Raw genomic sequence first — 69,862 nt, 5'->3', positions numbered from 1 at the left:
TTACAGTTGTCCAGAGTGCTCTTATTGCCATCCTGGTCATCTGTAGGATGCAATGAAAAGTGTAACTTTAACTGTGTATAAAATGGTTAGAGATAAAATGGAGAGGAGGAGGAGCTTCCGGCGATGGCGGTCGCCTCCTGAGCTCCTAAGAACGCCATGGAGCTCCCGACTGGGTAAGGGACTGCTGCCGGCCCTCATGTCATCGGAGGGCCGAGAGTTGGACAGCTCGACCACCCTGGCTTGTTTTGGGCTCGTTTTGGCCCGCCAGGGTGGTCGGGGGAGATTGGAGGAAGAGGAGGAACGGATGGCTGTAAACGGCCGTGGAAACAGCTGGGAAGCTATGGCGGCGGCGGCGCAGCGCGGCGTGAGGATTGCGCTGGCGGTGAGAAAAGGCACCGGGGGAGAAGAACGAGGCGCCGGGGAGGAGAATAAGGCCGGGAGGCAATTGGGAGGAAATTGGGAGAGGCAGTTGGAGACGGCTGCGGCAGCAGGACGAGTGGAAAGAGTGGCGCCGCGGCCAGGGACTCCTTTCTGGTATCCTGCTGTATCCTGGCTGCTCCCATGCCCCCCCCCCCGGGCCTTGCCGGCGCCAGCAGAGGACGTTAAGTTTACGATCTTGGAGGATTGTGGAGAATTTTATCCCAATCCTAATGCAGCATCTCATGATCCGTGGAGAACTTTGGAGCGCCGTGTGGGGGGCCAAGGTGGAGTGTGCCCACTTGGGCGTTTGGATGGAAACCAGGAGTGAGGGCGAAGGTATAAACAACGGTTGGGGGTGGCCTGGAACACCGGAGGCCATTGGAGGCCCTGTTTCAAGGCCATGGATAGGCCTGAACAGTTACCTAGGCCAAGAACAACCGGGCCTAGAACGCCCCCCCATCTGGAACCACCTTGGACTGTCCCCCACCTTTCTGTCATCTCTGCCATCTCTCACCACCTGAGGATATTCGATCACTTCCCGCCCCCCCCCCCCTCATGCAAGTACTAATCTGGACATTGGATATTGAAGCCTCCTACTTCCTATTGAGACTCTACCCCGTTCACCAACTTTTTATCATCAGCACCCTTACCCCACTGGGTTTGTAACAATTTATTCGAGGTCAGACCTGCTCCGCCTGCGGGAGGCCCCTCTCTCGCAGGCATGGCCCTTGGCTCTTTCAAGGGCCCGCCTTGATGACGGGTTCGTGGACCCCGAGAGGTGCAGGAACCGGAAGCTAAGGGGATTTTTAATAAAATGTTTTTTATCTTTTTTAGGGGGTCCCAGGGTGGGGGGGAAGGCTAATCAGACCGGGAGGAGGGCCAGAGCCAGGCAGACAGGTGAGTCTAGGAAGGACGGGGATGCGGTGGAGGGGGGGAATATAAAGGTCACTAAAGCAGAGGGTTGCCCTATTACAACGGTCGCGGGGAGGAGGGGATGCGAGGACAGGATAAGATCTCAAGGTCGGTTGGGAGACCGTGGCTGCTGGTTACGCCCGGTCGCTTGTACCAACCCCTGCAGTCTAGGTGGACAGGTCATACAGAGCCAGGGCCTGCGGCTGATGCTTTGTAACGCAAGGTCTGTCACCAACAAGGCCCCCCTCATTAATGAGTTGATCTCAGAGGGGGAGCTAGACCTTGCAGGGATAACGGAGACCTGGCTGGGCCACGAGGGTGGTTTACCCCTCGTGGAAATGTGCCCACCGGGTTTCCGTGCATTCCATCAGCCTCGGGCCCTGGGTAAGGGTGGAGGGGTGGCGGTGGTTATGCGGGAATGTTTAGAGCCGAGGGAGTTCACTGTCCCTCAGATACCCGGGTGTGAGTCCCTTGGTGTGAACTGGGGCCCAGGGAGGCAGTGGGGCTTGCTGATTGTATACTTGGCTCCTCGCTATGCATCAGCAGCCCTGCCCGAGCTCCTCGAGCTAATCTCTGCGACGGCAGTTGAGACTCCCAGACTCTTGGTCATGGGGGACTTCAACTTACCGTCAATGGGAGCGGCTTCCGAGGCGGCCCGGGAGTTCATGGCTTCCATGACGGCCATGGACCTGACCCAATTAGTGCAGGGCCCCACTCACGAAGGGGGCCACACACTGGACCTCATTTTTGTATCTGAACAGTGGACGAGTGATCTGGGAATAGGGGATTTAGTCATCACGCCCCTGTCATGGTCAGACCACTCATCCCTCCGGCTGGACTTCCCAGGCGCTATCCCCCACCGCGAGGAGGCGGAACCAGACCCTATAAACTGGTACCGCCCCAGGCACCTGATGGAATCTGATAGATTCCAGACGGAGCTTGGGCCAATTCCTGTAGCCTTGTCCCGCTCCCGCTCCGAGGACCTAGTGACTGCCTGGAATAGGGCGACGACTGGGGCCTTGGACCGGGTTGCGCCTTTGCGACCTCTCCTGCGGCATCGACCCACCCGGGCTCCTTGGTTTACTGAGGAGCTTAGGGTGATGAAACGCCACAGGAGACGTCTAGAGAGCAGGTGGAGGTCCTCACGCTCCGAATCTGACCGAACACAGGTAAGAGCCTATTTGCGGACTTACCTTGTGGCAATAAGAGCGGCCAAACGTAGACATTGTGCTGCTCTTATTGCGTCCGCGGATAACCGCCCTGCCGCCCTGTTTAGGGTGACTCGCTCCCTTCTATCGCAGAGGGTGCGGGAGACACCCTTACAGGGTAGAGCAGAGGAGTTTGGGGAATATCTTCAGGACAAAATCGATCAGATCCGGAGCGGGTGGACCTCCGTCAGTGGACCAGACGAGCCGCCAACAGCGAGTCTTGAGAGACCACTCTGGGAGGAGTTTGACTCTGTTGCCCCCGAGGATTTGGACAGGTTGCGTGGACGGCTGCGACCCACCACTTGTTTAACGGACCCGTGCCCCTCCTGGCTGGTACTGGCAGCCTGGGAGGTGACACGAGGCTGGCTCCTGGGCCTGGTGAGCGCATCACTGGGTGAGGGATACTTACCAACCGCCTTGAAAGAGGCGGTGGTGAGACCCTTGCTCAAGAGGCCTTCACTCGACCCAATGGAGCTAGCTAACTATCGTCCAGTCTCCAACCTCCCCTTCGTGGCGAAGGTTGTTGAGAATGTGGTGGCGCAGCAGCTCCCGCGACACCTAGACGAATCCGATTATCTAGACCCACGCCAGTCCGGCTTCCGACCCGGGCACAGCACCGAGACAGCCTTGGTCGCGTTGGTCGATGATCTCTGGAGGGCCAGAGATAGGGGTTGCTCCTCTATCCTGGTCCTATTAGACCTCTCGGCGGCTTTTGATACCATCGACCATGGTATCCTATTGCGCCGGTTGGAGGGGATGGGAGTCGGAGGCACCGTTTTGCGGTGGTTCGGCTCCTACCTCTCCGACCGGAAGCAATGTGTGTTGACAGGGGGACAGAGGTCGTCCCTGAGGCCACTCACTTGTGGGGTGCCACAGGGGTCGGTCCTCTCGCCTCTCCTGTTCAACGCATATGTGAAGCCGCTGGGTGAGATCATCCGTGGTTTTGGGGTTGAATACCATCTCTACGCTGATGATACTCAGCTGTATATTTCAACCCCAAACCACCCCAACGAGGCTGTCGAAGTGATGTCCCGGTGTTTGGAAACCGTCGGGGTCTGGATGGGGGACAACAGACTCAAGCTCAACCCCTCCAAGACCGAGTGGCTGTGGTTGCCGGCACCTCGGTTCAGCCAGCTGACTCCATCGCTGGCCATAGGGGGCGAACAGTTGTCCCCTGTGGAGCGGGCGCGCAATTTGGGTGTCCTCCTTGATGCCCGGCTGTCAATGGAGGACCATGTGGCAGCCGTGGCAAGGGGGGCATTCCACCAGGTTCGCCTGGTGCGCCAATTGCGCCCCCTACTGGACCGGAGTGCCCTGCGCACGGTCACTCATGCGCTGGTGACGTCTCGCCTGGACTACTGCAATGCCCTCTACATGGGGCTTCCCTTGGGACGCATCCGGAGACTGCAGCTAGTTCAGAACGCAGCCGCGCGGGTTATTATGGGAAGTACCCGTTACTCCCACGTAACACCTCTCCTGCGCGAGCTGCACTGGCTACCTGTAGCCTTTCGGGTGCGTTTCAAGGTATTGATCACCATCTTTAAAGCGCTCCATGGCAGAGGACCTAGTTATCTGCAGGATCGCATCCTACCACACACGTCCCTGCGACCTATCCGCTCACACAGGGAGGGGCTCCTCCTGGTGCCGTCTGCTAGGCAATGCCAGCGGGCGACACCTAGGAGTAGATCCTTCTCTGTGATGGGCCCAACCCTCTGGAATGACCTCCCCCCAGACATTCGAACTACCACCGACCTCCGTTCCTTCCGGCAAAAGTTAAAGACTCACCTATTTCAATCAGCTGGCCTGGCACTTTCTTAGTTTTACCTCCCGGGATTTATTTATTTTAATTGGGTTTGGGGTTTTATAGGCTTTTAACGTATTATATTTATTATTCTATTACAGTCTCACAACCTCCTTCACCAGTATTAATTTAATTGTTTATGTATGTATTTTACAACGTATTTTAGTGACTGTACACCGCCCCGAGTCCTCTCCGGGAGAGGGGGCGGTCTATAAGTGTGAATAATAAATAAAAATAAATAAATAAAAGATGAGGTGAAAAAAGAAGAAGAAATATATACCACTTTTGTTCATGGAAGTCCTCAGCTGCAAATAAGGCCAGAAAATACTGTCTACAACCCCTCTGGTGGCATCCTTGTTCAAGTAGTCCTCACTTAACCTGATATTTGCGTCACTAAGCAGCTCAATCATTAAGCATCATGTCACATGACAATGCCAACTTACACCTGTTCCTCTGTAGTTGTTAAGCTAATTACTGTGGGCTGTTAAAGGCAATTTCATATGACCATTTCCTGCCAGTGTATAAAACTGATTTTGCTTGTCAGAAGCTAGCTGGGAAGGTCACAACTGGGGATCACGAGTGTGGGATGCTGCAGCCATCATAAATGTGCAACTATCGGCAGAACCCAAATTGGTGCAATTCCTTTTCCTGCACCTTCAAAACCACAGTCACTACTGAAGTGTGGTCACAGAACAAGTGCTAGGATTACCACAAATTTTGTGGACCAGGTGCACATCTGCTTCTAGTGTGCCACAGTAACTTTGAAGGCTCAGGGAAGAAATGGTAAGTGAGGACTACCTGTGCAACGAAGATACCAATAGCTATTTTTTATTAAGTGCTGGATTAAGCACAATTGAACCTGATTAATACACGGATGGGACAGGAAATACCATACTTATTGGCAAGACATGGAAGTAAAAAAAAACTTGTAAATGTTATTCATCTGTCATTTTCAACACACATGTGGATTACAAACTATATCAAGAGGGCAACATCAAGATATAATGGGAGACTTTAGCTACCCTGATATCAACTGGGACACAAAGTGTACAAGAAGCAGAAGATTGAATAGATTCGTAACCAACTTAGCTGACAACTTTGTCATCCCAAAGGTAGAGGAGTGAACTAGTAGAAAAACTATACTCGACCTAATTCTTACTAACAGAGAAGCCATAGAAGGAGTTGACTTTGTGGAACCTTGGGAGAGTGACCACGTCTTACTGGAATTCAATATAATGCAAGATTATATTGCAAGATCTCATTCCAATAATGAGAACAGTGAACGAGTGGAAGGGTTTCCCTTCAGAGGCTGTGGGAGCTCCATCCCTGGTGGCTTTTAATCAGAGACGTTCGTCTGAAATGATATTGGGTCTCCTGCTTGATCAGGGCGTCGGTACAGAAGACCTGCAAGGACCCTCCCAGCTCTGTCCCAAACCCTCCTGTGACGGGAGCACCCACCACCTCTGGAGGGAAGCCATTCCCCAAGAATCCACCTTCACTTGCAAGGAGGCATTTTCGATCTTCCCACCAGGAGGAAAATTGCAAAAAGTGGGCTTAAATCTGGGGAGGGAAGGAACCTGCAGCAGCAGCAGCTGAGATGCTTCAGCCCAGTTGCTTCTTTGCTTCCAGGCCGTGGAGGAAACCAAACAGCCCGACTTACTCCAGGACTCACCTTCCGGCTGCTGCTTCGGAGCAAAAAGCCGCTCTGCACACCACTCTCCTCGCAGGGGTGATCCGGAAGAGGAAGTTCAGCTGCCGCAAAGATGCTTTTTTTCAAAAGGCAACTGGACTGTCTTTCTTCTACTCTTCCCGTCGCTTGCCAACCTTTCTAGCAACTCTGTACTCGATGGTTTTAACTCCTTTAAGCTCAACCACAGGCGTTCTCCGCTTTCTAGGCAGAGGCGTCGCCTGTTTGAGCACCATCCCCAGATAGGAGGCAGAAAAGAAAAACCTCCTCCAGTTTCTACCTGTTGGAAGAGAAACTGTTTCCGGTCCGTTCCCAGCCGGGAGTCACCACCGAGGCTAAAAGAAAGTTTTCCAGCCGCCTGGGAGTTGTGAGTTTTATTGGAGAAAAAGGAACGGGAAGGATGAGACGCAGCTGTGTCGTTCCCGGGTCTGCAGCACCCCGTATAGAGTTTGGTTTTCCCTTTGACACCGTTTTTCTTGCCTCAGGCTATTGTGTAAATTCAGTCTTTTACCAAAGTTTTTTTATTCCGGATGATTGCTCTGATCTTGACTCTCTTGTCTTCGGATTTCGTCCTTGGGCTCATCCTATCATCAAACCCGAGGAGGGTGTTTTCCTGTGTGGGGCGCTTATTCAAAGGTGTCTGCTCTAGGTAAATGGTCATGATGTTTGTGTTACCTTGGAGTTGGATGTTGTGCTTTTGTTATTCTGACCGGTCATTGCTGGATTCGGGGATTTCCCAACTCTGTTACCCTTTTCCTAATCCTATTATTTTATATTTATTTTGTGACCAAGTGTAACCTCTTCCTGGCTACGTGTGTGGTTTTCTCTTGCTATGGCTCCTGGTTAGGTCTTTATTCATTTTTTCCTATGCATGCCGTCTGGGTTATTTCTGTTACCTTACTACATACCTAAGGCTTGCAACAAGTTTCCACTGATTAAATGCTATCAAGTCGTTTTTTTTACTTCTAGCCACCGACTTTGCAGCTGAGCCTAGTGAAGGAAATGATATTAAGTTACTCTTTTATAAAATGTTAAAAAGGTTAAAGCTTTTGTATTCTTTTACAATGTTAAATGTAAAAGCCATTATATTCTTGTCTAAAATGTGTAATACATTATTGTGTTTTTACTAACCACAAAATGCGTTCAGTAAACAGGACAAGATAAAACTTTGTTTTTCCAAGGCTACATACAGAAAGGCACCAGAAAAAAAACCAAATAAGAGACAGGGGCCTCTCAAGAAAGTGTCAAGTTGACCTTTTGCAATATGGGATGAGGAAAGAAACGATGTAAATGAATGAGCAGGAACGCTGGGAGTTTCTGAGGAATAGAATGTATAAAAGGTGTCCTTGGAATGTTATTCTTTGCTCTCCTTATACTGGATCCACATGGGAGGAGACTTGGAGGCCGCCTTTGCAAACCCTTTTTATTTTTCTGTAAATAAACCTTTTTGAATTGTGAACCAGACTTGTCTCTGTGTTGTGAGGATTTAATAATTGGGTTTTTATCTCACACTAGTGAAATAGTGAAATGTGATGCTACTTAACCTTGTGAAGATTACCTCTATGTGCCGAGTCCTAAAAGTTCATGAATGTTTCACAGAATTACACAATCGGCTTTCTTAGGAGTGACTCTCAGTGGAAATCAAAACCTCTCTAATACCCCAACACTTTATGACTGATTTCCTGTGGCTCCCAGGATTTTAGGAGATGGCAGCACCTACGTTCCCTCTAAGGTGCGCGGCTGCGCTAGCGTGCAGGTGGCAAGAAAACACCGCGCAGCAGTTTTCAACTGCCACGCAGTGATTTCTATTGCCACAGGCTTTGGAAGCTGGGGAGGTCCTTTGCAGGCAGCTAGAACGGGCCGCCTGCAAAGGACTTCCCCAGACTTGCTTTGAGGAGCACGGGGCGACTGAGGCTAGTTGTGAAGCCCCAAAGCCCCCACCGCCACCGGAAGAACTGCTGCCACCTCCTCCTCCTCCTCCTCTAACAGGCAGCACTGCCGGATTTGCCGCCCGGCGCTGTGGCTGAGATGAAGCCGGCAAAGCTCCAGCCGGCATCTCCGCGCGTGGCAGCGGCGCCTCCCCTCTGCTCGGAGCACCTGAGCTCAGCGCTGGGTTACCCCTGCTTGCCCCCTCCTCCTCCTCCGCCGTGCTTTTGAAGAGCCATGAGGCTGCGGGAGACAGTAGGAAGGCGGGGAGGGAGCAGGGGGGAAAAAAGCCTCATGGTTCTTCAAAAGCACGGAGGAGGAGGAGCGGGCACGGGTTACCCAGCGCTGAGCTCAGGAGCAAATCTGGTGGTGCTGTTGGAGGAGGAGGAGGAGGTAGCAGCAGTTATTCTGGTGGCAACTCGTCGGCAACTTCAGCAGCAGCCCTGCCCACAATGAAGAAAGCAGAGATGGAGCAGATCCACGCAGATGACGTCGCTGCAACATGACTGGAGGAGGAATTCTGGGAGTTGAAGTCCACAAGTGTTAAAGCTGTCAGGTTTGAAGAGCTCTGCATTTTTTTTCTAGGGGTGGAAGGGTCTTGTAACTTGACAGCTTTAAGACTTCCATGCTTCAAATGCCAGAGTTCCTGAGCCAACAGGACTGGAGGAGAAATTCTGGGAGTTGAAGACCACAAGTGTTAAAGCTGTCAGGTTTGAAGACCCCTGGGGGTTTTTTTCCCTAAAGGGTTAGGGGTGCAAGGGTCTTGTAACTTGACAGCTTTAAGAGTTGCGTGCTTCAAATGCCAGAGTTTCTGAGCCAACATTTTGGTTGCTAAGCAGGAGCGTTGTTAAGTGATACTGATATTATATAACACTTTGAATTAAGCGGGTACCTTGAAGAAACATAACTTTGAGTTTCAAATAATACTGATTTCGTTGTTGTCTTAGGTGACATCTGTGAAAAAAATTCGGGTGCTCAGGCATGAAAATGTGCCGCTCAAACACTATACTTTTCTGCTCACATCGAAAAAAATTAGAGGGAACATTGGGCAGCACTCCAGGGGAGCTAGTTTCACTCCTGCTGGCCAGGGCTGCATCCAAGAGCATCAACCACCAAGCTTCATTCTTGGAGGAGGAAATTTTATATCTCCTAATTGCCATGTGTAAATTCTGTAAATTTACTTGCACTGAAGTCTCAGATTAAGTCATGTAGGAAGTTATCACCCAGCCCTCTCCCAGAAAAATGAAATATCCTAGGAAATATTGAAAAGGCAGAATATTTCTCTGGATGTGAAAAAGAAGAAACATGTTTTATTAAAGAGAGAATAGCTCCCTGTAGCTTCCTGCCCATCCCCACTTTTGTCAATGGTCCATTAAGGTGGCTAAACCAGTCCCTTTACATAATAAAGAGTTCTTCCCTTCAGCTCCAGGAGGATGGGATTAAGGCATGATAATATTGGCCCTTTACCCAACTCCCCACATGGCATCTGAGAACTCAACCAAACCTGGATTCAAAACTCAGCCTAGAGAGTTGCCCCTGCATGGCCCCATGGGAATCTGACAACCAATCAGAAGACAAGCTCAAGATCAAAGGCCAGAGAGGCCATAAAACCAAGGGACTCAACTTCCCTTCCGCCCTTCTCTTTTGCTCCACCAACATTGGAGCATGTGATCACCTTTTCTGTTCAGGGCTCAAGCCATGTGGTCCTGTCCTCCATTAAACCATCTTTCCAAGCTGCCTCCATGTCTCCAGTGTCTTTTTCCCCACTTGGAGCCGAACCCAGAAGGACATTTCTTTCATCAGTCACACAGAGAAACATATGCCACAGGGCCTAGAAAATGGAGCCTAAGAAAGAGGGCCTGATTGCAGTAGGGCCAATTTTCAACTTTATTAAAATTTCAAATTATAACAAACAGAAAGTACTTACAGAAAACTCACATTGCAATCAGCGTCAATCAGACAAGCAGTCAAAAGGGACAGTTTGAGGCTGGTTGGCCCTGACTCACTGTCCAACATGCCACTATATACAACTGTAGGAAGTTATCACCTAGCCCTCTCCCAGAAAAATGAAATATCCTAGGAAATATTGAAAAGGCAGAATATTATATTTTCCTGGATGTGAAAAAAAAGGGAGAAACACATTTTAAACACAAAGTAAATTCCTACAGCTTCCAGCCCATCCCCACTTTATCAATGGGCCATTAAGAAGACCAAGCTAGTCCACTTTACATAATAAAGAGTTTTCCTCTTCAACTCCAGAGTGATGGGATAAGGCAGGATAATATAAGCCTTCATTCAACTGACCACATGGCATCTGAACTCAATCAAACCTGAATTCAAAACAGCCTAGAGGGTTGCCCTTGCACGGCCCCATGGGAGTCTGGCAACCAATCAGAATACATTTCTTACACAGGAACAGGAAACAGATAGGTGGGGCCGAACTGATTATAAAAATCCCTGCAAGCCCTTCTTCAGTCCTTCTCTTCCCTTCTCTTCTCCACCAACATTGAAGCATGTGATCACCTTTTCTGTTCAGGGCTCAAGCCATGTGGTCCTGTCCACCATTAAACCATCTTTCCAAGCAGCCTCCATGTCTCCAGTGTCTTTTTCCCCACTTGGAGCCGAACCCAGAAGGACATTTCTTCCAACACAACAAAGCACAAGACTCAAAATTCTGCCTTGTTTGTCACAGCACCTGTGGCAGTTTTCCTCTAACCACAATGTCACAACATCGTTATTTTTGCATAGATTACAACCTGATAGTTCCTCTTTTCCATGGATCTCAGCTTGACTCACCCTGCAAACTCATCTACCAGCAGTATTGGGACACAGTATTTCAACATACTTGCAGGTTACAACTTTTTAATAGAGACAGTAGTATTGAATACCATGATTTTAAACGGATCATACAGATTAACATTGAATACAATAAACCTTGCCAAAGAAATATCAGGTCCTTAGGCATCTATCAAGAAGCAAAGGTCTACATTATGATTAGTTTCCCCTCACACTAGTTGAATGAAAAGAAGATCTAGGGATGATGATCGGCTCCCCTCCAGCTTCACTGCCTCTCCTCTCACCCCAGCCTGCCAGCAGGAGGTGAGTGGGTGGGCTTTATTGCGTTCCAGGCATTTCCCACCCAGACAGCAGGCTGCATTTGCAATGGTGGAGGTGTTTGGGGAAGGCAGCAGCTGGATCAGTAAATTGTTTCCTGCAATATTCCCCTCCTGTCACCCCACCTATAAGCTCTCCGGGAGGGGCCAATCAGTAGCCACCTGTTCCTATTTCTTTCTGTGACCCTTTTTCCAAAGCTGCTCCCTCCTCCTCGCAGCCTTATGCATATGTACATCAGGGACAGCCTCCCTCTGTTCTTCCTCGCTGCTCCCTGACTCTGACGCCACCTGGTGGCCAACAGGCCTCTCTAGTACCTGCTCTGACTCCGAACACCCCCCAGAGCCTTCCTCAGCCTCCAGGGCAGTCCCATAGTGTTCATCGCTGTCACATTCCACCAACAGCTCAGCTGGCTGCTGTTGGGCCACAACCGAAGGTATATAATTTCTTACTAAATTTGAAAATGAACAAATAAAACACACCATGTTAAAATGGGATTATTATTTTTTTTGCTATAGCAGAACTACTAAAGAAATGGCAAAACCTGTGGGAAAGGAATTATAAATTAACAATGGCAACCTCTTATAAAGAAAATTTATATAAAATGTTTTATAGATGGCATTTACCACCTTCTGGGTTAGCTAAAATGTTTAAAAATATATCTAACAAATGTTGGAAATGTAACCAAAACAGGGCACATTATATAATATATGGTGGACTTGTGTCAAAGCAAAAATGTTTTGGGCAAAGATACACAGGTGGTTAGAAAAGATGATAGGGAAACATGTAGATTTTAAATCTGAACTGTTTTTATTAGGTACAATATCAGAAAAAATGATAAGAAAAGTATGTATTTAATATTACATACCTTAACAGCGGCGAGGATTATCTTCGCACAATACTAGAAAAATGAAGATATACCGCGAGATGAAGAGATAGCCAGAAAGATACTAGATTGACATTGAAAATTAAAGAGAAAGAAAATGTAGAATATTGTCAAACATGAAATTTATTTTACCAATGGTTGGAAAAAAGAGGTGAAGATTAAGAGATTAAGAATGTGTAGGAATTGAACCCCCCCTTCATTTCCCCAAATAAAATATTAGTCATAAGAAAAGGCTCCCAGAAAAGCCAGAAAAATCAAGCCGCTAATAAAGAAACCTGCCTGAGGCTCATTCCACATTCCAGCCAGCTGCCTAAGGGAAACATTGTAACAAGAAACTAACCCAGGGGTCTGCAGAGCTGCAGCTCTGAAGCCACATGTGGCTCTTTCATCCCTCTGCTGTGGCTCCCTGTCGATGCCACAATTTTGAGAGGAGCGTCCGGTTGGGGAGGGGGGAGCACAGCACGCCAGGAGGAGACTCTATGGCAAGGAGTGGATTTTCTGGTCAGTTCCACAATTGATAGGGTTTTCGGTTAGGACAGGTAGAGGAAAAAGGACGCTACGCTAGGAAGAAACTCTATGATGAGGGAACCGGACTTCCGGTTGGCTCCAGAATTGAACGGGTTAGGACCTTTGTGGCTCTTTGAGTGTTTAAGGTTGCCAACCCCTGAACTAACTGCAAACAGCTACCGGTGTTTAGTTATAATGAGCCTATTGAAAGTGGACGCCGGGCATTCGGCTCCATTGACAAACAAGCAAACAGATAGGTAGAAAACCCATTCAAGACAGGATATCTCCTTGTGGCAAGATCTGACAGCTAACAAAACAGTGTAGTAGAATCAGAATAAGCGGCCCCCACACTCAAGACCCGACACAGGACGAAAGTCATTTAGCCACAATAGAAATCTGCCAAACCCTTTTAGAAACATCTTGCACAAACCCCCAAAATTCAAAAACATAGGACCATATAAGAATCCTTCCTCTTATCCAGTTTCTTGTTCAGCTGACCCAGAACCGAACTGCTGAATGTCATTTCGGTTCTGCAATTAAAAGCCTCCTTCCAAACAGGTTCTTCTTCTTGGCTTTTCAATTTAAAGCGGCAGAGTCTCGTTTTTCCCCTACTCTCTTCTTTGCCAAGTAATCATCTGGCTCGAAAGCGAGCCCCCCCCCATTAGATTTCCTTCTAACAAATGTAAACTTATACTGTTAAGCAAATTAAATACCCAGACAACATGATGTTTATTAACCACTAAGAAATGTATTTACTAGAAAATCAATAAAAAATTAAAAAGAAAAAAGAAAAAGCACCTTTGGGACAACCATGATCTGGATGACTGAGAATCTTGTCAAAATATTCATGACTGGGAGAAACATGGGAACAAAGTCAGCCAATGAATAGGCATAGCAACTAAGTCAGCCAACAGGAGCTTAAACAGATCTGAGTCTGTGCAGAGAATAGAAACAGAAAGTTAAGCTGCTCTGAGAAGTAAACTAGCAGTGTGTCTGGGCTTGTCTGCTGAAATGAAACTAACTGTTTGTGTTTGCCTGTAACTCTCCTGCCTTGTGTTTACTTAGAAGACCACCTGTTGGTATTGACATTTATTCATCTATTCTGTGTATATAAAGAACTTAATGAATCCAGCTGAATCAGTTATCAGTGTGTGCTTTCTAGATTTGAATTTATGTAACAAACTCTGACAAATTTTCCATAAATATATTGTTAATGTAGCACTTCATTCTATTTTCAATATTTTATTTTTGTAGTATCTCCCAAGAGATTTCCCACCTTCTCTATATTCTGGTAGGACCCTGGTGTTTCAGTAAAGCTACCCAAGGCAGGAATGCCACAGCATTGTGGGGGGTGGGGGGGTGGTTTAGCTTCATGATAAAAACATCTGATTAGATTAGAGGGAAGTCTCCTGGTCATTACATGCAAACCCTAACCCTAACCTTCTATGGACAGGATATGAAATTGGATGTCTCAGTTCTGTTTGGATTTCCTGGTGGTGTGTTATCCACGCTCCGATCCCTCTTCAATTCGAAACAAGAAACAGCACGTCAAACAGATGCTGCCTTTTACTGCAATGAAGGGGAAGAGAGCTATTGTTCAAGCAGACAGACCTGCAGAAAAGTTCTGTTAGGTTGGGGGTGGGTTAATTTCTGTAATTCAAAGAGAAGACAGTCACAGCAAGGGAAATCGAGAGGTTTTTTTTTTTAAAAAAAAACCTGTTACTTTGCAAAAAGAGGTTTCCGTTGGGAAAGTGAAAAGGTATAAGGTTTCCTGCCTAGGCAGGGGGTTGGACTAGAAGACCTCCAAGATCCCTTCCACCTCAATACAATACAATAGCAGAGTTGGAAGGGACCTTGGAGGTCTTCTAGTCCAACCCCCTGCCTAGGCAGGAAACCCTATACCGTTTCAGACAGATGGCTATCCAACATCTTCTTAAAGACTTCCAGTGTTGGGGCATTCACAACTTCTGGAGGCAAGCTGTTCCACTGATTAATTGTTCTAACTGTCAGGAAATTTCTCCTCAGATCTAAGTTGCTTCTCTCCTTGATTAGTTTCCACCCATTGCTTCTTGTTCTACCCTCAGTTGCCTTGGAGAATAGTTTGACTCCCTCCTCTTTGTGGCAACCCCTGAGATGTTGGAACACTGCTATCGTGTCTCCCCTAGTCCTTCTTTCTCTTAAGTTAACTCTGCTATTGTATTATTATTGTAAGTGACGATAGTCCCAACTGTGGTGTGGAAAGATCGGGACAAGGTCCAAACTTTACTCCCTCTAATAATTCCTCCGGCGTCCGCTCCCCTTGGCTTCCCAGGATTAAAATAGGAACCGCCACGGGGCGCCCTCTTGCCAAGAGCTTTCCGACCAGCTGGAAGGCGCTCATAGGATCTCAGAGGACCTTGAGGAGGAGGGAAGAGGGAGGGATCTCTATGGGGAGAAGCACTCTCCGTTTCAACTTTAAATCCCTGGGGGTGGGTCCTGCTTGAGGGGAGGGGGGTGCAGTTTACGGGCTGTGCTGGGAAGGCAGCGGCGCTGGAGGAGCTGCCCTGCGCGCCTCTCTTGGGGAACGGAGTCCGGGCGAGGGGCAGAGCCGCCTTTCCCTGCGGGCGAGGAGGTAAGAAGCTTCCACTTTTCTTTCCCTTCGGGTAGTTCTGGGCGAGAGGGGAAAGTTCTCGACTTTTAAATGCTGCTTTTTGGGTCTCTCCTAAGATTGTTCCTGCACTCCACACTTTCTCCTGGAATAGTTTGCCTCCCGGAGTTGCGGGTGCCCCATTCACTGAAAGCTTTCAAAAATAGACCCGATAGCCATTTGAATGGGATAGTATAAAGCAGTGGTTCCCAACGTGGGGGCCACGCCCCACAGGGGGGCAATTTGATTTTTTTTAATGGGGGCAATTTGAACCTTGTTTAAACCAATGGCCTTTTTGCCTTCCTCCGCGTGAGTAGAGTTCACTTTTTGAGTAAAGAATTATATGTGTGTGTGTGTATAGGGGGGAAATCAGGATTTTAAAGATGCTTAGGTGGGGCATGGCCAAAAAAAGTTTGGGAACCACCCCACTGGTATAAAATCTCCTGCCTTGAGCAAGGGGTGGGACTCGAAGATCTCGGAGGCTCCTTAGGCTTCTATCTTCTATGACCATTTCCCGTGGAATTTTCTCTGGTGCTGTGTCAGATCCAGAAGCCTTGGATTTAGATGGCTGCTGAATTCCACAGAGGAAATCTGTGATAGCCCCATTTTTGCTTCCCCGATGCCAGACTGCTATAAACCCTGGGAGGGGGGGGGGAACCCAGAAACAAAACCATTCCCAAAGGAAGCCTCCTCTAGCATAGGAATGGAATACAGACAATGGCCAAGCATCAGAACTCTTACAAAAACCATTTGTTTGAATCCTATTGGATACCAGGGAGATAATGGAGGGAGGGGGGAAAGTGAATGGGCAGTCTTCAACCCACCCCACCCCCACTCCTCAGATCTCCTATCTTGCAATTGCTTGGCTTTAGTAAAAGTAAACCTTCCACTTTTGTTGAAGGCTCTTTGTTCCTAAATGACCAGGTAGGAGAGAAAAGAGGGATGGTGCTTCCTTGGAGCCGTTGCTTGGGGGGGGGGGTCACTCAGGAGGATCCACCTCAGAAGAGAGAAAGGGTCCTTCTGATGCCCTTTAATCCTCAGGATTGAATTTGCCTCAGTTTCTTTCCTTCATGAATTCCTTTTCCTTTTTTTATTTGCTCCTTTTTACATTACCACTGGAGAAAGTCTTGTGGCACTGTGCATTTAAAAAGGATATTACAGATTAACAGAGTTGGTGTCAGGGCAGCCTCCATCAGTAACCAAGGAAGAAACCACTCAACTCCATATTTCAGAATTAAGGGTACTTTTACTGGTAATAATAATAATAATAATAATAATAATAATAATAATAATAATAATAATAATAATAATAATAATAATAATAATAATAATAATAATAATAATAATAATAAATATTTATTTCTTAGCCGCACTCTCTCCCGAAGGACTCGGGGCGGCGTACAACGAAACATATGAAATAAATATGTGGACAAAACAAACATATAACAGAGACATATACCGAGACATACACAAGGAGGAGGTCGGCTGACAAATAAAACAATTAAAATACAGTATTTAAAAACCCCTAGATAATTAAATATAATTAAAATACCCAATAAAAACCCGTCAGGAGCGATATGGTTAAATCAAAGTTAAGCCAGGCCAGCTGCTTGGAATAGGTGGGTCTTATAGGTGGGTCTTATGAGTAGATAGCAGCTAGCAAAGCAAGATCTGAGGCAAAAGTGCGCGTAATCATAGATATCAATATGTGACCCAACTCCCTCCCCCTAGTAACCCCATCCCCCAGTCCAATCCACACACACCCAGGTGTCATGTGGGCTGCAGCTTCAAAACCCATCATCAGGTTGGTATGCCGGACGGTTGGCCTTGGCGGCAATTCCACTATCTGCAGCATGCGCAGTAGATGGTGAGAAAACCACTCCCTTCTTCATTCACTCCTGTGCTTTAGCTTCCCCTCCCAAATACCATGTTATCTCCCCCCCTTCCCACTTCAATGGCAGCCGAAAGCAAGCAGCAAAGCAGAGGCTGACATCTGGAAGAGACCTTGTAGGTCATCTAGTCCAACTCCCAACCCAAGCAGGAGACCCTACATCATTTCTGACAAATGGCCATCCAATCTCTTGAAAGTCTCAAGTGATGAAGCTCCCACAACTTCTATGTTTTAATCTATTGTATTTTGATACGGACTGTACACCGCCCCGAGTCCCTTTCGGAAGAGGGGGCGGTATATAAACGCTAATTAATAATAATAATAATAATAATAATAATGAAGGCAACCAACTGTTCCATTGGTTGATTGCTCTCACTGTCAGAAAAGTTCCTCCTTATTTCTAGGTTGAATCTCTCCTTGGTCAGTTTTCATCCATTATTCCTTGTCTGGCCTTTGGGTGCTTTGGAGAACACCTTGGCCCCTTCCTCTCTCTGGCAGCCCCTGAAATATTGGAACACTGCTATCATGTCCTTGGTCCTTCTCTTTACTTCATCTTCTCTTATGCAATTCAGGTTAAAGAATATTGTTAGGATGTTTGATAGCAAGCTAATCCTTTGCCGTTTTATCTGAAATGGTATAGGGCTTCCTACCTAAGCAGGGGGTCAGACTAGAAGACATCCAAGGTCCCTTCCAACTCTCGCATTATGGGTATGCATCAACTAGATATACAGTGTAACGCCATGTTTTGAACACAACCTGATAGAAGCAGAGAGAGGAATCACCAAAAGAGCTAAAAGAAAACAAAGATGGTGGTGGGAGTTTTAATAATGTTCAAATAAGGGATACAACAACAATGCTTAATACCTTTCACACCTCATTTTGTGTCAACTTTCCTTTTTCTTCCTCTTTCCCTTGTAGGTGATGGATTGAAAATAGAGGATGCTGGCCAAGAGATGGCAACACAGCTAAACACAGCTAAAAAGGAAGTTGTGGAAAGGATGAGTGAAAAGGAAAGGCCTAAGGAAAAGGAGTTAAAGGGGGAGCTGGGGAAATACTCTAGTTCTCAATATGCAGATATCAACATTTTCTTGCACAATGATGATCCCCAAGAAAAAGCAGCATGTCCAGAGTGTGGAAAAATACTCAGAGATGAATTAGAATGTGTCTGTTATACAAGCAATCCCCTTATGTTCCATAAAAACATTCCCAAAACAGAGGATCCATACCAATGCCTGGAATTTAGAGAAAACATCAGTCAGAAAAATCACCTGAATTCACATCAGAAAGTCCACGAAGAAAGGAAGCAGCATCAATGCATCACCTGTGGAAAGAGCTTCAGAAGCAGCCCAGCCCTTACTTCCCACCAAAGCATCCACAGAGAGGGTAGAACGAAGTTTACTCGGAACAAGGAACCAAATTCCAGGAAAAAAAGCCCCACTGGGAATAATTCATGTAAATGCCTGGAATGTGGGAAGAGCTTCCGCTCTGCAACTCATCTCACTTTCCACAACAGGATCCATACAGGGGAAAAACCATATCACTGCACTGTGTGTGGAAAGAGCTTCACCCAACTTGGCAATTTCAATTTACATAAGAGGGTCCACACTGGAGAGAAGCCTTATAAATGCACAGAGTGTGGAAAATGCTTCAAAGCCCCCGGTGCCCTTACTTGCCATATGAGGATTCACACAGGGGAGAAGCCCTATGAATGCTTGGAGTGTGGAAAAAGCTTTAGCAGAAGCGGTTCTCTAACCTTACATAATAGGGTGCATAAAGGGGAGAAACCTTATAAATGCCTGCACTGTGGAAAGAGCTTCAGTCAAAAAGTTCATCTTAAGTCACACGAGAGGATCCACACGGGAGAAAAACCATTTCAATGCATGGAGTGTGGAAAGAGCTTCCATTGTTCTGCAAACCTTACTGCCCATCACAGAATCCACACAGGGGAGAAGCCATTCCAATGCCTGCAGTGTGGAAAGTGCTTTGCCAGTTCTGGTGGCTTTCGTGCCCACGAACGGACCCACACAGGGGAGAAACCATACAAATGCCTGGAGTGTGGAAAGAGCTTCCGTAAATCCAATCACTTATCGTTACATAGAAGAATCCACAGTGGAGAGAAACCGTATCAATGCTCCGAGTGTGGGAAGCGTTTCAATCAAAAAAGTCACCTTAATATCCATAAGAGGATCCACACAGGGGAAAAGCCTTATAAGTGCACTGAATGTGGCAAATGCTTCATCGACTCAGGGGCTCTCGTTCGCCACAAATGGACCCATACTGGAGAGAAATCATTTGGATGCAAGGAATGTGGAAAAAGCTTCAGTCAAAAAAAAACTTTCATAATACATTACAGAATCCACACTGGGGAGAAACCATACAAATGCACCACATGTGGGAAGAGCTTCAGGGATCCTCAAGAACTTGCTTCCCATGAAAGGATCCATACTGGGGAAAAACCCTATAAATGTGTAGTATGTGGAAAGAGCTGTAGGACCACCAGTGACCTTAGTTCCCATAAGCGGACCCACACAGGTGAAAAGCCCTATCAGTGTGGTGAATGTGGAAAGTGCTTTAGTCAAAACAGTTCCCTTAATAGCCATAGAAGAATTCACTCAGGAGAAAAACCATATAAATGTATGGAGTGTGGAAAGTGCTACACAAATAGCAGTGCTCTTAATTACCACAGGAGGATACATACAGGTGAGAAACCACGTAAATGAGTTGAATGTAGAAAAGTAATTAGTTAGAATCAGCCACGTAATATCCACAGAAACAGTCACTCACTGAAGAAGCTATTAAATGTATCAAGCGTGGAAAGAGCTTTATTTAAAATATTTCCCTTATTTTTTCTTGCAAAAGGATTTGCTCATTGGAGGAACTAATTACATTTCTCAAGGTTATAAAAATGCTCTGGTGCCTCTTGTTTGCTTATTCCCATACATTGATTTACCTGGAAGAAAACATATAAATACACTGAAAGTGGAAAGTGTTTCTGAAGCAGCGGAAACGGGTGAGATTCTACTGGTTCGAACCGGTTCAGGCGAACCGGTAGCTGCGACTATCAGCTGGGAGCGAACTGGTTCACTCTGACTTTCAGCTGATTTCTCTGTAAACTAGGCACATGCACACTCAGCGAACCGGTTGTTAAACTGTTAGGATCCCAACCAGTGGTGGGTTCTTACTGGTTCAGCCAAACCGTTAGCTCTGACGGCAAGCCGAGAGCAAACCAGTTTCCATGAAAGTGGGCCTGCCTACCCCCAGGTTATACTGACCTTTACTTCTGCTTCTGAAGCCCAGCTCATCAGTGGGGGCAGATTGAATTGCCGCTCCTCAGCTAGTATCCTTGCTCCTTTCCTTGTTTGCAATGCGGAAGTTCAATTTTTGCTAAACACACACACACACACACACACACTGTGAAGCAAACTGGTTGTTCAGCCGGTAGGAACCCACCCCTGATCCCACTCCTTAGCGGAAACCTTACTTTCCATAAAAAGACATGTAAATAAAGGGAATCTTGTTAAGAGTTTGCAGCAATCCAACCAGCACACAAGTAAATCAATCGGCAGGATTGATTTATATAAGAAACTTCTTTGCATACAATACTATACAGAAGCAGCCAGAACCAGAACTCAGAATCCAGAAGTACAGTATCAATAATCAGAGTAGCTGTAGAACTGTAATGGCAAACCAATGGCATGCGTGCCACGGGTGGCATGTAGAGCCATCTCTGTAGGCACATGAGCTGTTGCCCTAGGTCAGCTCCAATGCCCATGCGTATGCCGGCTAGCTGATTTTCGGCTGGCCCCTCTCACGCCACCCCTCCCAGGAGTCTCCATGGGGCCCGTGCTGGATGCCAGGTAAGTACAGGGTTCGCACGGAGGTTCTGGGAGGGTGAAAAATGGGCCGCCCGGAGGTCTGGAAATGTGCCATTTCTGGCCTCCGGAGGGCCTCCAGGGGGTTGGGGGAGGCCATTTTCCCCCTCCCCAGGCTCCAGGAAAACCTCTGGAGCCTGGGGAGGGCGAAAAACGGCCTATCGGAAGTCCTGAAATGGGCTGTTTCTGGCCTCCGGGGGGGGGGGCTTTAGGGAGGGCTGCTAGGCCCAAAATGGGGCATAGGGCGGGGTGGTCCTGCGCGCAAGCGTGGGAGGGGGTAGGTCTCATGGGGGAGGGGATTCCCAGCATTTATCCACACTGTTCACCAAATCTAGCCTTTCTGGGAAGACTCAACATTGCAATAATGCTCCTTTGACCACTAGAGGCAATGGGGATTGTTCCAGGACTCTGCACTTCCTTTGCATCCAGAGGCTTAGCTTAAACTTTAATGACATTGACTTAGAGAAGGGGTGAAAAATCAGCAGGTTCTGGAGATGCGGTAGCGGAACGTTTGAGTAGTTTGGAGAACCGGCAAAGTACCACCTCTGGCTGGCTCCAGAGTGGGTTGGGAATGGAGATTTTGCACTATCCTCCCCCTGCCATGCCCACAATAAAAAAAAAATAGAATTTCATCACTGACTTAGATCCAGCATAGGAATATATAAGAAACCAGACTATTTGAACAACCAATCTAAAAAAAAGAAAGAATCAGCTGCTTAGAATTTAAATATAGCAAGAGATGTATAAGCTAAGGAGAATTGGAGCGGGCAATCCTGTTGATGATGTTACCTAGTCTGGTAAATTAAACCTTCAGAAACTAAATTGAAAACAAGCTTCGAGAGCAAAGCTAAATCTAAAACCCAAGCTTCAGGATCCCGGGGGACCCGAACGGGGTTGGGCGAGAAGAGCCCGAGGAGGGAGACCCGCTCGGTGCCTGCAGTGCCCCCCAACCCAACCCAAACCCGAGGGGAGCCCTTCCGGGGAGGGAGGCGCCTGTGCGCGGTTGCAGTTGCGCGGCTGTGCCGGGAAGGCGGGGCGCGGGTCCTCCCCTGCGCGTCTCTCTTGAGGATCGGAGGGTTGGTCTGCGAGGGCCGGTGCGAGGGAAGCTCCCCAGCCCCAGGATCCAACTAACCCCGAGATTCATCTTTGCCTTTGACGAGGCGCTTCCAAACGGCCGCGCTTTTTGGAGGAGCATCTTTGGGAAAACCTCTGGAATACAAGGTGCGTGGGTGTGCTTGTGGATCTGTGTCTGTTTCACGTGTTTCCCCCTTTTTCTTCTTAGCGTGGGGAAGCAGAAGCATCAATTGGGACAATAATAATCGATCCTGCTTGCATACTGCGGCATTTGGAGGGACTCTGGGCAGTTTGCCAAGCGTTGAAAAGATTTAAAAACCAAGAGACCATCACAAAAGAACGGGGTGGGGTGAAAGCAGAGATAAGAAAAGTGAATGGGAGCAGAAAGAAAAGAGGTTGCTTTTTTTCAATCAAGGAAAATCTTTGGATTATTTTCCCCCCATCCCAGCAGGGAGAATAAATAAACTCCCAAAGGGGCAGAAGGAGGAGTCCTGGCTGTGACTCATGGGTAATTCTTCAAAATTGGATTCTTAAGTGCTTCTTCAAGGGTCCCTCATAAGATTGCACACCGCTCCTTTCTCCTTGCAGAGATTATTCTGCTGGTCCTTGCTGATTTATTCCCGGTGGAATTCTCTCTGGTGCTGTTTCAGGTCCAGAAAACTTTATAGAGTTAAATGGCTGCCGGACCGCCCTCAGAAAAGAGGGTTGATCCCTCGCTGGAGCTGCCGTTTGGGGGAGTCGATCAGGAGGATCGATCTCGGAAGACACCGACAGGTAAAGGGTCCTTCTGATACCGTTTAATCCTCCGGATTTATTTTGTCCGAGTCTCTTTTCTTCCTGAATTCATGTTCAGGGTTTTAGATACTGTGGTTTTTATTTTCTTTTTTATATTGCCACTCAAGAAAGTCTTGTGGCAGCGTGCATCTAACAAGGATTTGCCCCTTCGTAAGCTATTCCAAAGGGCGAGCCCTACTGTGAAAAAAAGTTTTTGCCCTCTTTCCAGATGATCAGACAGGCAGGAGAGAGGTCAAAACACTCCGCTCATCTCCAAGGGATATGAGCTGGGATCTGCTTGAAGATACAATCTCCCATATCTCCACTGGATCTTTCTTGGTCTCCAATGACTGACAGAAGTATCACTTGACACAAAGCCCATACCTAGGCATCTGTCGACTCCCACATTCACACAACCTCATCAGTCTCAGTAACCCAGACAGATAGGTTGCTCTCTGGCCATGAGGCACTCATGCCTGCCAATCCTCCGGTCAGCATAAACAGAGAACAGTTATTTTGCATTTGAGGCTCCATGTGTTTATAACAAATAATTATTCTGGGTTTTTTTCCTCACTCTTAGAGGACAGAGCAACACAGATGGTGTCTTCTGAAACATCTGTTTTGTGTGCTGGAGGAATAGAAGAACTTGGGCTTCCAAGGAAGGTAGGAAAATCTCTCCCTCCTTTTTTTGGCAGAGAAGAAATTTGGGGTGCTGCTCCTATCGAATTGGCCAAAATCACGAAAGGTTGTAGTAGGTGTATTTCCAATAAGAAGCCTGTCGCTCTGCCTATTTTCTTCAGGGAAGTTGTTTATTAATCCTAGTTGAAAGCAGGACGTTTTCTTTCAATAGGAAAAGAATAGAAATAGGAATGGAAATGAATAAGAATAGAATACTGTATTTGGCCAAGTGTGATTAGACACACAGGGAATTTGTCTCTGGTGCAGCAGCTCTCAATGTAGATGCAAAACAACAGAGTAATAATAACAACAATGAGAGAGTAGTAATGAAGAAGGATAATAATACTACAGCCATACAATATGGGTAAATATACTTAGACAGTACTGTAAGAATTAGGTGTTTAGCAGAGTGATGGCACAAGGGGAAAAAGCTGTCACTGTGTCTAGTTGTTTTGGCATGCAATGCCCTATAGTGGCATTCTGAGGAAAATAACATTTTCTGTTTAGATTATTCAACTGTTCCTTAATAAGAGAGTTTGTACAATGTGCTGTTCTTGTTTCAGAATTCCATTTTTTTTGAAGATATAGCTGTGTTTTTCTCCATGGAAGAAAGGGCCCTGCTGGATTTGGAGCAAAAAAACCTGCATCGAGAGGTCATGCTGGACAACGCAAGGAACCTGGCCTCTCTAAGTAAAGGATTCTGTTTTTCTGGAATACTGAATTTCAATTCTAAAATTGCGGTGGAAAGTATTTTGTAGCCAGATATAAGCAGTTAATTTCTTTCTCAGAGGAAATGCTGCCCTCTTCTTTTCCTAGAGTGGAAGAGAGTGTGCCTTTCTAATCCTATTTGGTTAACAAATGGTATAAAACCTTCATGCTCTCTCTAGAAAGAGGAAAGGAGTCCTTCTCTAGTTTCCAAACCTGTCTTCCCACATTGTAGGTAAGAGCTCTCTTCTTCTTTTTATATCATCTGCCTGTAACAATGGCATATGGAAACTCTTATTAATCACACAGGAGCATCACAAGGATGTGTCTGCTAGAGAACTGGTGATTTTGATGGGATGGGTATTCAAGACATGAGACATTCCACGCAGATGGCTCCTCTTTCCACTTTCGTCCTTTTCTTATTGTTGTTAATTGCAAAGTCGTGTCCAACTCATGGACAATGTTCCTCCAGGCCTTCCTGTCCTCTACCATCCTCTGGAGTCCATTTAAGCTCACACGGACTGCTTCCATGACTCCATCCAGCCATCTCATTCTCTGTTGTCCCTTTCTTCTTTTGCCCTCAGTCTTTCCCAGCATGAGGCTCTTCTCCAGTGAGTCCTTCTTATTAGGTGGCCAAAGTATTTGAGTTTCATCTTCAGGATCTGGCCTTCTAAAGAGCAGTCACGGTTGATCTCCTCTAGGACTGACCGATTTGATGGCCTTGCAGTCCAAGGGACTCGCAGGAGTCTTCTCCAGCACCATAGTTCAAAGGCCTCAATTCTTTTGTGCTCAGCCTTTCCTATGGTCCAACCTTCACAGCCATCCATTGCAAGTCATGAAAAACCATGACTATACACACTTTTGTTGACAGGGTGATGTCTCTTCCTGTTTAGATTTGCTATAGCTTTCCTCCCCAGGAGCAAGCATCTTAATTTCTTGGCTGCAGTCCCAATCTGCGGGGATCTTGGAGCCCAGATAAATAAAACCTGTCACTACCTTCATTTCTTCCCCATCTATTTGCCAGGAATTGAGAAGGCCAGGTACCATGATCTTAGTTTTCTTAATGTTGAGTTTCAAGCCAACTTTTGCACTCTCCTTCTTCACCCGCATCAAGAGGTTCTTTAGTTCCTCTTCATTTTCATTTTCTTAAGTTAACTCAGACTGAGAATCACTTTTTTCCCCAAGGGACACCATCCTCATCATGAAAAGAAAGCTAGACTTCAATTCTCAGGTTGAACACTTCCCCCTTCTCCTGAAAAACAAACTAACATGTTTTCTCTTATCAAGTCCATTAATGAACACAGGCTCTGTTCAAGAGTCCCTCTTGCTTCCTTGGAGCTGAATTTGAAGGAACAGCAGAGGTGATGGTGCCCCACCATGAGAATAATTTACCCCAAAGAATTTAGGTTTGCATTTTGTAGCATGCAGGGCAAGAGGGAAGCCTAGAGGAGATCTTACTTCAACACAACACAAGCGTAGCCTCATGGTTTCAAAAGACTCTGACAGAAGCAAGGAGAAGAAACACAAAAAGAGTTAAAAGGAAGAAGAGATGGTGGTGGGAGTTTGGGTAATGTTCAAAGAAGGGATGCAACAATGGTGCTTGATCCCTTCCATATCACAGTTTGTGCCAACTTTCCTTTTTTTCTGTTCCAAGCAGGTGATGGATGGAAGATGGAGGGCCAAGAAGAAGAAGCACCTTTTCCAAAAGGCATAAAGGAAGTTCTGAAGAGGATGTTTGGAAAGAAAGATTCTGAGGAAAACCAGTTAAAAGTGGGGCTGGAGAAATACTCGCATTTTCAGTATGCAGATGTCAGTGTCTTCATGGCTGAAGATGATCACCAAAAAAAGGGAGTGTGTCCATGGTGTGGAAAAATGCTCAGAGATGAATCAGAATTATGTTATTGTTCCAGAAGTGATACTGTCCAAAAACAAAATACAAGCTCCACAAGAACCATTCCTGTTATCTTATCTCAGAGAATAAAAGTTGGAGAAAAACCATATAAATGCCTGGAGTGTGGAAAGAGCTTCAGAGTCTCAAGTCATCTTACTTCCCATAGCAGGATCCACACCGGAGAAAAACCATACGAATGCAAGGAATGTGGAAAGAGATTCCAGTTTGCCACCAGCCTCACTTCCCACAATAGGATTCACACAGGTGAGAAACCATACGAATGCCAAGACTGTGGAAAACGCTTCACTCTCTCGGGTTCCCTCACTCAGCATAAATGGATCCACACCGGGGAGAAACCATATAAATGCCAGGAATGTGGAAAGAGCTTCACAAGTTCAGGGTCCCTCACACGCCATAAAAAGATCCACACAGGAGAGAAACCATATCAGTGCAAGAACTGTGGAAAGCGCTTCAGACAAAAAATTCATTATACCGTACATAACAGAATCCATACTGGGGAGAAACCATATAAATGTCAGGAGTGCGGAAAGACTTTCAGTTCTGCAAGAAATCTTCTTTCACATCACAGAATCCACACTGGGGAGAAACCATATAAATGCCAGGAGTGTGGAAAGAGCTTCAACAACTCTCAGGTCCTAACTGATCATAACAGGATCCACACGGGAGAGAAACCATATAAGTGTATGGAGTGTGGAAAGAGCTTTCGTTCTTCAAAACCCCTTACTTATCATATAAGGATCCATACAGGGGAGAAACCATATAGATGCCAGGAGTGTGGAAAATGCTTCACTATGCCGGGTTCCCTCACTTCCCATAAAAGGATCCATAGCGGGGGGAAACCGTATAAATGCCTGGAGTGTGGAAAGAGCTTCAGAGATTCAAGTTATCTGACTTCCCATAAAAGGATCCACACAGGAGAAAAACCATATGAATGCAAGGAATGTAAAAAGAGTTTCCATTTTGCCAGGAGCCTTATTTCCCATAATAGGATTCACATAGGTGAGAAACCATATAAATGCCAGGACTGTGGAAACTGTTTCACAGCTTCAAGTTTTCTGACTTTCCATAAAAGGTTCCACACCGAGGATAAGCCATATAAATGCACAGAGTGTGGAAAAAGTTCAATAATATGTAGTATGCTTTATCAACACAGATGGAGCCACGCAGGGGAAGTATGCAAATGCAGCGAATTTGGAAAATGCTTCTCTAATTCAAGTTTCCATTTTTCTGATAAAAGAATCCACACGGGGGCAAAACAACACAAATGCACGGAGTGTGAAAAGTGCTTCATTAATTCAAGTTCCCTGACTTCCCATAAAAGAATCCACACGGGGGAGAAACCATATAAGTGCATGGAATGCGACAAGAGTTTCACAACCAGCAGTCACCTCAGTCGTCACAAGAGGATCCACACAGGGGAGAAACCATATAAATGTACTGAGTGTGGAAAAAGCTTCATACAAAGTAATGCACTTAAGAAACATAGAAAGATTCACTCTGAGGAAAAATCAGGTATAGTTGTGTAGACTGTGAAAAGGGTTTCTGTGTTACTAGAAATTTTATATGATCCTATTATAAAACTATGGACTGTGTATGGTAAATTGTGGAAAGGGTTTCCAGAACAGAATTGTTCTTTCCCATAAAAGCATTGATACTGGAGATAATCCATATAAATGCTCGGAATATGAAAGAATTTCACAACCAGTAGTGACCTCAGTTCCCATAAAAAGATCCACACTGGTAAGAAATCATAAACAGCGTGGAAAGGATTTACTCAACATCAGTCACCTTATGGGCATAGGAAAATTAGTTTATGAGAAACTTACAAAATACAAAAATAATAGCACCCTAAATGAATTGTGTGACAAAAACACTACAGGTAGTCTGCAATTATTGAAATTATGATGGGCAACTCCATCACTAAATGACATTTTCACTAAATGAGGTGTCATCATGTGTCTGCGCTGGACTGATGTCAGTAATTTCACAATGGTGTTAACCAATGCAAATAACTGCAGGATAAGCATAACATCACATGACCATGACTTGCAATTGACACGGTTTGTCAGAAGCATCTGTGAAGCTGGCTGCATTTGACCACAAGAATGATGTAACGGCCCTATGTTCAAGAACTGGTTGTAAATGTATTTTTTTTCCGGTATTTTTATTTGAACAGTTGTTGAACAGGGCAATCGGCAAGAGAGGACAAGGCACTCAGCATAACACTCCTGCTATCCCTGTTGTACAGAATTGCTCAGTACAAGGGTTGTCTTCCTCACTCTTGGGATGAAGAAAACACCAAGTTGGTCCTAAGGCAACCTTGGCTTTGTTGTCACTATGTAACGTGCTGAATAAAGATCTATCTTTTTGTTTTCTTTCTTGCTTTCCAAAAAAAATGTTTTATTAAATGTCCGTCTTAAAACTTTCATTCTTTCTAAATACACTTTTTAAGTTCAGGGGCAAGAAAGGAATACCAAGACTTAAGATGAAAGCTTTTCCCCCCAAAATAATATTCTCTACTTAATTATAGAGCTATGTTTTCATCCTGACTTAATTGATGTCCAGCCCCGTAAATACTTAGGGATGCCATCCAAAGCAGAGATTCTCAGATTGAGAAGAGTTTGAATCATCACTGATTGGTCCAATGTTTTCATCAATTAGAAAAGTAGCTTGTAATGAATGATGACTGGTTGTAGTACCTCAGGAGTTCTCTAATTTTGAGTTTCAGTTTATCTTTGCAGTCCCAATAAATAGAAATCTTTTAGTTATAACCTGCAGACAGCAAGGGATTTAATAAGGCATCCAAAGGAACACATTTCATGAAAAGTTGTGGCTGTTTCAAAGCTGAAGAGCCAGTGCTGTCCGAAGATGTCTCTGTACTCATGTGGCCGGCATGACTAAATGCCAAAGGCATACGGAACACTGTTGCCTTCCCACCAAAAGTGGTTCCTATTTTTCTACTTGCATTTTTACATGCTTTTGAACTATTAGGTTGGCAGAACCGGGACAAGTAATCACTCCATTACGTGGTGCTAGGGATTAGAACCCCTGAACTGCCATCCTTCTGATCGACAAGCTCAGTGTCTTAGCTACTGAGCCACACGTCCTTCAACCACGTCACTCAATGTGGTACTTGAATGAGTACCATGTTGCAATGTCAAATAGGACTCTGACCCCTTTGCTAAGGAAGCCACCAGGTAAGGATGTCTGTGGCACTTGGTCCAAGCACATGAAATTTGAAATGCAAAAGGCAGTTGGCTTTGCTTCCTCTGATGTATAGAGGAAGTCCTTGACTTGTGACCACAATTGGAACTGGATCTGTTGCTGAGCCAAGGTGGTCGCTAAGATCTTCTGCCCAATTTTGTGAACTTTTGGGGTAAAGTCAAGTCAATCACAAAATCTTTAAGCCAATTCAGTTTTTCCATTGAGTTCCTTTGTTAGAAACCAGCTGGGATGGTCACAAAGCAAGTTATGATATGTGATGCTGGAAACCTGCAACAGTTATGAAATTTTACAGTGTACACAAAAGCTGTTTTTTTTTCATTAGCACTGTCCTCTCTTAGCCAGGCTTTACATTCATATTCTTGTAGCTATTTATTTTTAAATGATTGCATATACCAGGGGTGTCCAAACTTGGGAACTTTAAGACTTGGGGACTTCAACTCCCAGAATTCCCCAGCCAGCCATGCTGGCTGGGGAATTCTGGGAGTTGAAGTCCACAAGTCTTAAAGTTCCCAAGTTTGGGCACCCCTGGCATATACCATGTTACTCCCCCACCTCCGCCTCCCCTTTGGCAACACCTCAGTCATCCTTGTTAATAAGCGTGCAGGTTGTAATACTGAAAATATATATTGGAACTTGAGAGCATGCGCACTCACTACAGTGAAAGACTAACAGCGGTCCCAGTGAGTGAGTGAGGCTCTATGGCTGCATAATGGTCCTAGAAAGAGAGAGGGGGGGAGGCGGCAGGCGCTTCTTCCGGTGCCAAAGTCAAATATCCGGCCCAGGAATCTGCCCCGTCTACTGAGTGGGCCAATGACTCCAGTCCCAATGTGACTGACATATAGCCGATCAATGACGTTCATAGTTTTGGAGGTGCGTCTTCGCCACGCAGGTTCCTTCGGTGTACATCGGTTTCAATATCTATACAAGATAATAGAATGTACAGTACAGAAAAACATACATTCCGTTAAATTTCAAAATAATAAAAACCTTACAAATCCAGGCAGGGATCGGGGAAAAAAAAATCCAGATTCGCGCTTTAAAAAATCCTTTACTGGCTGCCTCCCAACATCTTGGAGGACCTGGAAGGGGAAGGGGGGGGGGAATTGCCCGAGGAGGCCTCTCTAGGGAGAAGCACTCTCTGGTTGTAATTTCCAAAGGCTTCCCAGATGCGAGAAAGCCCTCTCCTTCCCCTTCCTTTCTTTCCGTCATTCCTGGTTGCAGTCGGGGGTGCTTCTTATTGAGTTAAATTACTAAGATTGTTCCTGCAGTCGCCTCTTTCTCCTGGCTTGTAGGGTTCTTTCTGCTGACCCTTCCTGATCATTTCCTATGGGATTTTCCTCTGGTGCAGTTTTGGGGTCCAGGAGCCCTTGAGTTTCAATGGCAGGAAAGGAGGGCAATCCCTCCCTGGAGCTGCTGTTTGAGGGAATCCCTCTCGAGGATCCCTCCCAGAAGAGATCACCAGGTAACCCTTCCCTTTAATGCCCTTTATTCTTCAAATGGACTGTGCCTGCATTTCCTTCCTTCGTGATTTTTATTTTTAATTTTTTGTACTGCTATTACAGATACAAAACAGTTATTACAGGTACAGGAACACGGTGGCTCAGTGGCTAAGATGCTGAGCTTGTTGATCAGAAAGGTCGGCAGTTTGGCGGTTCGAATCCCTAGTGCCACGTAACAGAGTGAGCTCTGTTACTTGTCAAGGCTTCTGCCAACCTAGCAGTTTGAAAGCATGTAAAAATAAAAGTAGAAAAATAGGAACCACCTTTGGTGGGAAGGGAACAACCGTTCTATGCGCCTTCGGCATTTAGTCATGCCGGCCAAATGACCATGGAGACCTCTTGGGACAGTGCCGGCTCTTCGGCTTTGAAAAGGTGATGAACACCACCCCTAGAGTCGGGAACGACTAGCACATTTGTGGAAGGGGAACTATTACAGGTAGGCCTCGGTTTCTGCCCAAAATTGAGCCCAAAAGTTCTGTTGCTAAGCGAGAAATTTGTTAAGCGAGTCTTGGCAGATTTTATGACCTTTTTTCACATTTGCTCAGTGTATCACTGGAGCTGCTAAGTTAGTAAGCAGGTTGTTAAGTGAATTTAACCATCGTGGGCTTCCCCATGGACTTTGCTTGGCAGCAGGTCACAAAAAGGGATCACATGACCTCGGGATACTGCAACCATCATAAATGAGTCAGTTGTCGAATATCCGAATGTAAATCACGTGACCATAGGGGATGCCTCAGTGGTCATAAGGGTGATGAAAATGGTCATAAGTCATTTTTTCCCCAGTGCTGTCGTAACTTCAAACAGTAAGTGAACTGTTTGAGGTTAAAGTTACAGGGATTTGAGGATTTAACAACAGAATCGGGTAGTGCATTCCAGGCCTTGACCACTCTGTTGTTGAATTTTCTGCAATTGAGTTTGGAGCGGTTTACCTTGAGCTTGTATCTATTGTTTGCCCGTGGATTATTACAGTTGAAGCTGAAGTAGCCATTGACAGATAGGACACTGAAGATATCTAGGATCTCTGTGGTGCTTTACGGCACAAATTCCCCACTTCAGGTTGCATCTTGACCCCTCCTGGGAATCAGAGGAGAACCAGAAAGTTGACCAGTTACTTTACATCATTAATCCCAGCAACCCAGGTGGGCTATTCTCTGCTCAAAGGCACTGCTGCTTGCTGCCCCCCCCCCCCCCCCAGTCAGCATACACAAAGAATGTTTTTTTTCTGAATTTAATGCTGGAGAATCTAGGAAGGCTGTTTTTATCACAAATAGTTCTTCTATTTTTTTCTTTCTCATTCTCAGGGACCAGAGCATCAGTCATGGTATCTTGCAGAACATCTATTGTCTGTGGTGGAGGAATAGCAGCAGTTATGCTTTCGAAGAAGGTAGGAAGATATTTTCCTCAAACTGCAAATGTCATTTAGCATGATCCAGCACTGTCCACTCTGTGTGTGTGTGTGTGTGTATGTGCGCAGAGCAGTCTGTTTTCACGAGCAGCTTCCTTACACTTCGATAAGAAGGCACAAAGCGCTGTATTTATGAAGGTAATTCTTTCAAGAGGAACTATGTTACAATACAAAGCCACCCTTTTCTTCTTTGGATACTGAGTAGAATGTACTTGGTAATATAATTATGGTCTTAACTCTGCAATGTGTGACCCTGTACTATGATTGTTTCAAAGTAGTTTCAAAGAACATAGGTTAAATATAGGAATGGAATGGAATTTGTATTGGCCAAGTGTGTTTGGACACACAAGGAATTTGTCTTTGGTGCAGATGCTGTCAGTGTACATAAGGAAAATAAAATACATTCATCAAGAATAAAAAGATACAACAGTGATAGTCAAGGTTACTAATAAGCTATCAAATCATACTCGTAAACAAATAAAACAATATAAATTGAAAGATACAAACAACATGGTTATAGTCATGAGTGGGAAGAGATAGATACTAGGAAGAAAGAGAAGAATAATGGTAATACAGTCTTAGTAAATTATTTGACAGTATTGTGGGAATTATCTGTCGTCTCTAGTTGTTCTGGTGTGCAGTGTCCTATAGCGTTGTTTTGAGGGCAGAAGTTGAAACAATTTATGTCCAAGATGTGAGGGGTCTATAAATATTTTACAGGATGTAGATATTTTCACAGCCCTCTTATTAAATATTGTAGAAATACATTTCATGGAGATGTAGAAGTGAAAACTAGGAAGAAATGAGGAAGATAGTTTGAATGAGGCTAGTGTGGTTTACTGACATATGTCAAGGTGTTCTTAAAAGGATCCACAAGGAATATTTCCAGTTTATATTTTATAGTATACAGTCAACTATTCCTTTTCCAGTCGTCTGCCAATTGTATAATTCCTTGAACTTTGCTTTGATTTCTGAAAATGTGACAAGATTCATCTTTATTCTTAAACAGTTCTGCAGTAGTATATTTCCTTTTATTCTTCTCAGTCCCCACTACAACAAGGGGCTTTGATCATATTTCATCTGTATCCTTGGACCTTGTGGCAATGATGTACAACAAATTATACTGCTACACATTACATATATTGTGGTTATATTACAGAGTGCCTTCCATGCAGGACCAATCTTGGAACAAGATAGCTTCTTGCTATAAAATGTTTCTTCCTGAAAGGCATTCTTCCCACATGGAAGGTGCGAAGAACAAGGTTACATATAGCGTCACATGTTTGCTTATGATTCAAAAAGAGTCTTGTTGTCATATAAAGTTCAAGGTGAACTAGTTTGGGATAAACACAGATGTTTACTCAAAACTCTTTTGGGCATATTCTCTCAGATATAGCATCTTGATATATGTCAATCAACTCCAGTGGCCTCACAATGGTTATTCGGTTCGTTATAATTTCCGTCCATCTTATCTGCAAATCGATAGCATCTCAGCATTTCATGGTACTTCGCAGGGTACCTCTCCCAAGGTATTTTCATATACCTCTTCCAGAGGTTGTATTCTGCTGGTTCTCACTAGTTCAGGCAAACCAGTAGTGGTGATGGCGCAAGGCTCCGCCCACCCACCCACCCAGATGTCATCACAGACTGCGCATGCCCAGACGTGCGCTCCCACTACCGAACTGATAGTGAAGAAAACGGGGTACCATTACTGATCTCTTCAGTAAGTATTGTGTTGGGGAACAACGTAAGGCAGTGTCTGAAATGTCAGCCAGGACTCTTATCAATTGACAGAGAAGGAATTTGGAGTGCTGCTCCTGTAGAATTAGCCAAAATCACAAAATTCTATCACAGGTGAATTTCCAATCTGAGGCCTGTAGCTCTGCCCATTTTCTCCAGAGAACTTGTTTGTTTATCTTACTTGAAAGCAGGAAGTTTTCTTTAAAAAGAAATGTTGCATTGTTCCTTAATAAGAGTGTTTGTACAACATGCTGTTTTCGTTTCAGAATTCCATTTCTTTTGAAGATGTAGCTGTGTTTTTCTCCGTGGAGGAATGGGCCCTGTTGGACTTGAAGCAAAAAAACCTGTATCGAGAAGTCATGTTGGAAAATGCAAGGAACGTTGTCTCTCTAAGTAAGGGTTTCTGTTTTTCTACACTGAAATTATGACGGAAGGTATTTTCTAGCCAGACATAAACAGCTGATTTCTTCCTTTTATATAGTGGAGAAGAGTGTCCTTGTCTGCCTTACTAATCCTTTTTGGTTAACAGATGGGCTAAAAACCTTCATGGTCTCTTCAGAAAGAGGACCCTCCCATGTAGTTTCCAATGCTGTCTGACCCACTTTGTGGATAAATGTAAGCTCTCTCTTCCTTTTTATGTTTTCTGTCCGTAATGATGGCATTTGGAAACCCAGTTAACCTAGGGAGCATCACAAGGATGTGACTGCTGGAGAAGAGTGTCTCATGGGACTCAAGACATGGGACATCCCACCCAGCTGGTTCACCCTCCCATTTTCTTCAATGCTTCCTTTCCCTGAGTTAGCTTAAGATGAATGAACATACCCACAGACCGGGAAACATCCCCCCCCCCAAAAAAATAATAATCAAAGGATATCTTACTCATGAAAAGAAGGCTAAAGCTCAGGTCCAGGTCTCTCAGCACATCTTCTTTCTCAGATTAAAATTAAACCAAAATGTTCTTCCATGATATGATATATTACCCATTCAGTCATGTATGACTCTTGCCGATTCTATGTGCAGGGGTCTTCACATCTTCCAATCTTGCCCTACTCCTTTGAGTAGCTGGTGTCAGTCAACATTTTCTTTGGTGGCCTGATTTCCTTTTTACCACTAACTCTTCCAAATATAATTCTTTTCTCCAGTGGATGCGACATGGAAAAATAAGTGAGACACAGTTTTGTGAGTTTGCCTTTCAGTGACCTGTCTGGTATAATGGGCACCAATATCGGTTGTTAGTCATGTTTTCTATCCAGGAATATGCAATAGCCTTCTCTAGCACCATAGCTCTATTTTCTTCCTGTTTTGCTTTTATAAGATCCAACTTTCACAATCATAGGTAACTACGGGGAACATAATAGAATGGACTAACCTACATATGGTTGCCAGGTAGATATCCTTCTTTTTCCATATTTGACTGGTTCATCATTGTTGTGCAACCCAGTGCAATCCGAAGTTTTATTTTTGGGCTGCATTCGCTACTTTGAGCGTTATGTGACTTAGGTAAGGTAAAGGTTCCCCTCGCACATACATGCTAGTTGTTCCTGACTCTAGGGGGCGGTGCTCATCTCTGTTTCGAAGCCAAAGAGCCAATGCGGTCCGAAGACGTCTCCGTGGTCATGTGACCAGCATGAATAAAGGCCGAAGGTGCACGGAACGCTGTTACCTTCCCACCAAGGTGATCCCTATTTTTCTACTTGCATTTTTACGTGCTTTCAAGCTGCAAGGTTGGTAGTGTCACTGCGTTAAAATTGTTTGCTAGCCTGAACTGACTGAATTGACACTAAATAGTTAAACTGAAAGAGTTATTGCGCAGGTCATAAAAGTCTTATCTGACAGTGATGTACTGCGCATGCTTCACACATTCCTGAGCTACTTCTGATCTTTGTCCGGCTGCCAGGAAAACTGGGAGACGGAACTCTTTTATCAAAATGTAACAATTAGTTAGTTTCGTTTTATTTCCATTTATTATTTTTGTATTAAAGTTTGTTTATTAATTAGAATATGTTTCTCCAGAATGCTTATTTGTTTTTCTTCGCATCTTAAAGAATATGCCTGTTGGAAACAGCCCCGATCTAAGACCTCGTCTAGTTCAGGATGAAATAAATCTTCCCCTGACAATTAAAAGCTGCGACAAGTAACGGGAGCTCACTCACAAGTGGTGCTTGATCCATTTCACACCTCGGTTTGTGTCAGCTTTCTTTTTTTTTCTGTTCCAAACAGGTGATGAATGGCAAATGGAGGTTTCTGGAGAAGAGATAGCAGCACCTTTTCCAAAAGGCGTAAAGGAAGTTGTGGAGAGGATGTTCGGAAAGAAAGATTCTAAGGAAAATCAGTTAAAAGTGGGGCTGGAGAAATGCTGTCCTTTTCAGGGTGCCGATATCAGTGTCTTCTTGGCTGAAGATGATCACCAAGAAAAAGGAATGTGTCCATTGTGTGGAAAAATTCTTAGAGATGAATTGGAATTATGTGACTGTTCCAGTAGCCACACTGTAGAAAAACAAAACAAAATCAGGAAACGCTTCAGAAGGACTATTCCTCTTATCTTAAGTCAGGGCATAAAAGTTGGAGAAAAACCATATAAATGCCTGGAATGTGGAAAGAGCTTCAGAGACTCAAGTTATCTTACTTCCCATAGCAGGATCCACACAGGAGAAAAACCATACGAATGCAAGGAATGTGGAAAGAGATTCCATTTTGCCACAAGCCTCACTTCCCACAATAGGATTCACACAGGTGAGAAACCATACGAATGCCAAGACTGTGGAAAACGCTTCACTCTCTCAGGTTCCCTCATTTACCATAAGAGGATCCACACTGGAGAGAAACCATATAAATGCCAGGAATGTGGAAAATGCTTCACTATGTCAGGTTCCCTCACTTCTCATAAAAGAATCCATACTGGAGAAAAGCCATATCAATGCCAGGAATGCGGGAAGAGTTTCAGATCTTCAGGTTTTCTTACTTCTCATAGAAGGTTCCACACCGAGGAGAAACCATATAAATGTACAGAGTGTGGAAAGTGCTTCACCAGTTCAGGTTCCCTCACTTGCCATAAAAGAATCCACACTGGGGAGAAACCATATCATTGCAAGAACTGTGGAAAGAACTTCAGACAAAAATATCATTATACTGTACATAACAGAATCCACACTGGGGAGAAACCATATAAATGTCCGGATTGTGAAAAGAGTTTCCATTCTGCAAAACATCTTATTTCCCATAAAAGAATCCACACAGGGGAGAAACCATATAAATGCGAGGAGTGTGGAAAGAGCTTCAACGATTCCCAAGACCTTCTTGCTCATAACAGGATCCACACAGGAGAGAAACCATATCAGTGTGTGGAGTGTGGAAAGAGCTTCCGCTCTGCAAAACACCTTACTTATCACAAAAGGATCCACACAGGAGTTAAACCACATAAGTGTATGGAGTGTGGAAAGAGCTTCCGTTCGGTAAAACACCTAACTTACCATACTAGGATCCACACAGGGGAGAAACCATATAAATGCCAGGAGTGTGAAAAATGCTTCACTATGCCAGGGTCCCTCACTTCCCATAAAAGGATTCATAGCGGGGAAAAACCATATAAATGCCAGGATTGTGGAAAGTGTTTCATAGGTTCAAGTTTTCTGACTTCCCATAAAAGGTTCCACAGTGAGGAGAAACCATATAAATGCACAGAGTGTGGAAAGTGCTTCACCTATTCAGGTTCTCTCACTTCCCATAAAAGAATCCACACTGGGGAGAAACCATACGAGTGCAGGGAATGTGGAAAGAATTTCAGTCAAAAGTATAATTATACTGTACATAACAGAATCCACACGGGGGAAAAACCATATCAATGCACAGAGTGCGGAAAGAGCTTCCGCAAGAGTATCAATCTTACTTCCCATAAAAGGCTACACACCGGGGAGAAACCATATAAGTGTATGGAGTGCGGAAAAGGTTTCATAAGCAGCAGTACGCTTAGTCACCACAGGAGGATCCACACAGGGGAGAAATCATACAAATGCGACGAATGTGGAAAATGCTTCTCTAATTCAAGTTCCCTTATTTCCCACAAAAGGATCCACACGGGGGAAAAACGATACAAATGCCCTGAGTGTGGGAAATGCTTCACTAGTTCAAGTTCCCTGACTTCCCATAAAAGAATCCACACGGGGGAGAAACCATATAAGTGCATGGAGTGCGAAAAGAGTTTCACAACCAGCAGTCACCTCAGTCGTCACAAGAGGATCCACACAGGGGAGAAACCATATAAATGCACCGAGTGTGGAAAATGCTTCAGACAAATTAGTGCACTTAATACCCATAGAAAGGTTCACTCAGGCGAGAAATTAGGTAAGTGTGTAGACCGTGGAAAGAGTTACCGTAATAGTAGAAACGTCACATGAACATATTGTATAACCATAGAAATGTACGGAATGTGGAAATAGCCCCAATCAACTTCTGATTGTTTACACAGAGAGAAAACATTTAAGTGTGCGAATTGTGGAAAGAGTTTCTACGGGAGCAGAATTGTTCTTTCGCAGAAATGCATCTATACCGGAGAGAATTCATATAAAATGCCCAGAGCATGGAAAGAGGTTCAGAACAATCAGTTGCCACAAGAGAATACACATTGGTGAGAAATTATAAATGTATAATGTGTGGAAAAGGATTTGTTGTTTCCAAAGATGCTTTTTCAAGAGGCAACTGGACTTCGTTGTTTTTGTTTGAAGACGTTTCGCTTCTCATCCAAGAAGCTTCTTCAGAGCTTCTTGAATGGGAAGCAAAAAGCCTTCAAAGAAAGAAAAACAAGGAAGTCCAGTTGCCTCTTGAAAAAAAGCACCTTTGAGACAACCATGACCTAGATAACTGAGAATTTCCACAGACAAAGGGATTTGCTCAATCTCCGTCCTCTTATGGGCATAGGAAAATTAATTCATGAGAAACTGATAAAACAAAAGTAATAGAACTACGTAAATGAATTGTGTGACAAAATTTATTGAAGACAATATAGCTACCGTGTTTCCCTGAAAATAAGACAGGGTCTTATTTTCTTTTGACCCCCCCCAAAATTTTTTTTTGCTTGGGCCTTATTATTGGGGGGGGCTTATTGGTTTGGGGTTGCCAGGTGGCTGCTCTCTTGCGAACGGGTGCCCAAAGAGCCGGGCACAGGGGTAAAGGACTGTGTTGCGCTGTCGCAGCAGCGCAACAAAGCCGCCATGAAGTGACCATGCTTGTGAGCAGCTGCCCAGCAACCCCCCTTTCTAGCCGGGCAGAGCGCCACTCACCGACCCAGTAATATCCCAAAGGCGCTAAGCCATGTGGTGCTCTGCCTGGCTGGAAAGAGAGGTTGCGCGAGCACTTGTTCTGCCACCAGCTCGCGTGCCTCCTAGCCTCACCATGGCCAGCTCTCCCTGCAGGGATGGGCCAGGGCGGCGGCGCCGCAGCCCTGCTGTCGCCGCCGCCACCATGTTCAGAGCATAACCGGCTTCCAAACTCCGGAGATCTGCTGCCAAGTCTTCCGGCAGCGGCTGCTCTGGAACTACGCTCTATGGTTGTGGGCTGGCTGCGGGAAGACTCTCTTTGCCCCCCCTCCCCCCGGCTCCTGTGGCTTTGTGCCTTTGGCATATTGCTAGGTTGGTGAGTGGCGCTCTGCCTGGCTGGAGGGGGGGGGGGGGTTGTCTAGGGGGCTTATTATTGGGGGAGGGCGTATATTTTTGCCCACAGGAAAAATATGGCATGGTCTTATTATCAGGACATGTCGTAATTTTGGGGAAACACGGTAGTCTGCAATTATCGCAGTTGGGACTGTCAACTCCAGCACTAAACAACACTGTCACCAAGCGAAGTATCATGTCTGTGCTGGACCGATGTCAGTCATTCCACTGTGGTGGTTAAGTAACTAAAGGTGGGTTAAGCATGACATCACACGATCATGACTTTCAATTTACTGCCAGGTTCCCATTGACTTTGCTTCTCCAAAGCTGGCTGTGAAGGTGGCTGCCCTTGATCACAAGAATGATGCAACATCCCTACATTCAAGAACTGGTTGTAAATGTACCTTTTCAGCATTGTCATTACTTTGAACAGTTGCTGAACAAAGCACTCAACAAGAGGGAACAATTTGCATAACACTCATGCTATCCCTGTTGTACAGACTGCTCAGTACAAGGGCTGTTGGCGTTGTACCGTGTTTCCCCCGAAAATAAGACAGGGTCTTATTTTCTTTTGACTCCCGAAATAAGCACGCTTGGCCTTATTTTCGGGAGGTCTTATTATTCTTGAGGTGGAGGAGGCGGTGAGTGTGGTCACCTCATCGCTGCTGCTGTGTTGCAATATTTTCAGGGGAGGGCTTATTTTAGCGCATGTGCTCAAAAGCCCGATTGGGCTTATTATCCGGGGAGGTCTTATTTTTGGGAAAACGGTATTTAACCTTTCTCGCTGTTTTGGGATGAAGAAAACACCCTGGTTGGTTCCAAGGCAACCTTGGTTTTGCTGTCACCGTGTAACATACCAAATAAAGATGTATCTTTTGATTTTTCTTTCTTTCTTTCAAAGACTAGTCTCCAATAATTGTCATAAGTGTCAGCCTCCTAACTCTCATTCTCTCTCTCTAAATGCACTTTTAACACATGCGGAGACGCAGGTAAGGAATTGTCACAGTTACAAAGAAGATGAAAGCTTTTCTTCCATAGATTCCAAATAAAATTCTCCATCTAATTAGGGAGCCATGGTTGAAGTCCAGCTCCGTAACGATGCCATTCAAAGCACAGATTCTCTGACAGAAGAATAAACCATTACGGATTGGTCCAAGGTAAGTTGTGACACAGTGGCTCAGGGACTAAGATGCTGAGCTCGTCGATCAAAAGGTTGGCAGTTCGGCGGTTCGAATCCCTAGTGCTACCTAACAGGGTGAGCTCCCCTTACTGGTCCCAGTTTCTGCCAAACTAGCAGTTTGAAAGCAAGTAGAAAAATAGGGACCACCTTTGGTGGGGAGGTAACAGTGTTCCATGCATCTTCGGTGTTTAGTCATGCTGGCCACATGACCACAGAGACAACTTTGGACAGTGCTGGCTCTTTGCCTTTGAAATGGAGATGGGCACTGCCCCCTAGAGTCGGGTACAACTAGCACTTATGTGCGAGGGGAACATTTACCTTTTCCCTAAGTAGAAAAGTAGCTTGTGATGAAAGATGACTGTGGTACCTCAGGAGTTCCAGTTTTGGTTTGTTGTGGCCAGTGGTGGGTTTCCATTTTTTTTTTTACTACCGGTTTGCTCATGCAGGCCTGCATGCGCACCACTTCTGCACATGCACAGAAGCGGGTGGGCGGAGCCTCCCGCTGCCGCCACTACCGGTTTGCCTGATCCTGGGCAAACTGGGAGCAACCCACCTCTGGTTGTGGCCCCCATAAACATCCTTTTATTTATAATCTGCAGATAAATTTAGTAAGGCCTCCAGGAAAGGAAACAATTCATGAAGGATTGGTTGGATGCATAACAAAAACGTGTATTTCAAGATAAATATAAAACTCATAAAGGATTTAAAATTGCCCAAGTAGTGAGAAGTATCTGATAAAGAGCTTCATGCTCCTAAATCTCCAAGAAGTTTAGTCTTTGGATTTGTCTCTCAGAAGGCGCCATCTTGTCAGGTAGAGATGTGTTCCCTCTAATGGAGCAGAGTCCTCAGAAGTTAATTCTATTTGCTTCTGGGAGTTTTATTTATGATGTTTATATGCTGCCAGAGTGCAACAAGCATTCATAATGTATGATTAAAACCAGATAGTCTTGATACCCTTTCCTCAAGAATAGTTTGTTAAAGGGGACTGGAGGTTAAAACATATGAAGAATGGTTGCAGGAACTGGGTATGTTTAGCTTAAGAGAAAGAAGGACCAGGGGAGACATGATAGCAGTCTTCCAATATCTCAGGGGTTGCCCCAAAGAGGAGGGAGTCAAACTATTCTCCAAGGCACCTGAGGGTAGAACAAGAAGCAATGGGTGGAAACTAATCAAGGAGAGAAGCAACTTAGAACTGAGGAGAAATTTCCTGACAGTTAGAACGGTTAATCAGTGGAACAGCTTGCCTCCAGAAGTTGTGAATGCCCCAACACTGGAGGCTTTCAAAGAGAACATTTGTCTGAAGGGGTATAGGGTTTCCTGCCTAAGCAGGAAGACCTCCAATGTTCCTTCCAACTCTTCCTCTTCTCTTCAAACTTTAGCCTTTCAAACTCTACACACACACACACACACACACACACACACACACACACACACACTCCTAGTCTAGTGAAGAAAAGAGAAGGACCAGGGGGAGACATAAGAGCAGTGTTCCAATATTTGAGGCACTGCCAAAGAGAGGAGGGGGGTCAAGCTATTTTCCAAGGCACCCGAAGGCCAGACAAGGAACAAAGGATGGAAACTGATCAAGGAGAGATTCAACCTGGAAATAAGGAGAATTTTTTTGACAGAGCAATCAGCTTTTGCCTTCAGACTTGGTGGGCGCTTCATCACTAGAGGCTTTCGAGAAGAGACTGGACTGCCATGTGTCAGAAATGGCACAGGGTCTCCTGCTTGAGCAGAGGATTGGACTAGATGACCTGCAAGGTCCCTTCCGACCCTGTTGTTATTGTTATTGTTCCTCCCAGATGATCACCTTGGGCGTCCTCTTCCCTTCTCTTTCCAGGATTAGAAGCAGAATCTGCTTCGGGGCATCTTCTTGACAATAACCTCTTGCTTTCCCAGGTCAACAGGATTTAAAAAAAAAAACTGCAAGGGGAAGAAGACCGGAGGGGGCCGAGGGGGCTCGCCAGGGAGAACCATTCTGTGCCCAGCCAACTGTAAAGCCCTCGCAGAGGTCCTTCCGGGGAAAGGAGGTGCATGCGCGGAATTGCAGCTGCGCGCCTAGGCTGGATAAAAGCGTTGCCGGCGGTGCTGCGAGTAAGGCGGATCGTGGAAGCTGCTCTGCGCGCTTTTTTTGGGGGGGGGGAGAGAAGGGAGTCCGGACGAGGGGCAAGAGCCTCTTCCCCCGCGGGTGCCGGACGAGAAGTTCTCTCCTTCCCTTCTGCCAGTCCTGGGGCACGACTTCTCGGGAACCTAAACCTTAAATGCTTCTTGGATCGCTCATCCGATTGTTTCCACGACCATCACTTTCTCCTCGTGCAGATTATTTTGCTGGCCCTTTGATGGTCGTTTCCCGCGACCGTTTTGTGTTTGTTTCTTTTGTTTGTTTCTCTCTTTCTCTCTCTCCCCTCCTTCCCTCCCCCCTTTCCCCCTCTCTTTCTCTCCCTCCCTCCCTCCCTCTCCCCTCCCCCCCCGTGTGTGTGTGTGTGAGAGAGAGAGAGAGGGTTGTTTCAGGACAAAAGTTAAATGGCTGCGGAAGGGCCCGGAGGAAAGGTGGGCGATCGCTCCTTGGAGCTGCCGTCTGGAGGAATCGCTCAGGAGGATCCATCTCAGAAGAGACCATCAGGTAAAAAGGTTCTTCCGATGCTCATTCATCCTCGGGGTGGACTTTGCCCGAGTTGCTTTCATTCGTGAACTTCTTTCTCCTTAGGTCTTGTTTCTTTAAAATTAAATTGGCTGTGGGTTTTCTGTATCACCCGTTGAGAAAGTCTCCTGGCTGCGTGCAATTAAAAAGGAATCAGCCTTTCTCCTTGGATGTTTCAAAGGGCTAATCGTCTGTGGGGATTCCCGGTCATCCAGGTCATAGTTGTCCCAAAGGGGCTTTTTTCCAGAGGCAAGAAAGTCCAGTTGCCTCTTGGGGGAGGAAAAAAGCACCTTTGGGGCAAAGAGCAAACCCTACTGAGGAAAAAAGATTTTTGGGGGCTCATCTTTCCTGATTATCTGCCCAGAAGGGGAACATCCAGCACACCTCTGTGGGTTTTGGGATGGAAGAGATTGCAGTCAATTTCTGTGTTGCTTTATTGTATAAATTCCCCACTTCAGACTGCAGACTGCTCCCTACTGGGTGTCAGAGGAGAACCATAAGGCTGAATATATTACAGTATATATTACTGAATATATATACAGTACATTACAGTAATCCAATGAGCTAACAAGGATATGGATCGCTTTGCCTAAGAAAACCTCTCCAGCCTTCCAAAAAATATAGCAGTTTGAGGTCAAACAACACAAAATCATAAATGGATCTGTTGAAAGAAATGTCCTTCTGGGTTCGGCTCCAAGTGGGGGGAAAGGCACTGGAAACATGGAGGCTGCTTGGAAAGATGGTTTAATGGTGGACGGGATCACATGGCTTGAGCTCCTGAAAAGGGGGATCACATGTTTCCAGATGTTGGGTGAAGAAGAAAAGAGACAAAAAAGGGGCTGGGTTTTTTATGCTCTGTTTGGCCCCACCTCTCTGTTTCTTGTTCCTGTGTAAGAAATGTATTCTGATTGGTTGTCAGACTGCCATGGGCCCATGCAGGGGCAAATCTCTAGGCTGTATTTTGAATCCAAGTGTGGTTGAGTTCCCAGATGCCATGTGATGATTTGGGTAAAGGGCTAATACTATCATGTCTTAATCCCATCACTCTGGAGCTGAAGGGGAGGGATCTTTGTTATGTAGAATAGATTGGCCCAGGCTTTTTTAATGGTCCATTAACAAAGGTGAGGGCTATTAAGAGTGAGCCTCTTTTCTGCCTAAAAACATGTTTCCCCATTTCTTATCCAGGGAAACATAATATTCTGCCTTTTCAACATTTCCCAGGATATTTCATTTTTCTAGGAGAGGGGTGGTTGCTAACTTCCTACAGATCACAGTGTTTGACAAATGCAGAAATGACAACTCGAGGATCAGTTCCTAGAACCAGGAATTTGATCCCCCGAATTTGCTCTGGGTGTGCTGAATAAATAAAATCAATAGACTATAATATAATTCTTTATTGGCCAAGTGGGATTGGACACACAAGGAATTTGTCTTTGGTGAATATGCTCTCAGAATACATAAAAAGACAAGATACATTCATCAAGTATCATAAGGTACAACACTTGATAGTCATAGGGTACATAGGGTACAATAAGCAATCAGGAAACAATCAATATGAATATAAATCGTAAGGATACAAGCAAAGTTACAGTCCTGCCGTCATAAGTGGGAGGAGATGGGCGATAGGAACGATGAGAAGACTAATAATAATAGTAATGCAGCCTTAGGGAATAGTTTGACAGTATTGAGAGAATTATTTGTTTAGTAGAATGATGGTGTTTGGGGAAAATACTGTTCTTGTGTCTAGTTGTCTCGGTGTGCAGTACTCTATAGCATCGTTTTGAGGGTATGAGTTGAAACAATTTATGTCCAGGATGCGAGGGGTCTATAAATATTTTCACGGCCTCTTTTTGATTCGTGCAGTGTACAGGTCCTCAATGGAAGGCCGGTTGGTAGTAATTGTTTTTTCTGCAGTCTTAACGTTAATAATAACAAAGGAGAATATAGGTTATTGGGGAGGGGAATTTTTGGCTAAGTGGTGTTGCTTTCATTTAGATAAACAAGATCACTAGTGTGATTTTTACCTTCTTCCCTATTCAGGGCGGAAACCTCATCTCGTGTTCTTGTGCAGTTTAGTAAACTTGTCTACAGCAGATTATGTGGTCTCCATTCAAAATTTGGGTTGGGAGAAAGACTTAAAAGCACATACTGGGCGTTTCTCCTGTCTAGTTCAATTGGTTATCCACCATTGAGTGAAACACAAGTTTTCTCCAGTGGTCTCAATCCAAAATTAAAGGTCTCCAGATGATCCTTGGTTGTATTTGGTTGTTGAGACACATACTCCTTCCATGACTTCACTTAGCCCAATCTACATCCACATGACAAAAAAACCTTTAATTTCACCACAGATAGGCAGATATAACCATAGTTTCAATTGGGAAAATGTGCCCATCCTAGACCAGGCCAAGTCCAAAATTCCCCAAAAGGGAATTTCTAGAAGCCTGGCACTCTGTCAAATCAGCCATCAATAGACACATAGACATTAACAACAATACAAAAACATCTATAGACTATCCAAAAGAGGCAATCAACCAACCCAAAAGGAAACAAAAGACAGTCCACCAGTAATCAGCACAGATTAACTCCAAGGTTAACTTCAGACCAATCAGGTAAACAACACCCCTATTTGAAATTGCAAACAGCCATCAGTAAACAGCACAACCAAAGACCCGCCCTCACCCATACAGACAGGCAAAACCACAGAATATAAACTGGCAACAAACAGCACTCCTGACTAGCACAGGTGAAATAACCTCGTTTGTGTCTTGAAATGTCTTGAGAAAACAGCAAACTCAGAGAGCACCAAGGACCCCTCATTTCAATCCTGAGCTACAAATAGTCTCCTTTATTGGTACCAATCCATAATCCCTGGCTTCCATTACCTCCCAGCTTTTGCACAACCTCATCAGTCTGAATGTTTGTATAACAAACAGTTCCTCTGCTTTCTTTCACACTCTCAGAAACCAGAGCAACATCGATGGTATCTTCTGGAACAACTATTGTCTTTTGTGGAGCAATAGCAACGTTTGTACTTGTACTTCCAAGGAAGGTAGGAAAAACTTCTTCAAACTGCAAATATCATTCAATATGCTCCAGCCTTGTCCTAAATAGGTGGGGGAATGAATGGAATGTATCTGGTAATATACTGTATTTTTTGGAGTGTAAGACGCACCTTTTCCCCCCCCAAAAAGAGGGTGGGAATCTGGGTGCGTCTTATACAGTGAATACAGTATTTTTGGCCTCCCGAAACCTCGCCCTCTTAACAAAAATGAATGTGCAGAGGATTTGAGAGGTCTGCAAAATGCTCCTGGGGGCTGGGGAGGACAAAAATGCCCCCCCCAGCTCCCAGGAGCACTCTACAAGCCTCCCAAAGCCTATGCATGCCCTGTTTTTTTGCAAAAAAAAGGGACCAGTTTTCATAAAAAACGGGCCTTTTTTGCTCGTTTTTGCCCCCCCCGCCCCCGCCCCAGGAGCACGTTGCAGGCCTCTCAAACTCTCTGCATGCCCCGTTTTTCACAAAAAATGAGACTTGCAGAAGGTTTGGGAGGCCTGCAGAATCCAAAAACTTTTTAAAAAAATTTACCTCTTCAAAATCTTGGTGCGTCTTATACTCCGGTGCATCTTATACTCCCAAAATTATGGTACTTATGGTCTCAACTCTGCAATACATGACAATGTAATATTATTGGAGCCATGGTGGCACAGTGGTTAAAATGCAGTATTGCAAGATAAAAATATATATTTACTCAAAAGTCCTTTTAGTATATTCTCTTAGACCAGGAGTGTCAAACTTAATTTCATTGAGGGCCACATCAGGGTTGTGCTTGATCTTGGGGGAGGCGTGGCCGGGGAGGGCATGGGCAGCTTGACGTCACTCCTGTCAGGGGCGCTTGTGGGGGCCCGAGTGCTCTGCCAGCAAAAATAGGCTCCCAAGCTCCGTTTTTGGTTGCCACAGCCTCCTGCAATCCTCTCCATTGAAAACGGAGCTCGTGAGGGCCATGTTTTCACTGGTTGAGGGTTGCAGGAGTTCATGACAGCCGAAAATGGAGCTTGGGAGGAGCACGTTTCCACTGGCAGAAGCACCACAGCTGGTCCTTTGCTGTTTCCAGGGTGGTCCTGCGGGCCAGATCTAAGTACCCTGCAGGCCAGATCTGGGCCCTGGGCCTTGAGGTTGACACCCCTGTTTTAGACAAAATGTCTTGCTATATGTCAATAATCTGCAGTGACCTTATAGGTAGTTCTGATTGCCTTAATTTCTACTAGTGTAATTTATAAATAAATATGTAAATTTATAGATAGACACCATCTCAATCTCTCACAGTACTCCCAACAGCTTCATATAGCTCTTCTGTGAGTATTGCGTTGAGGGACAACATAAGGCAGGGTCCAAAATGTCAGATAAAGCTCTCCAAATTCTTCTTGTAGAAACCAGCTTCAGGGAAGGGCTGGATGGATCCTCCCGTCAGTGGTACATCCAAGATTCATCTATCAGTAGATAGAGAAGGGAGAATTGGGGTGCTGCTGCTCTAGAATTACCATATTTTTCAGAGTATAAGATGCTCCGGAGTATAAGATGCACCTTAGTTTTGGGGGAGAAAAATAATAAGAAGAAAAATTATGACTGCCTACCAGCATCCATGGTATTCAGCTGGCTAGCTTCATGTCAGTGTGTGAGAGTTCATGACTTGGAACACATAGTAACAAGGTCAGCCAATGAATAGGCATAGCAACTAAGTCAGCCAATGAGGGCTATTTGGACTCTGAAACAGTATTTGCTGTGTGAACAATAAGGAGACAGGAAGGATCCTGGTTTAGCTAAGAACTGAAAGTGAAACTGCTTGTGTTGTGTCCTGCTGAATCAGTTACTTCTGTGTGCTTTCTGAATGTGATTGCTGCTGCAAACTCTGACCAGCCAGATCACCCTTAGCACTTATTGCAGCCTGATTCAGCACAGCTGATTGGCGGGTAGATTGGACTGCCAGAATACCCCCAATCAGCTGTTCCAGACTGCAGGGATTGCCATACACCATCGCTGCCTCCATGCCTCACGTTTTTGGTCTCTGGTAGGTGTGGGTGGGGCTACATTCGGTGTATAAGATGCACCCAAATTTTCACCCTCTTATGGGGGGGAGTGCGTCTTATACTCCGAAAAATACGGTAGTCATGAAAGATTATCCCAGGTGTATTTTTCAATCAGAGGCTGCAGCTCTGTCCATTTTCTCCAGGGAAGTTGCTTACTTATCCTATTTGTAAAGCAGGATTTGTCTTTAAAAAGAAATTTTGCATTTAGATTACCATATTTTTCGGCGCACACTCCCCCCCCATAAGACACACACACACACACACACACCAAAAGAGGCTGAAAATTTGGGTGCTTTGAATGTAGCTTTTTCAAAGCTTTTTTTTACCCCTAATGGGGCGCTAATGAGTGAAGCGATTTTCCTCTTCTGTACATTGCCTGCTTTTCTCATTGCTGCTCCCTCCTATGTTAGTGCCTCATTAGGGCTGGAAAAAAGCTTCCAAAGCACAGCTGATGTCGAGGCTTTTCGCTTCACTTCTTAGAGCCTCATTAGGGGTGGAAAAAAAAGCTTCGAATTCTTATCCTTTTGGATACTGATACATCTAAGTGAGGCTTGGAAGAGTAGAGACGAAACAAAATGGAGTCTGTGCTTCAAAAACAATTTCTCAAGGAATGCGAAATCTACTTCTCTCCAATGCAACCCATTATTTTGCAAATTGTGGCTATCTTCTTTGAATTTTCTCATTTAAGTATGCCCTTCAACTTTTCTGTGGAGCAGATAATTTGTTAGTATTACTGTTCCAAGTTTCTGGAATAGAAATATCATCAATCATGCTGGTTGATGATCTCAGATAGAGTTTAGATAGCAAAGTGCACTCCTTTTTGGTCCAAATAGGCTTCTCACTTGCCCTCAGTAATGATTGTTTGTAATGATCGCAAGTGATTGTTAATCAGTGCGACCTCACTTGGAATACATAGTCCAGGGGATAAAAAGCATGTGCATGCTCAAAGCCAGCAAACTTATGTGCTGAAGCTGACCAGACTAAGAATGCTAGCCAGATGAATACCTGGTAGGCAGAATTTCCCCCTCCCCTATTTTCCTCCCCCAAAAGTAAGGTGCGTCTTATACTCCAGTGCGTCCCCCCAAAATATGGTATTCAAGTTATCCTTACGAAGAGACATTATAGTATATGTTGTTTCTGTTTCAGAATTCCATCTCTTTTGAGGATGTAGCTTTGTCTTTCTCTGTAGAGGAATGGTCCTTACTGGATTTGGAGCAAAAAACTCTTTATCAAGAGGTCATGCTGGAAAATGCAAGGAACCTGGCCTCCTTAAGTAAGTTTTTTCTGGGATGAAATTCTGGTGGAAGGTATTTTCTAGTGAGGCACAAACAGTATTTTCATTTTATGTGTATCACCTTATGTGTTCATTCCGGACATCTTTACTGCTGCTATCCATGTATTTTATGCTATATGCTAAATAAATAAGCAAGCAGCTGATTTTTAAAAAGAAAAATGGCCTAACTGTAGTTTTGTGTCCCTCTAGCCTGTATTTTAAATCTTTAGGGATAGATTTTTTAGGTTGTTTTAATTTTTAACTACACTGTACAGCCTATCACTTAATTTGTTTTAATGGGTATTTATAAATATTTAAGTTTTGTATATTGTTTTATTTGTGGTCTGTACACCGCCCCGAGTCCCTTTGGGGAGAGGGGGCGGTCTATAAATTCAATAAAATTAAATTAAAAAATTAAAAATATTGACCTCTTCTTTTCCTATAATGGAGAAAGAATGTCCTCATTTGCTGTTCCACTCCTACGGTACTTTGTCTGTTAAGATGAACTAAAAACTTTATGTTGCCTATAGAATGAGGAGACTGGTCCTCCCATACAGTTTTCAATCCTGTCTGTCCCACTTTGTAGATAATTTTAAGTGCTCTATTCCTCTTTATATTTTCTGGCTGTAATGATGGAAGCCCACAGAGAGCATCCCAAGAAAGTAAATGCTAGAGAATTGGGTTTTCTAAGGCACTGAGTTCTCAAGAGATGGGATCTTCCATCAAGGTGACTCTTCCCCCGCATTTTCTCCAAAGCTTCTTTTGTGAATTTTGTTTGTAAATGCGAGGACGACCAAGGATGAACAAACACCCATGAGAACCAGGTTTTTTTTTTTCAAGGCTGCACTTCCTCATGGAGTGGAGGCTGATGTTCAGTTCCCAGGTCCAAGTCACTGATCCACCTTTATCAAGTCCATTTTCCCACCTAGGCGATGTTTCCCTCTATTCCAGGGGTGGCGAACAAGTTCGACAAAAAGAGACAAAATTTTAAACTGTGAGAGTCAGAGAGCCACACCACGCAGTGACCTGCCAAAACAGACCTGGAAGCAATGTTCCCTCTAATTTTTTTTTGATGTGAGCAGAAAAGTATAGTGTTTGAGCGGCACATTTTCATGCCTGAGCACCCGAATTTTTTTCACAGATGTCACCTAAGACAACAACGAAATCAGTATTATTTGAAACTCAAAGTTATGTTTCTTCAAGGTACCCGCTTAATTCAAAGTGTTATATAATATCAGTATCACTTAACAACGCTCCTGCTTAGCAACCAAAATGTTGGCTCAGAAACTCTGGCATTTGAAGCACGCAACTCTTAAAGCTGTCAAGTTACAAGACCCTTGCACCCCTAACCCTTTAGGGAAAAAAACCCCCAGGGGTCTTCAAACCTGACAGCTTTAACACTTGTGGACTTCAACTCCCAGATTCCTCCTCCAGTCATGTTGCAGCGACGTCATCTGCGTGGATCTGCTCCATCTTTGCTTTCTTCATTGTGGGCAGGGCTTCTGCTGAAGATGCCGACGAGTACGAGTTGCCACCAGAATAACTGCTGCTACCTCCTCCTCCTCCTCCTCCAACAGAATCACCAGATTTGCTCCTGAGCTCAGCGCTGGGTTACCTCTGCCCCCTCCCCCTCCTCCGTGCTTTTGAGGAGCCATGAGGCTTTTTTTCCCCTGCTCTCCCCCCCCCCCCCGCCTTCCTACTGGCTCCTGCAGCCTCATGGCTCCTCAAAAGCACGGCGGAGGAGGAGGAGGGGGCAGGGGTAACCCAGCGCTGACTGAGCTCAGCTGCTCCGAGCGGAGGGGAGGCGCCGCTGCCACGCGTGGAGATGCCGGCTGGAGCTTTGGCGGCTTCATCTCAGCCGCAGCGCCGGGCGGCAAATCCGGCAGTGCTGCCTGTTAGAGGAGGATGAGGAGGAGGTGGCAGCAGTTCTTCCGGTGGCGGTGGGGGCTTTGGGGCTTCACAACTAGCCTCAGTCGCCCCGTGCTCCTCAAAGCAAGTCTGGGGAAGTCCTTTGCAGGCGGCCCGTTCTAGCTGCCTGCAAAGGACCTCCCCAGCTTCCGAAAGGGAGCGCGCGATCCGAGCCACAGTATACTAAATAATGATAAGAGGCAAAGAGCCTCATTTATTTTGGCCGGGAGCCGCATGCGGCTCGCGAGCCGCGTGTTCGCCACCCCTGCTCTATTCATAACACTTATATACCATGCTCATCTTTCAATCAACTCTCCTGCTTTCCTGAAACTGAATCTGAAGGAGCAGCCAAGCTGAAGGTGCCCACCTTGAAACTCAAAATGAGCTGATCCGAAGGATTGAAGTTTGCAATTATGGAGGGCAAGAGGGCAGCCTACGGCAAATCTTAACATCAATTGTATACCAAGCCTAGCCCCATGTTTTGAACACATCCTGACGGTAGAAGAAAGAAGATTCACAAAAAGGGTTAAAAGAAAAAAAGAGCTGGAGGGAGGTGGGCAGAGTTTTGATAATATTGAAATAAGAGATGCAACAATTGGTGCTAAATCATCGGTGTCAACTTTTCTCTGTTTCTCTTCCAAGCAGCTGATGAATGGGAAACAGGAGGTTCTAGCCAAGAAGAAGCATCCTTGTCGACAGCTAGAAATGAAGTTGAAGAAAGGATGTTTGGAAAACAAAGCCTTAAGGAAGACCAGTTAAAAGGGGGACTGTTGGAATGTTCTCCTTTTCAATATGCAGATGCCAGTGTCTTCTTGACTGAAGATGATATTCAAGAAAGAGAAATTTGTATAGGATGTGGAAAAATACTCCCAGATGAACTGGGGTTATTTGACTGTTGCAAAAGCCACACTTTAGACAAAGAAAAGGAGAGCAGGTAAACACTCCAGAAGGACCTTTCCTCCTACCTTAAATCAGAGAGTACAAATTGAAGAAAAACTATATACTGTATTTTTCGCTCCATAAGACACACTTTCTCCCTTCCCCCAAAAAGTGGGTGGAAATGTCTGTGAGTCTTATGGAGCGAATATTGTGTCACAGACCATGTGTTCCTGACATCATGTAGTGTATTACCTCAGGGGTCCCCAATGATGGACCGGTGCCAGTCCTTTGGTGAATAGCAGCCAGGCTGTGGTGGTGGGGTCCTTTTACAGCAGTGGTGTCAATCTCGATTTCATTGAGGGCTGCCTCAGAGTTTTGTTTGACCTCAGGGGGACAGATAAGGTCAGGGTGTGTGTGGCCAGCTTGACATCACTCATCTAGGCTCCATTTTTGTCTGCAACGGCCTCCTGCAGCCCTCTGCCAGTGAAAACGGAGCCCAGGAGGGCCTCCCGAGCTCCGTTTTCACTGGCAGAGGGCTGCAGGAGGCTGTTGAGGTCAAAAACAGGAGGGCTGTGTATGGTCCTCCTGAGCTCCGTCTTCGCTGGCAGAGGCACCATGGGCCGATCCTTCGCTATTTCCAGGATGGGCCCACGGCTCAGATCTAAGGACTTTGCGGGCTGCATCCAGCCCTTGGGCCTTGAGTTTAACCCCCCTGTTTTACAGTGCTGAACTCCGCCTCTTCTGCTTTGTCATTGCCCATCTCTTCTGTCTCTTTTCTGCACTGCAGAAGTCAATAGGCAAAGCTGGCACATGAGAGGACACCTATCGGTGGTCCTCTCAGGCTCTGCCTCCTGCCCTCACTACCCTGCTGCTCCATATTCGGCGCTCCATATTCACAGTACTCCGATGGGGACACCTAATGTAAGGGGGCATTCTGATGGGGATGTAAGGAGGGCACTGTGGAAACAAAATACAGTCGTATGAATAGTGCCTAAAAAGTGTCCTCTAATAAAGTGTCCTCTTTATAAACTCCCCTATAAAGGTAAAATCTTAAGTGTGTTGCCCCATAACAATGCGTCAGCAGCAGATCCCCCCACATAGCAGTATGTCCGCAGCAGATCCCTTATAATAGTGTGTCATTCCTTGATGTTCTCAGCTACAGTGCTCTCATAACAATAAAGGACATGTTACTGACAGTTCTTTCACTACTGTATTTTCTTGCAGAAGAAAGAACCTCATGCTACACACGGGGATGCCAAAGCAGAAAAGACAAGCCTATAAAATTCCTTTTAAACTGGAAGTAGTAAAATATGCTGAGGAACATGGAAACAGAGCAGCGGCGAGACATTTTGGGCCACCTCCAACTGAAAAAATGATAAGAGAGTGGAGGAAACAGGTGGATCAACTGCAAAAAGTGAAAGATAAAAGTAAGCACAATTTTCGTGGACTAGCTGCAAAGTGGCCACAGTTAGAGGCGTACATGAAAGAATGGATCATATGTCACTGGAATAATGGCTTCGCAGTTTCTACAAAAATGATAATATACGAAGCCAAACGCATTGCGGTAGAGAAAGGCATTCAGGATTTTACTGGATCACCATCATGGTGCTACAGATTTATGAGACGATATGGCCTTGCTATACGCACCAAAACTAGAATTGCGGAAAATATGCCATAATAATATGACTCTAAGATTCTGTCTTTTCATAAATTTGTAATTGATGCTAGGAAGAAAAACGATTTTGAAATTGGCCAGATTGGGTTTATGGATGAAGTCCTGCTAATCTTTGATGTGCTATCTAATAAGACTGTTGATCTGAAAAGTGCCAAAACCAGAACCGTGAAAACCTCAGGGCATGAGAAAACATATTACACAATTGTGTTGTCCTGCTGTGCACATGGCACCACATTACCACTGATGTTAATTTTCAAAAGGAAAAACTTTCCAAAAGAAGTGATTCCATAAAGAGTTGTTGTGTGAGAAAGGATAGATGGCCGAAAATGGATTGAGAGTATGGGTTAAAAAACTGTGGGCCAAACGTCCTGGAGGACTTCTGAAAAAATCTGCTTTATTAGTGCTCGACCAGTATAAAGCACATATTAATGAAACTACAAAAAATAACTTTAAAGAAGTGAAGACTAATCTAGCCGTAATTCCTGGGTGTGTTACCAGGCAGTTGCAACCTCTTGATGTTTCCATTAACAAACCATTTAAAGTCTTTATGCAAGAAGAGTGGAACAAATGGACGGCTGCTGATAATCATGATCTGACACCTACTGGACGAATGAAGAGGCCCACTATCACTCAAGTTTGTGAATGGATTAAAACATCATGGCACTCAGTGAAGGATGAAATCGCTGCATGGTCATTCAAAAAATGTGGCATTAGCAATGCCTTAGATGGAACTGAAGCTAGTATCACATATGAAGATAGCGAAGAAAGTGATATCAGTGACTGTTAGCAACTGAGCTTCATAAATTCTGACACTAGCGATGATGAGTTTTTGGGGTTTCCAGAAAAGTAGAAGAATGCTTGAACCTTAAAGTCTCGCCTGATTTGTTAATGACAGTGATAATAGTTCTTAATGCCACTGTTGACTTTACATGGTTGAAATATTATTCTGCTATATTTTATTAAATATATTAGTATACTATTTGGTTCAGAATATTTTTTTTCTTGTTTTCCTCCTCTAAACCTAGGTGCGTCTTATGATCAGGTGCGTCTTATAGTACGAAAAATATGGTAAATGCCTGGAGTGCGGAAAAAGCTTCAGGGATTCGAGTTGTCTTCAATATCTTCATAAACAATTTAGATGAGGGAATAGAAGGAGAACTTACCAATGTGCAGATGATACTAAGGTGGCAGGAATAGCTAACACCCAAGATCTAGATGGATCTTGACAGACTTGAACACTGGGCCCTATCTAACAAAATGAAATTCAATGTAGAGAAAAGTAAAGTTCTACACTTAGGTAAGAAAAACCAAAAGTACACATATAGACTGGGTGAAACCAGGCTTAATAGCAGTGTCTGTGAGAGGAATCTTAGAGTGGTAGTGGACAACCAGGTAAATATGAGCTAGCAGTGTGCAGCGGCAGCCAAAAAAGCCAATGGAGACATGATACCAGTGCTCCAATATTTGAGGGGCTGCCACATACAGGAGGGGGTCAACCTATTCTCTAAAGCACCTGAAGGCCGGACAAGGAATAATGGATGGAAACTGACCAAGGAGTGATTCAACCTAGAAATAAGGGGAATTTTCTGACCATGAGAACAATCAACCAATGGAACAGCTTGCCCTCGGAAATTGTGGGGGCTTCATCACTTGAGACTTAAATAAAAGATTGGACTGTCATTTGTCAGAAATGGTGTAGGGTCTCCTACTTGAGCAGGGGGTGGTGGACTAGATGACCTACAAGGTCCCTTCCAACTCTGCTAATCTGTTACAATCTGTTACAAGGAATGTGGAAAGAGCTTCCAACCAGCCTGATGTCCCATAAAAGAATCCACACTGGGGAGAAACCATATAAATGCAAGGAATGTTGAAAGAACTTCCATTGGGCAACCAGCCTTACTTCCCATCGCAGAATCCCCACTGGGGAAAAACCATATAAGTGTAGGGAATGTGGAAAATACTTCACTCTGTCAGGTTCCCTCACTTACCATAAAAAGATCCACACCGGGGAAAAACTGTACAATTGCAATGAGTGTGGAAAGAATTTCAAGTTCTTTGACTTCCCATAAAAGTCTTCACACCAAGGAGAAGCCATACAAATGCACAGAATGTGACAAGGACTTCACTACACCAGTTTCCCTCACTCATCATAAAAGGGTCCACACAGGGGAGAAACCATATCAAGAGCTGTGGAAAGAATTTCAGTCAAAAATATTGTACGATACATAACAGAATCCACACTGGGGAGAAACCATACCAATGCCAGGAGTGTGGAAAAAGTTTCACTATGCCAAAATTGTCAGTGCATGGGAGTTCCTGACTGGGAAGACATGGTAACAAGGTCAACCAATGAATAGGCATAGCAACTAAATCAGCCAATGAGGGCTGTTTGGAAACTGAAACAGTATTTGCTAGAGACAAATACTAGGAGCCTGGGCATATCTTAGTTTAACTTCTGTACTAAAGCTGCAGGCTCTGTGAGCTCAAAACTAGTCTGCTGCTCTGAACTGAAACTGTTCTCCTCTGCCTAGTGTTTTGCTTGTATTTTGCTACCATGTTGGGAAATCTGCTTTTGGTATTACATATTTACTTCATGTGTTATATTACATATAAAGAGAAGTTAATGAATCCTGCTGAATCAGTTACCTGGGTGTGCTTTCTGGATGTGATTGTTGCTGCAAACTCTGACAAAGTTCCCTCACTTACCATAAAAAGAGCCACACGGGGAAGAAACCGTACAAGTGTTTGAAATGCAGGAAAAGTTTTAGAACTAGCAGTATGTTTAATCATCACAGGAATATCAACACGGGAGAAATATAAGTGGAATAAGAATGGAAAATGTTTCACTAATTCAAATTCCCTCATTTGCCATAAAGCAATCCACACAGTGGACAAACAATATAAGTACATGGAGTGTGGAAAGAGTTTCACAAGCAGCAGTCATCTTAGTCACCACAAGAGGATCCACACAGGGGAGAAACCACATAAATGCAGTGAGTGTGGCAAATGCTTCAGACTAATTAGTGCACTTAATACCCATAGAAAGGTTCACTCAGGCGAGAAATCAGGCAAGTGTGTGTAGACCATTGAAAGAGTTTCCGTAAGCTGGCAGTCCGGTAGAATTGGCCTGTAGTGCTGCATTCTAACTGCACAGTAACTTTGAATGGTCAGTAAATAAACTATTGTAAGTTGAGAACTACCTGTACTTTTGTGTCCCTCAAGTCATCTAATGAGCTACAGTGAAATATGATACTAATGGTACTAATACCATTCTATACAGGCTTAGTAAGACCGCACCTAGAATACTGCATCAGTTTTGGTCACCACACTATAAAAAGATGCTGAGACTCTAGAAAAAGTGCAAAGAAGAGCAACAAAAATGATAAGGGCACAGGAGGCTAAAACATATGAAGAACGGCTGCTGGTATTGGGTATGTTCAGTTTAATGAAAAGAAGGACCAGGGGTGACCTAATTGCAGTGTTCCAATATCTCAGGAGTTGCCACAAAGAAGACGGAGTCAAGCTATTCTTCAAAGCACCTGTGGGAAGGACAAGAAGCAATGGGTGGAAACTGATCAAGGAGCGATTAATCCTAGAAACGAGGAGAAATTTTCTGACAATGAGAACAATAAACCAATGGAATAGCTTGACTTCAGAAGTTGTGTGTGCTTCATCACTGGAAGCTTTCAAGGACAGACTGGACAGCCATCTGTCAGAAATGGTATAGGGTCTTCTGCTTGAGCAGAGGGTTGGACTAGATGACCTACAAAAGGTCCCTTCCAGTGGTGGGTTGCCAATTTTTTTACTAGTGGTTCGGGTGCACTCGCACGTGCATCTAGGCAGGTGGGCGGTGCCTCCCGCTGCTGCTACTACCGGTTCGCCTGATCAGGGCCAAACTGGGAGCAACCCATCTCTGGTCCCTTCCAACTCTGTTATTCTATTCTAATTATAATGCTTGATGGTCTCTTTGGATGAGCTGTGAATCAAGGTGCTTGCAGAGGTCGCCATCTAGTGGATCCTTGCATTATAATACCCAGAGATCTCCACTGGAAGCAGGACTTTTTTCCCCAGGAGTGGATTCAAACAGGATTTTGAAAGGGAGGAAACAAGCCAGTCTCCACTTGCAGTCTAGCTAGAAAAAAAACACTCTCTCCCGTTAACTGCTAGCGCACAAAGAGGCCGAGGGGAGCCCTTGCAAGAAAAGAGACCCATGTGCAAATCTGTTCTGCCAGCAAGCAACAGTCAGGTTTGTGTTGACTGTGAGGAAGCCGAAGCCTGGCCCTATTTTGAGATCTGAAGGTAGGTGAAGAGGAAGCCTGGACCAATCTGCTTCATCCTCTGGTCACATCAGGCAAGAGAAACCTTTCTCTTTGGGGATAACTTTGTTTGGCAGGAATTTCTCTTAAAGGTTGAAGTCATCGCCTTCAATTTTGTGCAGATGGGGGCTTGGAGGTCCTTCATGGGTTATCTTGGCTCCTTTCCTGCAGTTGTAATCAGCAAGATGGCCCGGGAGGAAGCGTCAGACAGGCTCTTTTCCGTCTCTGAATCAATCTGGAATTGCTCCCTGTGCAGCTTTTTTTCTAATCTTAGGAGGGTCCATTGTTGGAGAACCTGTCCTGCAGACAGAATATCTGCCGAGCATGGGCCCTCTATTCTTCCCGACCAAGAAATGAGATTTTTGAGGATGGGAATGCAGTTTATTTCCAAGGCCATTTGTTCTGGGCTGCAAGAAAAATTCTGTGCAAACCAGAAGTCGGTGTGAGAAGCACTATCCGAGAAGATCCATCATGGCATTCAATACTTCCTCTGCTGCTGAAATATCTACTTTGCTCATATCCTTCAGTGTCTCCTCTCAAAAATTGTGCAATTGTATTATAGTCACATAATCTTTTACAACAAATTTCCAAGGGGTAAAAATTTCTGAGTAAAAGTGTTTGTTCTTCAATTCCTTGGACACTATTTTCTTATTTTTCCTTACCTGGGAGGGTCCTTGGTGCTCTCTGAGCTTTTACTTGTTTTCTTACAGATATTTCAAACTAGGTAACATTATCAGTGCTAGTAAGGAGGTGGGGTTTGCTCTCAGTTTAAATTAGAGTGGCTTCCCCTCTTAGTGTGCAATGTGCAGCAGCTGCCAAAAAAGCCAACACAGTTCTAGGCTGCATCAACAGAGGGATAGAATCAAGATCACGTGAAGTGTTAATACCACTTTATAATGCCTTGGTAAGGCCACACTTGGAATACTGCATTCAGTTCTGGTCACCACAATGTAAAAAAGATGTGGAGACTCTAGAAAGAGTGCAGAGAAGAGCAACAAAGATGATTAGGGGACTGGAGACTAAAACATATGAAGAACGGTTGCAGGAACTGGGTATGTTTAGCTTAAGAGAAAGAAGGACTAGGGGAGACATGATAGCAGTGTTCCAATATCTCAGGGGTTGCCCCAAAGAAGAGGGAGTCAAACTATTATCCAAGGCACCTGAGGGTAGAACAAGAAGCAATGGGTGGAAACTAATCAAGGAGAGAAGCAACTTAGAACTGAGGAGAAATCTCCTGACAGTTAGAACAATTAATCAGTGGAACAGAAATTGCCTCCAGAAGTTGTGAATGCCCCAACACTGGAAGTCTTTAAGAAGATGTTGGATAGCTATTTGTCTGAAACGGTATAGGGTTTCCTGCCTAGGCAGGGGGTTGCACTAGAAGACCTCCAAGGTCCCTTCCAACTCTACTATTGTATTGTATTATTGTATTGTATAGTGTTGGGTGTGTGTGTGTCTTGGAGGTCCTTTAATTGGTCTGTTTGCTGTAGGCTTCTTTGACAGTTTCTTGATTGGCGTATTGTTTACTTGATTGTTGGTCTGAAGTTAATCTTGGAGTTGATCTATGCTGATCTTGGTAGTGGAGAGGTGCTGGGGTCTTTGTGTTTCCTTTTGGGCTGGTTCATTGTTTCTTTTGCATAGTCTATAGATGTTGTGAATGTCTGTTTCTATTGATGGCTGATTTGACAGAGTGCCAGGCTTCTAGAAATTCCCTGGTGTTTTTGGATTTGGCCTGGTCTACGATGGTCACATTTTCCCAATTGAAACTATGATTAAATCTGTCTATCTGTTGTGTAATTAATTATGTTCATCGTGTCTTCTGACTGCTGGTTGGTGTTCGTGGATGCGTTCTGCTAGTCTTCTGCCTGTTTGTCCTACACAATATTAACAACAGCAACAACAGAGTTGGAAGGGATCTTGGATGTCTTCTAGTCCAACCTCCTGCTCAGGGAGGAAACCCTTTACCAGTGATGGCTAACCTTTTTGCCATTGCATACCAAAAGCATGGGGGAGCGCAGGGTGGGTGGGTCGTGCGCACACATACCCACACCCCTAATTCTATGCGCTTTCCCCCATGCATGCGTGCAACCCCCCCACACACGCATGCACACGCAGCCCCCATTCATGCATGTGCGACCCCGCTTTTGGTGCACGATGGACCTGTTTTTCGCCCTCCCCAGGCTCCAGAGGCTTTCTAGGAGTCTGTGGAGGGTGAAAACGGCTTCTCCTGCCCCCTCTGGAGGCCCTCCGACGGGTGGAAATGGCCCGTTTTGTGACTTCCAGTTTGCGTGTTGGGCCAGAGGACGAAAAACAGCCAAAAATGAAGGCCAAAATCAGTTGGCCAGCACGCACATGTGCACTGGAGCTGACAGGGCAATGCTCGCGGGCCCTAAGAAATGGCTCCACATGCCGTCACAGCCCTATACCATTTCAGACAAATGTTTGTCCAATGTCTTCTTAAAAACTTCCAATGTATTCACAACCTCCAGAGGCAAGTTGTTTCACTGATTGTTCTGTTAGGAAATTTCTCCTTAGTTCTAGGTTGCTTCTCTCCTTGATTAGGTTTCCATCCATTCCTTCTTTTCCTCCTTCAAGTGCTATGGAGAATACGTTTATCCCCTCTTCTTTGAGGCAGCCCCTTAGATAATCCTATGTATGTATGCCAGTGACGTGCGGTCAGTAGAGGCAAGGGAGGCAGGGCCTCACCTCTCTTCATGGAATAATAGTATATAATATTATATACTATATATATATAATATTATATACATCCGTCCGGCCGCGCCTGGGAGCTGCGGAGGCAGAAATGTTGTCGGCGCCTCCAGATGACGAACCAGTCGCTTGCTTTCGTCATCGGGAGGCTGACAACATTTCTGCCTCCGCATCTCCCGGGCGCGGATGGACGAAGGTAGCCAGAATGGCACCGAGGCAGTCCGGTGGACGAGTGACCGAAGATCTCGCTGCCTCGCTCGCTCGCTCGCCGGACTGCTTCGGCGCCATTCTGGCTACCTTCGTCCATCCGCGCCCAGGAGATGCGGAGGCAGAAATGTTATCGGCCTCCCGATGACGAAAGCAAGCGACTGGTTCGTCATCTGGAGGCGCAGACAACATTTCTGCCTCCGCATCTCCCGGGCGCGGATGGACGAAGGTAGCCAGAATGGCGCCGAAGCAGTCTGGCGAGCGAGCGAGATCTTCGGTCACTCGTCCACCGGACTGCCTCGGCGCCATTCTGGCTACCTTCGTCCATCCGCGCCCGGGAGATGCGGAGGCAGAAATGTTGTCAGCCTCCCGATGATGAAAGCAAGCGACTGGTTCGTCATCTGGAGGCGCCGACAACATTTCTGCCTCCGCATCTCCCGGGCGCGGATGGACGAAGGTAGCCAGAATGGCGCCGAAGCAGTCCGGCGAGCGAGCGAGCGACGCAGCCTGATCTTCGGTCGCTTCCAGAGCTGGAGCGGGATGGAGCAGCCACCACCTTGGAAGTGAGTCACGCGGACGGAGCTTCGGGGCTGAGGAGAGAGGCAGGGACGGAGGGAGTGGGGGGAGAGGAGCCGCCCCCCTCACCCCGCAGGCAATGGGGAAAACTTTCCCGAAATGGGGGGGGTGTCGCGGGAAATAAAAAGGGCGCGCGCTGGGGGGGACGAAGGAGGCTTTGGCGCGCCTTAGAGGCGGGCGGGCAAGCAACGAAAGGAGCAGCGAGGGCGGGCGGTGGCTGCAGGCGGCAAGGCTTGAGCAGGGTGAAAGGGACTGGTGCCGGTGGAGGAAGCAATGCTACGCCGCGGTCCCCTTAATGTTCACTCAGGAAGGTGGAGAATGAGATCACGTGGTCTGCACACGTGGTCCCATTCCCCGCCTTCCTGATGACGTCACCAGCCTCCCCAGCCATAACCCTCACCGCACGTCACTGATGTATGCATATATATATGTTTTTTATGTACGTGTTTGTGTACACACACACACACGCACACACACACACACACACACACACACACACACACACACACACACCAAGCCAAGCCCAAAAATGCCAGAGTGCCAGCCTGGCACTCTGTCAAATCAGCCATCAATAGAAACATAGACATTAACAAAATCTATAGTCATGATGGTGAACTTATGGCACATGTACCACAGGTGGTACAAGGAGCCATATCTGTGGGCACACGAGCCATTGCCCTAGTTTGCTCCAGCACTCATGCCCACACTGCCCTTCCCTTCCCAGGAGTCTCCACACCATGCCAGGTAAGTACAGGGCTTGTATGGAGGCTCTGGGAGGGCGTTTTCAGCCTCTGGAGGGCCTCTGAGGGAGCGGGGGAGGCTGTTTTTGCCCTCCCCAGGCTCCTAGAAAACCTCTGGAGCCTGGGGAGGGCGAAAAACGGGCCTACAGGAAGTCAGAAAACGGGTTGTTTCCAGCCTCCGGAGGCTTCAATGAGACCCACTAGGCCCAAAATGGGGCATGAGGTGTGTGTGTCATGCACACATGCATGGGGGGAGGTCGTGTGTACATGCGCAGGGAGTTGGAGCGCGGGGGGGTTGAATTATGAGTATGGGCATACACACGTGTGATAGCATGCGCACATGCGCTTTTGGCACCCAACGGAAAAAGGTCGCCATCACTGATCTATAGACTACACAGGAGACAATTAACCAGGAAAAAAGGAACAAAAAGACACAAGCACCTTTCTACTACCCAGATTAGCATAAATTAAATCCAAGATTAACATCAGACCAACAATCAAACAATAAACAATACCCCAATCAAGAAGCTACCAAAGAAGCCAACAGCAAACAGACAAACCAAAGAATCTCTAAGAGCAACCCCACTCACACTGACAGGGCAAGCTGCTAGAATATAAACTAAGAGCGAACCCCATGCCTTACTAGCACTGATGATGTCACCTTGTTGGGTAATGTAACGTCTGCAAGAAAACAAGCAACCTCGGATAGCACCAAGGACCCCTCATTTCAACCCTGAGCTACAAATAGTCTGCTTTATTTTCCTTAACTGTTTATTTCCTTCTCCCTTTAGCTTGGCAGTTGAAAATTATGTCTTTCATAGTGAGCAAGGATTTTAATTCGTTCAGGATAAAAGCCAGACTTCTCCAAAGATGGCTCAAGGGGGCTGTTCTCATTCTACCAGTTGTTTTGGTAGAAGGAGAACAGACATAGGGAAATCTGGATTTGTTTGGAACAGCATTTCAGCCCAGAGGAAAAAATAAACTCGCAGTACACCGAAGAGGAAGGAGAAGGAAAAGTTTCCCCTATAATTCTGGCCGGTACTTGTGGAAAATTCTGGGAAAAGCATCAGTTGGATTGTACAGCATCAACCTTTCAAATTATTCTGTAAGGAGGTTGAGGCACCCCGAGAGCTTTGCAGCCAACTTCATCGCCATTACCATCAATGGCTGAAGCCAGAGAAGCACACAAAAGCTCAAATGTTGGACCTGGAGCAGTTCCTGGCCATCCTGCCCCCAGGAATGAAGGGCTGGGTGCGAGAGTGTGGAGCAGAAACCAGCTCCCAGGCAGTGGCCCCAACAGAAGGTTTCCTCCTGAGCCAGGCAGAGAAGAAGAAGCAGGAAGAGATGCAGGTGAGAGAATATCACCAGGTAATTCAAGATGGGCATGGCGCAAACCAGTGGTATGAAATTCTTAAAGGCTTCCCTATACAGAATGCTGCTATAAAGCATTGCGTGCCAAAACAGTCAGGTGTAAAGATAATCCCCCCCCCCTCTCCGTGCCATTACTGCTGAACATTTAATTCCCGTACACGGTCTCATTTCTCATCTTTTCTCAACTTCTCATATTTCCTATTATCTTCCATTGGTTTCTTACGATTTAATGCAATGCGCCCTGCTCCCCTGCACATGCGCGCACAACTCCCCTGTGCTCCCCCAGTCTTCCCCACATGCACATGACTCCCCCATGCACCCCGTGCATGTGCTCAAACCCCCCATGCCTCGTTTTGGGCCTAGCAGGCCTCTGTAAAACCCTCCTGGGACCAAAAATGGGATGCTGTGGGGGGGCTGCACCCACTGTGCTTTCCCCACCCCCACACATGTCTGTGCGGTGCCCCCCCATCCCCTCATGCGTGGCAGACCCAAAAATCAGCTGGCCGGTGGGAGGTGCACATGCATGCATGGTGGAGCTGTGCAAGGCGACAGATTGCCTACAGAGAGAGCTCTGTGTGCCATAGGTTTGCCATCACGGTTCTAGGGCTAAGAAAGTCAGGAAAATATTTCCTCGCGAAACAGATTGATTAATCTCCTACAAGATATGGAAATCCCAAGTTCTTTCTGGGAGCAGTGCGGATTTGGAGACAGTAATATACTCTTTTTCCCTTCAGGTTCATGAACCTTTGGTGGAGATGATTGTTGAATATCCCAAAGCAAGGGGCAGTGTGTCATACTCCTCTCACAAGCTGGCCTTTAGAGGCATCTCCCAGAAAGACCCACCTCTAAGTACTTCTTCAGGTAAAGGAGAGTTCTTCTGATGTAGCACCGCCCTGTTAGCCAAACTGTGGAATGGCCCAGTCAAATGCTGGGATCATTACCTGGGGCGAAGGAGCCAATTTTCAAACAAGGCAGGTAATTACAGCTTGTTTACTCTGAATAGCCACATAAAGGCTCACTCTTGGGATCCAAGTCACAAATTGAGAGCCCCAATTGCACAAATTAGCAGAGTCTCTATACTCTTGTAAAAACAAAGACATATGATTGTTAGCAGACAATAAGCAGTAAATTATTCACATCCCTAGTACAAGTAATCTTTGACTTACAACAATTCATTTAGTGACCGGTTGCAACAGCATTGAAAAAAGTGACTTAGGACCATTTTTCACACTTATGACCATTGTAGTGTCCCCATGGTCACGTAATCAAAATTAGGACACCCCGCAACTGGCTCATATTTATGACAATTGCAGTGTCCCGGGATCATGTGATCACCTTTTGACCTTCTGACAAGCAAAGTCAATGGGAAAGCCAGATTTACTTAACAACTGTAGTAATAACTTATAACCCGCAGTGATTCACGTTACAACTATGGCAAGAAAGGTCATAAAATGGGGCAAAATTCACTTAACAAATGTCTCACTTAGCAACAGCAATTTGGGGCACCATTGTAGTCATATGTCAAAGACTGCCTGTATAGGATTGCCATTCCAGAAGGTGTCTTCATTATTAAAGTATTGTAGTCTTTCTGTCTCTAACCCGGGGGTGTCAAACTCAAGGTCCATGGGACAGATCCAGCCCATGAGATGTTTAGATCTGGCCCACAGAGGAGCTGTGAAGGACCAGCCTGTGGTGCCTTTGCCAGTAGAAAGAGAGCTCCAGAGGGCTGCGCACGGCCCTGGATTCTGTTTTCGCTGGCAGAGGGCTGCAGGAGGTCATTGTGGCTAGGTAGTCATGTGACTGGATGGCCATGGTCAACTTGATGCTGCTTAGATCGAGGGGCACCTCACTGGCCTCTATACCCCTTCCCTCCCAGCCACTCCTCGCCTCCCCGCCCGGGCTCCTTAGGGCCCCAATAGGAAGCAGTTGTTGGAGCTAAGCAGCCACCACGAGAAAGAGTTGGCAAAACACTGGCTCAGTTCAAATTGGATCTGACCGAGAAGGAGACTCAGCAGAAACACTTCACTGAGGACTAGGATCATAGGCTTTCCAAGCGGAGGGAAGACCTGCAGGAGTGCAAGGCCAGGTACCAGCGCCTGGAGGCTCAGCGGGCTGAGATAGCCAGCTAGTTCTAGGCCATGATACAGTCCCACTAGAACAAGACCCTCCGGCTCTTCGCCACCACCGGTGCTTTTGTCCAGCCTTCGCCCCACACCAGGAGGCTGAAGCAGACCCCGAGTCAGAATTTCTGTCCCCCTTTGACCCACCCAAAAAGACCCTAAAGGGGGAGACTCTCTGCAGCAACAGAAGCGTTCATTGCACGTATCCGGCATGGAGGCTGTAGTTTGAGGACCCCTGATTTAGTGCAATTTAATAAATGCAAATAATTGTTCTACGAACCTCCAAAATTTTCTTGCGGACCCCCAGTAGTCCACAGACCACCAGTTGGTTACCGCTACTGTAGGATGCACAAAGGATGTTTGTTTTAAAACAAATACTTTTTACACCTTTTGTTTCACTCAGATAATAGGACAGCACTGTTGTTACTTGTGGAAGCATCTTTTCTTTGCGGTGCAGTAGAAACAGCAGTTTTGCCTCCAGCTCAGGTAGGAAGAAGATTCTACTTCCCAAAGTCAAAATGTGATTTAATCAAAGAGCATCCAGTGAGATTTTCCAGAGCCACTTCCTATACCCTGAGGTCCCATCAAGTCAGTTTTTTAGAGATCATGCTTTACGTCAGCTTTCCATCTGTTTGCCTATTAATACGATCCTGTTTTATTAATTCAAGGACAACTGACAAAATTTTCATGTAAGTCTTTAATAAGTCTTTAATAAGTGTCAAATTGATCTCTGAGGACTAACATAATTATAAAAATAACATAAAACTCTTTAAAATGTCACATAGCACTGTAAAAATGTTGATTAAACCATCTTCCAGTAAAGACTTGAGCCTTTATTCAATAGTTCATCCAGAATCTGTCCTATCAGTTGAATCAAGATTTTGGTATAGCTGCCTCTGAACTGGATTGTAGGCTGTGTAGGATAACTTCAATTAATAAAATATTATCCCAGCTATGTCATCAATCACATTTGAACTGTGATCAATTTTGGTGGCAGATAATCTCTAGGGAAGATATTCATATTCCTTATATAAAAACTGATCTAGAGGATTTCTTCATTTAGAAATATATGGCCCAAAAGAAATGAAAACAGAAAGGGAAAGTGAGTTAATATTTATATAAAATGTGCAACTAATGCAGCTTGATCCTTCTTAGCACCCTCACTTTTTGACTAAATCATCTCATCCCTTTTTTCTTTATCTCAAGCAGGTGATGAACCGACGTTTGAGGAGGATAAGAAGCCAGCAGCGGAAAAATTGCAAAGCTAATAATTTGCAAATTGCAAATTGCAAAGCTAATAATTTCAGCTAAGAATGAAATTAAAGAAAGGTTCTTTGAAAATCCATGGGGACCAAAAAGGCCTAAGGAAAACCAATTCAACAACAGTGTGGAAAAGTCGACACTGCAATGTGCAAAAATCCATGTCTTACCCCAAGAAGATCATAAAAAGAAAAATTGTATAAGGTGTGGAAACATCTTCAGGAATATGTCCAATTTCTGTGCCTGCTGTGAAACCCTCACCAAAAAGGAACAATACGGACACAAAAAGCAAGGACAAAGTTTACATCAAAAGACCCATGCTGGAGAAAAATGATATAAGTGCATGGAGTGTGGGAAAAGTTTCAGTAAGAGCTATAACCTGAATGCCCATAAAAGTATCCACACAGGGGAGAAACCATACAAATGCCTGGAGTGTGGGAAAAGCTTCCGGAAGAACAGTAACCTTGCGTCCCATGTAAAGATCCACACAGGGGAGAAACCATACAAATGCATGAACTGTGGGAAAAGTTTCAGGTGGAACAGCAACCTTACTTCCCATAAAAAGATCCACATAGTGGAGAGCCATTTAAATACACGGAGTGTGCAAAGGCATCACTACTATCGGTCACCATACATCTCAAAAAGGTTCATCATGAGGGAAAAAGGAGGTAAATGAACAGCATGTGGAAAAAAGCAATTAAAAGTAACGATGCTTCCGAGAAAACAACCCATTTGGGAGAATCCTCATAAATGAACCGAGTCTGGGAATATCTTCAGGATGATCAATTATCTTATTTTCCATAAAAGAGCTCACGTGGTGGAGAAACCACATTAAATGCATTTAGTGCCAAAGGTGCAAGAAGATTGAGTTCCTTGGAGTGTACGGAGATGCCATTATGATGGGTTGCTTTGGCACCAGTGGTGATATTCAATCAGTTCTGGTGAACCGGTAGCAGAAATATTGAGTATTTCGGATTGGACCCTCAGTGCTGGACCCTGTGGGTGAGGGATTTGGGGAAACTTTTGCGTGCTTTGAATCAAATCTTGCCTTGCTTTCGCTGCTATCATTTCAAACTCAGTAAAAATATATGTTCTCTATCTCAATGGAGTTGAGGGTTTTCTTTCTTGGGTTTTGAACGGTGGCAGGCCTGACAATAAGTGTGAAAAACGGTCATGTCATTTTTTTCAGTGCCGTTGTAACTTTGAACGGTCACTAAATGTACTGTTGTAAGTCGAGGACTACCTGCATAAGATTACAAAGAAGCTCTGGTGATTCCATGGAAGAATACAGAGGTGCTCTACCATTGCTGGGAAGTTTTCCCCCTATTTAACTCTTTAGCCTACATCCATGACATTTTCTGGTGGCCTCCTGTTCAAACCATGGTTGGCCAAGCCCATCCAGCATGTCTGACAGCAGCTGTTTGCCTTGTGGACTTGTGATTGAAGCCAAGGTAAGCTAGTTGGCATGGACAGGACATCAGAAGGAAACTTCAAGCTTCTAAAATCAAAGCAATATATTGAATATTACATTACTAATTGTTATTAAATACTAAAATGTTAGTACTATAACCAAACAATGAAAATAATTTAGAATCTTTCAAGCTCTAATGAGCCCTTTCATTGAATCCCACGAGAGCCACAACAATAAACATTTTCTTAAGGAATCAGAGTACCATATTTTTCAGACTATAAGACGCACTGCAATATAAGGCACACCTAAATTTACAGGAGGAAAACAAGAAAAAAATAGTTGTTGGCCTCCGCGTGTCGCATTTTCACCCTCCCTCCAATCTGCAGTGCTCTGTGTGGCATGATTTTGCCAAAAAATGTCCCATTTTGGCCTGCAGAGTGCTTCTGGGGGCCAGGGAGGATGAAAACATGATGCGTGGAGGGCTTGGTAGCCCAAAAACGCCCGTATTCGGTCTATAAGACACACCCAAATTTTCACCCAATTTTAGGGAGGAAAAAGATGTGCCTTATACTCTGAAAAATATGGTAGATCAAATTAGGAGAGACAGTTGAGTGTAGTGGTTAAGGCACCAGACTAGAAACCAGAAGACTGTGAGCTCTAGTCCTGCCTTAAGACATGAAAGGTAGCTGGGTGACTTGGGGCCAGTCATTCTCTCCCAGCCCTTGGAAAGCAGCAATGGCAAACCACTTCTGAAACATTGCCAAGAAAACGGCAGATATGTATCAGTCACCTAAAGTAAAATACGGACTCAAAAGCATATTTTTTTAAAAAATAGAAAATTGCAATGGGCCATTTGTTTAACTATTGGAAAAACAACAGGATTCTGACACATTTACAGGTCCAGAATCAGCTTTCCATATAAAAGAGCTGCTCTCATCAAACTTTTATCCTGCCACTGGACTTGTTTTTCTTTAAAGGAGATGTGGGAGGACGGAAGATGATCTCCA

General features: G+C 45.1%; 5 protein-coding genes across 8 annotated transcripts; all 5 read left to right on the top strand.

Annotated features, from left to right (window-relative positions):
- Positions 1 to 15,000: 15,000 nt before the first annotated feature.
- LOC309392007 (uncharacterized protein) lies at positions 15,001 to 19,835 on the top strand. Its single transcript, XM_081952893.1, has 2 exons — positions 15,001 to 15,069; positions 17,894 to 19,835. Exon 2 carries the CDS (start codon positions 17,929 to 17,931, stop codon positions 19,693 to 19,695), a length of 1,767 nt encoding a protein of 588 aa, XP_081809019.1. The 5' UTR covers positions 15,001 to 15,069; positions 17,894 to 17,928; the 3' UTR covers positions 19,696 to 19,835.
- Positions 19,836 to 21,908: 2,073 nt separating this feature from the next.
- LOC309391882 (uncharacterized protein) lies at positions 21,909 to 28,341 on the top strand. 3 transcript variants are annotated; one of them, XM_081952700.1, is made up of 6 exons: positions 21,909 to 22,068; positions 22,572 to 22,695; positions 23,276 to 23,358; positions 23,937 to 24,063; positions 25,736 to 26,989; positions 28,167 to 28,341. In XM_081952700.1, exons 2-6 carry the CDS (start codon positions 22,596 to 22,598, stop codon positions 28,211 to 28,213), a joined length of 1,611 nt encoding a protein of 536 aa, XP_081808826.1. In that variant the 5' UTR covers positions 21,909 to 22,068; positions 22,572 to 22,595; the 3' UTR covers positions 28,214 to 28,341. The 3 variants fall into 3 exon arrangements, with proteins under 3 accessions (XP_081808826.1, XP_081808824.1, XP_081808825.1); XM_081952698.1 differs by having other exon boundaries at positions 25,736 to 28,341; XM_081952699.1 differs by lacking the exons at positions 21,909 to 22,068; positions 22,572 to 22,695 and having other exon boundaries at positions 23,299 to 23,358; positions 23,956 to 24,063; positions 25,736 to 28,341.
- A 1,646-nt stretch (positions 28,342 to 29,987) lies between these two features.
- Positions 29,988 to 40,615, top strand: LOC309391772 (uncharacterized protein). Its single transcript, XM_081952494.1, has 5 exons — positions 29,988 to 30,677; positions 32,016 to 32,098; positions 34,126 to 34,252; positions 36,080 to 40,493; positions 40,572 to 40,615. The coding sequence occupies exons 1-4, from the start codon at positions 30,593 to 30,595 to the stop codon at positions 38,251 to 38,253; spliced, it is 2,469 nt and encodes an 822-aa protein (XP_081808620.1). The 5' UTR covers positions 29,988 to 30,592; the 3' UTR covers positions 38,254 to 40,493; positions 40,572 to 40,615.
- A 1,963-nt stretch (positions 40,616 to 42,578) lies between these two features.
- On the top strand, positions 42,579 to 55,124 carry LOC309382961 (uncharacterized protein). Of its 2 annotated transcripts, none has more exons than XM_081934951.1 (5): positions 42,579 to 43,310; positions 46,289 to 46,377; positions 49,557 to 49,683; positions 52,234 to 52,525; positions 53,695 to 55,124. In XM_081934951.1, exons 1-5 carry the CDS (start codon positions 43,211 to 43,213, stop codon positions 54,146 to 54,148), a joined length of 1,062 nt encoding a protein of 353 aa, XP_081791077.1. In that variant the 5' UTR covers positions 42,579 to 43,210; the 3' UTR covers positions 54,149 to 55,124. The 2 variants fall into 2 exon arrangements, with proteins under 2 accessions (XP_081791077.1, XP_081791078.1); XM_081934952.1 differs by having other exon boundaries at positions 42,582 to 43,310; positions 52,237 to 52,525.
- Positions 55,125 to 63,880: 8,756 nt separating this feature from the next.
- Positions 63,881 to 67,495, top strand: LOC309382713 (uncharacterized protein; the record flags this gene model as incomplete). Its single annotated transcript, XM_081934484.1, has 4 exons — positions 63,881 to 64,043; positions 64,799 to 64,925; positions 66,588 to 66,670; positions 67,394 to 67,495. The coding sequence occupies exons 1-4, from the start codon at positions 63,891 to 63,893 to the stop codon at positions 67,493 to 67,495; spliced, it is 465 nt and encodes a 154-aa protein (XP_081790610.1). The 5' UTR covers positions 63,881 to 63,890.
- Positions 67,496 to 69,862: the final 2,367 nt, after the last annotated feature.

This window comes from Natrix helvetica (genome assembly GCF_964273705.1).
Source record: "Natrix helvetica genome assembly, chromosome: 1".
Lineage (NCBI taxonomy): Eukaryota > Metazoa > Chordata > Lepidosauria > Squamata > Natricidae > Natrix > Natrix helvetica.
The sequence above is the reverse complement of the archived record's forward strand: the minus strand, read 5'-3'. Positions and strand labels throughout refer to the sequence as shown.

Excerpts from the sequence above, each read along its gene's own strand:
- LOC309382961 (XM_081934951.1), top strand. The coding sequence starts at position 43,211 with ATGGCTGCGGAAGGGCCCGGAGGAAAGGTGGGCGATCGCTCCTTGGAG. Across the intron at positions 46,378-49,556 it reads TACTTGTACTTCCAAGGAAG|AATTCCATCTCTTTTGAGGA; the intron begins GTAGGAAAAACT and ends TTTCTGTTTCAG. Across the intron at positions 52,526-53,694 it reads GACAAAGAAAAGGAGAGCAG|AAGAAAGAACCTCATGCTAC; the intron begins GTAAACACTCCA and ends ATTTTCTTGCAG.
- LOC309392007 (XM_081952893.1), top strand. The coding sequence starts at position 17,929 with ATGGCAACACAGCTAAACACAGCTAAAAAGGAAGTTGTGGAAAGGATG.
- LOC309391772 (XM_081952494.1), top strand. The coding sequence starts at position 30,593 with ATGGCAGGAAAGGAGGGCAATCCCTCCCTGGAGCTGCTGTTTGAGGGA. Across the intron at positions 30,678-32,015 it reads CTCCCAGAAGAGATCACCAG|GGACCAGAGCATCAGTCATG; the intron begins GTAACCCTTCCC and ends TCTCATTCTCAG. Across the intron at positions 34,253-36,079 it reads AAGGAACGTTGTCTCTCTAA|GTGATGAATGGCAAATGGAG; the intron begins GTAAGGGTTTCT and ends TGTTCCAAACAG.
- LOC309391882 (XM_081952698.1), top strand. The coding sequence starts at position 22,596 with ATGGCTGCCGGACCGCCCTCAGAAAAGAGGGTTGATCCCTCGCTGGAG. Across the intron at positions 23,359-23,936 it reads AACTTGGGCTTCCAAGGAAG|AATTCCATTTTTTTTGAAGA; the intron begins GTAGGAAAATCT and ends TTCTTGTTTCAG. Across the intron at positions 24,064-25,735 it reads AAGGAACCTGGCCTCTCTAA|GTGATGGATGGAAGATGGAG; the intron begins GTAAAGGATTCT and ends TGTTCCAAGCAG.